General features: G+C 44.7%; 2 protein-coding genes across 2 annotated transcripts; both read left to right on the forward strand.

The window, feature by feature from the left end:
- Window positions 1–715: 715 nt before the first annotated feature.
- Window positions 716–18,364, forward strand: VGLL1 (vestigial like family member 1). The gene is made up of 4 exons (XM_075258945.1): window positions 716–851; window positions 13,051–13,284; window positions 16,780–17,184; window positions 18,277–18,364. The coding sequence occupies exons 2-4, from the start codon at window positions 13,071–13,073 to the stop codon at window positions 18,348–18,350; spliced, it is 693 nt and encodes a 230-aa protein (XP_075115046.1). The 5' UTR covers window positions 716–851; window positions 13,051–13,070; the 3' UTR covers window positions 18,351–18,364.
- A 36,316-nt stretch (window positions 18,365–54,680) lies between these two features.
- Window positions 54,681–69,570, forward strand: LOC142185030 (pinopsin-like). The gene is made up of 4 exons (XM_075260250.1): window positions 54,681–55,032; window positions 62,919–63,247; window positions 67,926–68,159; window positions 69,355–69,570. Exons 1-4 carry the CDS (start codon window positions 54,681–54,683, stop codon window positions 69,568–69,570), a joined length of 1,131 nt encoding a protein of 376 aa, XP_075116351.1.
- Window positions 69,571–72,089: the final 2,519 nt, after the last annotated feature.

Below are 72,089 nucleotides of genomic sequence, written 5' to 3' on the forward strand. Positions count from 1 at the left end.
TTACTAATATTGGCCAAAAAAATCCAAAGTTGTCTGAAAGTTCAGTTACGCTTGAAGAAGAGACCAACGTGGCAATAGATGTATAGATGTAGCATTCGCCATTTTACATTGTTACATAGTAGATGAGGTCGGATGAAGACATCAGTCCATCAAGTCCAACCTATAACCCTACAGTGTTGGCAAAAAACTCCACTCTGAGCACATGGAAGGACTAGTATAGAGAAGTAATGCGGGACTGCATGTAACTTCTGTATTATTCCTTTTATTCTTTTGTGAAGATACAAAGAAGACGTCCTCACTTTACACGTCTTCACTTCATATTTCCTTGCATGCAGTTTACCTTCTTGTCCAGATAACATCATGAAGCTTTGTTAATTTGTGGGATTTGTGAAGTCTGAAGTGCTGTCAGTCACCAGCACCAGATATCCTCCCGTCACCACCATGTCCTGGCCAGGTGGCGACCTTCACTTACACCGGGCTACTCTTCCTACTTTACAATCTAGGTTTTGTTTTTTAACAAAAGATCCTTGCAGTAAAAGCTTCTTGCCTATTGTTCACGGCTGCAGAAACCCAGCAGAACCCATGTTCCTTGTTCCTGGTTTTCAAGTTTGGGTGCATTTCAGACATTCCTTGTCACTGAGATGGAAACGCCTTTAGCAGCGGAGAGGAAGATCAGAGTGTTACTGTCAGGCCAGGCATTGCTGCTCGGCTGCTTGGAGGATCACAGCTCACCTGAGCGCTCCGAGGACACTGAGCCAGCGTAGGCTCTAATACTGGAGCCCGACCATCACACAAGACCATGCACACGAGTCTTACATGGGAGAAAAGTTCATCTCTAAATATCTGAAAAGGTAACCTCAAGTTTAGGGCAAAGCCCACCTTATCATATATGGTGACATCTGTGCAATACCTATGACCTATATGTGTATTATGTGACCCTATAAAAATGAAGTTTTGAATTATATTAGGAGACGCTACTACTTGTTACAATTATTGCAATGTTTTGCAGTGAATTCTGTGTTTTTGCAGCTCTTTTATTGGATGTGGCAGAACCTATTCAATGCTTTTTGCCCAACTTTAGGGTAAGCTGTACAGATCTCCTACAATCTATAGATTTCTGTACATGTATGGCGGCCGTGCAATACTGGAGCCAAAGGATTGGATCTCCTACAATCTATAGATTTATCTACAGGCCTATAAAGGTGCATGGTGGCTGTGCAATACTGGAGCCAAAGGATTGGAGATGGACAAGTGCTGCCTCTGGGTGATCTTCCAATTTTACTGAATTTAGTGGATTTAATTCACTTTCTTCTAAGCCATACAGGAACTTTAAGAAAGTCGTACACTTTAGTTGTTGACTGAATGTTCATTCGACCAACGGCAATCATGTCCAGTTTCACTACGGCGGCCAAGCAGTACATATGTCCTGAATGGGGAGGGGGGAGTCACTGTCAGATCTCCCCAAGAAGAAACACTTTGGCAAGTTGATATTCAGCTGCATGATCCTTATCTCCATTACCATTGGGGAAAATCTGGAATCCCCCATGCACATAAGATACTTGGCCATAAGATAGTTCTTTGGCAGCACACCAAGTACGTAGGTAGTACGAAGCCCTAGACCAGGGGTAGGGAACCTTTGGCTCTCCAGCTGCTGTGAAACTACAACTCCCAGCATGCTCCATTCACTTCCATGGGAGTTCCCAGAACAGCAGAGCAAGTATGCATGCTGGGAGTTGTAGTTTTGCAACAGCTGGAGAGACGTACGTTCCCTACCCCTGCCCTAGACCCTCCACATGGCGCAGCATCATGTAGATACAGGATGTGTGTATGGGAGAATACCTCCATAATACACCATCTGATGGGAGATGACACATTTTTTTGGAATCCAAATAAGTATTGCAGAAAAAAAACCTCTATATGGAACTAGAGGTCCAATAGGATCCCATACACCTTTATGGCTGCTATGTTACTTGTGCCTATAGATTCTTCCGTATCCTTAGAGGAATAGTGCACGAGGAGATATGACCAGCTTTGAACAGAAAAAACGAATTCTTATTATGTCTATGTTATGTCAAAAATAGATAAAATTGTAGCGAGAGATTGAGAAAACAAAATTTGCGAAAAGGAAAAGGTGAACCAACCGTGAAGCTAATGTTCTCCAGTGCAGGATACTTGATATTCTCTTCCAAGTATGTTCTATAGCGGTCAGTATTGCTATAATAAGGCGTCAGAGGAGCCAATATACTCCCAATGGAGTCGATAGAGCACGACAAGCTCAGCAGTCCTCATTATGATTTACATTTCTGTCCATATTCGCGTTTCAATAATTGGAGAAAAAAATGTTTGAAAAACACTGAAAAAAAAAAAGATCCATAAGGATAAAAGAGAGATAGAAACGCTGAGGTCAACATGGACAAGGCGATCCATATCCTGGGTATTTATATCTAATGTACAACCATTACTCCATACATGTCAGCAGGTGATGGCTCATGGCAGAAAATGGAAAGCACCGGAAATTTTAAGGCATTTTTCATTCCTTTTTTTTAGCCATCCCATTTACTTGATCCCAAGCAGATCACCTGTTGCCTTGGAATAAATTGGTAGCCCCCAATCTGAGCCATTGGTCTTACAGGTCTGCACCTATGTACATGGCTTGTATACCTGGATCCAATACATTGTAGCAAAATAATTAAAATAATTTCTTATTAGGTTACAGATGAAGCAATATAAATATACAGGAGAGGTTAATACCCAACAATTTACTAGTAAAATCTTATTACTGCAATGTTTCACTGTAACAGGAGGGCAAACAAGGATCAGCAAATTTATGGTGAGCGAGTACAGAAGGAACATGTCTGCCCCAATAACATGTCCGGACCACTATAGGTATCCCCCAATAAGCGACAGTGTTAATATTTCGCTACTGTATCATCCAGTGCACATGTAGAGACCCCCAAACTCCAGATCTGGAAGTTGTATTGGCTCATATTAGGTATAGCTTTTACCTATAACACTGTGGGCCGGGGGGGATGGTTTTAGGGGTTTGCAATTGCCAGTGTCACTTTTTTCTAGATGGCCCAAAAGGAGTTTTAACATGCGATTACAAGTTACTTTTTTTGCAGAGATTTAAAGATTTTCTCCAGCCATCAGTCACAGATTTGTTCAATTGACAAGGGACATGACCATGACTGCAGGAACTTTCTATGGTCCGGGACAGTTAGATAACACTGTCACGACTAGTCCTCTCTGCGTCCTGCACCCATCTGTAATATGACAAGAATGTATATGTGGGAGGCTTTACTTTGCTTCTTGCCCGGGGTTCTGTTTTTGATAAAACCGTCCCTGTTCTTGGCATAAGTGATCCACAATTTTATGTAAGACAAAGATATTTTTTCTTCAGTGTTCTTTGCATCCCTTTGCCCCTTGCATCGTGCATAACATAGTGTATGCATTTTCCGAGGCTGTGTCTTTAAAGTATCCTTATGATGACCATGTTTCAGGTGTACCTTATGGCGTCTATATACATTTGGCAAAACTCTAATGAACTTTGCTCAAGCCCTGAGTAGGGTTCGTTCAGAACTGTAGGGGTTGAGGCTTAAAATGTACATCAATATTAAGTTTGTAGTGCATGTCAACATTGCCGGACCAGCCCTGGGCAAATGAAGTACTTCAACAATGCCCACAATCAGAGTAGACACTGATCATGGGCATTAACTCCAAGACCCAAGACAGTAGCTATGTTAGCTGTTCTGCCAACACCTTTAAGGACCCAGCATGTGTTATCGCACAGCAGATGTCAGGATGGGGTTAAACTAACTAGGGCTTATTTTCCAAAAAAACTGGAAAATCTAGCTAGGGCTTATTTTCAGTGTAGGTCTTATTTTAGGAGAAACAAGGTAACTCTGCCTGGTATTATAGCTCAGCTCCATTTCATTTGAATGGGACCAATCTGTAGTGAATTGTAACACCGTATATTAATTGTGACACCATGTTGCATAATGTAAGACATTCGAGGAGTGCAGGTGACATGAATTGCGCAAGAAGAAGGATTTTGCTATCATCACCATAGGAAGGGGTTTTAACAGTAAGTCCAGGTATAACAACAATTTAAGGACTATATATTATGTTATGGAGCGGAACGATAACCGCAACAAAGAAAACCTCTCTAAGTATTGCAGTGATCAGAATTTTTTTTTCCCATTGGCTACCACTGGATCCGATATCTACATGACGTCTTGTGCTGAACATATACATAGAATTCTCATAGACAAGGGGGGCGAGAAAGGTTCACTTATACTTAAAAATGAAAATTTGGTAAGAGAGTCTTGTGATGTCCAATAATCACAAAGAACAGACGCACCAGGCATCTCCTTCAACAACCGCCGTGGGGCCTGGTTGAGAGATCGCCATACACATCACATGGCCGTCATACATCTATGACCCGATAAACCTGTATTTTCTGATAAAAGAGGTCTCTGGATCAAAGGGCAACTCCAGGGAGCTGGTTGGAGCACAAGTCATGAGGTCTTCCTAATCTCTACAACATGGGAACCTTGATAAGACCTGGAGGACGGACAGATCACCAAAACCTACGACCATAGTCTAATATCTTGTTTTATCTAAAGGAACTTGTCAAATTTGACTTAATCCAGATTGGCGATATTTTCACTGAAGTGGAAGCCGAGACATTGTTGCAAAAAGTGTTAGACAAGGAATTAGTGAATGAGCAAAGATGAGGAGATTAGAAGGCGTTTGTTTGAAGAACTCGCCCACAACGGGTTTTGTAACTTCTATTGTCACCTTGTTGGTTTAACCTCGCTGTAATAGAAGTGTTTAGACTTCAAACTTTTCATTTTGTTATGTGACTTTTTACCTTTTTATACTGTTTACTAAGGAAAAAACTGCATTAAGCGGACAACATAGGGAGTCTTACAAGACACAGTCATTATCTAAGTGAGTCCTCGAGATACGGCCGCCGATATACTGAGAATGTGGCCAATAGGACTGACTGCTAAAGCTTGTACTCGAGTAATCTCCAGGACAGGGCGCTAAGTGCCTGCAAAGGAAGTAAATACACGACTGTGTTACAAGATATCTTATAAACGATCTGACTAATACATCATGGCATGTCTCTGAAATGTATCCGAGCATATTGGAGGCATCTCTCAAACGCTGATCAAACTTCCAATGCTCTGTTTCATCCAGGGAGCCATGTTTATACAGAGGCAGTGGCTTAATATGAAGTCCACTGACCCTGATAACAAACCCGTAACAGGGTCACCGACCTGCTATGTACTTATAATTCTACATGAGAAAGGGTCTTTATTAGAGATGAGCGAACAGTGTTCTATCGAACACATGTTCGATCGGATATCAGGGTGTTCGCCATGTTCGAATCGAATCGAACACCACGTGGTAAAGTGCGCCAAAATTCGATTCCCCTCCCACCTTCCCTGGTGCCTTTTTTGCACCAATAACAGCGCAGGGGAGGTGGGACAGGAACTACGACACTGGGGGCATTGAAAAAAATTGGAAAAAGTCATTGGCTGCCGAAATCAGGTGACCTCCATTTTAGACGAATAGTGGATTTCAAATCCGGGTCATATGAGAATGTGAACTTTGTGACTATGAGACAGGGATAGCTGTACAGGCAGGGATAGCTAGGGATAACCTTTATTTAGGGGGGAATGTTATTAAAAATAACTTTTTGGGGCTCTATCGGGTGTGTAATTGTGATTTTTGTGAGATAAACTTTTTCCCATAGGGATGCATTGGCCAGCGCTGATTGGCCGAATTCCGTACTCTGGCCAATCAGTGCTGGCCAATGCATTCTATTAGCTTGATGAAGCAGAGTGTGCACAAGGGTTCAAGCGCACCCTCGGCTCTGATGTAGCAGAGCCGAGGCTGCACAAGGGTTCAAGCGCACCCTCGGCTCTGATGTAGGAGAGCCGAGGGTGCACTTGAACCCTTGTGCACCCTCAGCTCTGCTACATCAGAGCCGAGGGTGCGCTTGAACCCTTGTGCACACTCTGCTTCATCAAGCTAATAGAATGCATTGGCCAGCGCTGATTGGCCAATGTATTCTATTAGCCTGATGAAGTAGAGCTGAATGTGTGTGCTAAGCACACACATTCAGCTCTACTTCATCGGGCTAATAGAATGCATTGGCCAGCGCTGATTGGCCAGAGTACGGAACTCGACTAATTAGCGCTGGCTCTGCTGGAGGAGGCGGAGTCTAAGATCGCTCCACACCAGTCTCCATTCAGGTCCGACCTTAGACTCCGCCTCCTCCGGCAGAGCCAGCGCTGATTGGCCGAAGGCTGGCCAATGCATTCCTATGCGAATGCAGAGACTTAGCAGTGCTGAGTCAGTTTTGCTCAACTACACATCTGATGCACACTCGGCACTGCTACATCAGATGTAGCAATCTGATGTAGCAGAGCCGAGGGTGCACTAGAACCCCTGTGCAAACTCAGTTCACGCTAATAGAATGCATTGGCCAGCGCGGATTGGCCAATGCATTCTATTAGCCCGATGAAGTAGAGCTGAATGTGTGTGCTAAGCACACACATTCAGCACTGCTTCATCACGCCAATACAATGCATTAGCCAGTGCTGATTGGCCAGAGTACGGAATTCGGCCAATCAGCGCTGGCTCTGCTGGAGGAGGCGGAGTCTAAGGTCGGACCTGAATGGAGACTGGTGTGGAGCGATCTTAGACTCCGCCTCCTCCAGCAGAGCCAGCGCTGATTGGTCGAGTTCCGTACTCTGGCCAATCAGCACTGGCCAATGCATTTCTATGGGGAAAAGTTAGCTTGCGAAAATCGCAAACTGACAGGGATTTCCATGAAATAAAGTGACTTTTATGCCCCCAGACATGCTTCCCCTGCTGTCCCAGTGTCATTCCAGGGTGTTGGTATCATTTCCTGGGGTGTCATAGTGGACTTGGTGACCCTCCAGACACGAATTTGGGTTTCCCCCTTAACGAGTTTATGTTCCCCATAGACTATAATGGGGTTCGAAACCCATTCGAACACTCGAACAGTGAGCGGCTGTTCGAATCGAATTTCGAACCTCGAACATTTTAGTGTTCGCTCATCTCTAGTCTTTATAGGAAAAGTGTCACTAGGAAAATATGTTTAATATAACATAGAAATAATATTTATTATTAGATTAGATTTATTATTTATTAGATTTATTATATTATTTATTTTAGATTTATTATTTATTATTTATTTTATTATTATTAGATTTATTTTGATTTATTTATTGTTATTATTATTATTATTATTAGATTTATTATTATTTATTTTATTATTTTTAGATTTATCTTGATGTATTTTATTATTATTATTATTTATTATTATTAAATTTATTTAGATTATTATTATTAGATTTATTATTTATTAGATTAGATTTAGTTATTATATTATTGTTTATTATTTAGAATTTTATATAAAACATATTTTCTAAAGAACTTTTGTTAATATTTTTTCCTTATCCCTGTTATTATCTATATTTAAAATAATCCTAAATATGCAATTCCAACTCTTTCCACTAAGCCCAAAATAGTTTGCGACTATCCTGTCTCCTGGAGAGGCACCATGTGACATAGACACAATGGTCTGGAGCGGACTCTATTAACTTCTGTGTGAGTTTTGTAGGCATGCTCAGTGACCTGTGCAATCTTATCTACATATGTGTGATTGATGATATGTCTTATCTACATGTATGCCTGTGATTATCAGTTTGATGGTAAGTGAGGTGGCTGCTGCAAAGAAATCTGCAAACAGGAAGTCTCAGCCTATTCTTTGGCCTAGTGGTGAGAGTCGGAATTGCAGGATTTTTAGGAACTTTTTAAAATCTAGATAATAACATGGAATTTAAAAACAAAAATTATGTTTAACAAAACCTTGTTTAAATAAAATGTTATTTTTTGGTCTCCTTTCAGTCCTCTAGACAATGGAGACTGGGTGAGACTGTTCTTCTGACCCCCTAAAGCTGCTACACCCTTCCTTATTAGAAGAAGTTCCCCAGTATATTGCAGTACTAGATAGACATAGTCCTGTAATCTATATCTTATGGCAGCTGTTCCAATAGAAATAGAATGGCATCCATGTGGTGAGACCAGACCTGGCATTCGGCCTCTTCAATGTGAATTCCAAGTAACATTTTATTCAGTGTTATTGATTCTGGACCCATAAAATAAATTGAAACTGGGACAGACTAAAATAAAAGTCAGGATAAGCGATAGATATTGATTTCTCATTTGCAGTCGCATAAACCTGGCCATCAATGTGATAATACAGTAATTGTTACATCGCCAATCCTTCATGATTAGATTGTAACTAATACAATCTGGTTTGTTCCGCTGGATGGAACGTGGACATGACTTACCTTGTCCAAGTTCTGTCCTGCTGTGGCCATAGGGTACAGCAATGGACGTGGGACATCTGGTTGTAGAAATCTACCTGGTTAGTTTGGTGATGATCTTAAAGAGGTTGTCCCAAACATCATATGTAACAGGGTTTCCCATAAAAGACAATCCACATGGCTAAGTGTTTTGTAGAAAACCTCTTGAAGGGAGAAGAGCTGCAATAACGCAGCACAGCCACTAGTTGGTGTACAGAGCCATCTGCTTCCTCCTCTGTAGTACTGTGCAGATTTCAGGTGATCATGGGGTTCCAGGGGCGAGATCTCCGCCGTTCTCATACTGATCTGAGCCTAGGACCGTTGCTTTGGTGTCTCATTTATAGTATGGATTATATGTATATAGATTATATTATATTATATGATCATTCATGGTCGTATCATGAAAATAAGATAAGATAATAAGATAAGATAATGTGCGGAGAGCTCTTCGTTTGGTCTGATGTAGATTATACAGCCTGGTCGCGGTTGGAAGGAAGGACCTGCGATAGCTCCTTCTCACACTTGGGGTGAAGCAGACGGTCGCTTACAGTGCTGCCAAGTCCCATCAGGGTCCCATACATGGGGTGGGATTTGTTCTCCCGCATGGAGGTCACCACAGACAGTATCCTTCTGTCACCCACCACCTGTACTGGGTCCAGGGGGCTCCCCAGGACAGAGCTGGCCCTCCTGATCAGCCTGTCAAGTCTATTTCTGTCCCTGGTTGATATACTGCTCCCCCAGCAGGCCGCACCGAAAAAGATGGCTGAAGCAACCACAGAGTTGAAGAAGGCCCTAAGAAGTGTCCCCTGAACTCTGAAGGCGCCTTAACCCCCTGAGCAGGTAGAGTCTGCTGTGGCCCTTTATGTGCAGCGCCTCCAGGTGATCAGCCCAGTCTAGTTTATTATTGGGGAGCACGCCCAGATACTTATAGGTCCTGACTATCTCAATACATGTTCCTTGGATCTCCACCGGGGTCGGAGCACTTCTCCGCTTACTAAAGTCCACCACCATCTCCTTGGTCTTCCCAGCATTAATCCTGAGCTGGTTCTGCTGGCCCCAGTCCACACAGTCTTGGTATAAGTCTCTGTATTCCCTATCGTCACCATCAGTGATAAGGCCGACTATAGCAGAGTCATCGGAGGACTTCTGTAAGTAACAGCTGGAGGAGTTGTGCCTAAAGTCAGCAGTGTACAGTGTGAAGAGAAATGGGGCAAGAGCTGTACCTTGTGGTGCCCCCGTACTACAGATCACAGTGTCAGACACACAGTCCTGGGCTCTCACATACTGAGGGCGGGTTGTCAGGTAGTCTAGGATCCAGTTGGACAGGTGATGGTCCCTCCACCAAGGTCCAGCTTCTCCCTCAGTAGTCCTGGCTGAATGGTGGTAAAAGCTCCGGAGAAATCACAGGACATTATTCTCACAGTGTTCCTGGGTTTCTCCAGGTGATAGAGAGCTCTATGAAGAAGGTGGATGATGGCGTCATCTACCCCAATGCCCGGCCGATAGGCAAACTGGAGGGGGTCCAGAGCGGAGCTCACTAGGGGGTGTAGGTGTGTCAGGACCAGTCTCTCTAGGACCTTCATCAGGTGGGATGTCAGTGCGTAACATCTCAATCATTGTAGTGATTAAATCCATTGGATCTGATAATGATCCATATAAAATCTTCCTATTATCTAAACCCTCTGACCAATCCACTATGAAATGTATGCAGGGGAATTGGGCAGTTGGATTAGTCGCTTGCTCATCTTTCTTTATTGAGAATACATGCAAGCTCAATCCACCAGTAATAATTATCCAAAATCCTGTAGACAATAGAAAGCTACTGTTTGGACGATTGCAGCCCCCTGACCCAGTGGGGCCTTGTGCAGATGCCCAGGTTGCACCAATGCTATGTCCGCCCCTGGCTATGAGGTTTGTGAAGAATACAGAGATTGGGAGGAATAGCTACTGGATATAGAAGATGTCGTTACATTTGTTGGTTCCTCAATATCAGGGGCAGGGAACCTTTGCCTCTCCAGCTGCTGTGAAACTACAACTCCCATCATCCTCCATTCACTTCCATGGGAGTTCCAAGAACAGCAGAGCAAGTGTGCATGCTGGGAGTTGTAGTTTTGCAACAGCTGTAGAGCCGTACATTCCCTACCCCTGCTCTACAGCCTTCCTATGATTCCTGGCAATGTGTTGTCACATTCGCTATCACATAAGCAATTCTGATAATGACTAGAGATGAGCGAACACTAAAATGTTCGAGGTTCGAAATTCGATTCGAACAGCCGCTCACTGTTCGAGTGTTCGAATGGGTTTCGAACCCCATTATAGTCTATGGGGAACATAAACTCGTTAAGGGGGAAACCCAAATTCGTGTCTGGAGGGTCACCAAGTCCACTATGACACCCCAGGAAATGATACCAACACCCTGGAATGACACTGGGACAGCAGGGGAAGCATGTCTGGGGGCATAAAAGTCACTTTATTTCATGGAAATCCCTGTCAGTTTGCGATTTTCGCAAGCTAACTTTTCCCCATAGAAATGCATTGGCCAGTGCTGATTGGCCAGAGTACGGAACTCGACCAATCAGCGCTGGCTCTGCTGGAGGAGGCGGAGTCTAAGATCGCTCCACACCAGTCTCCATTCAGGTCCGACCTTAGACTCCGCCTCCTCCGGCAGAGCCAGCGCTGATTGGCCGAAGGCTGGCCAATGCATTCCTATGCGAATGCAGAGACTTAGCAGTGCTGAGTCAGTTTTGCTCAACTACACATCTGATGCACACTCGGCACTGCTACATCAGATGTAGCAATCTGATGTAGCAGAGCCGAGGGTGCACTAGAACCCCTGTGCAAACTCAGTTCACGCTAATAGAATGCATTGGCCAGCGCTGATTGACCAATGCATTCTATTAGCCCGATGAAGTAGAGCTGAATGTGTGTGCTAAGCACACACATTCAGCACTGCTTCATCACGCCAATACAATGCATTAGACAGTGCTGATTGGCCAGAGTACGGAATTCGGCCAATCAGCGCTGGCTCTGCTGGAGGAGGCGGAGTCTAAGGTCGGACCTGAATGGAGACTGGTGTGGAGCGATCTTAGACTCCGCCTCCTCCAGCAGAGCCAGCGCTGATTGGCCGAATTCCGTACTCTGGCCAATCAGCACTGGCTAATGCATTGTATTGGCGTGATGAAGCAGTGCTGAATGTGTGTGCTTAGCACACACATTCAGCTCTACTTCATCGGGCTAATAGAATGCATTGGTCAATCAGCGCTGGCCAATGCATTCTATTAGCGTGAACTGAGTTTGCACAGGGGTTCTAGTGCACCCTCGGCTCTGCTACATCAGATTGCTACATCTGATGTAGCAGTGCCGAGTGTGCATCAGATGTGTAGTTGAGCAAAACTGACTCAGCACTGCTAAGTCTCTGCATTCGCATAGGAATGCATTGGCCAGCCTTCGGCCAATCAGCGCTGGCTCTGCCGGAGGAGGCGGAGTCTAAGGTCGGACCTGAATGGAGACTGGTGTGGAGCGATCTTAGACTCCGCCTCCTCCAGCAGAGCCAGCGCTGATTGGTCGAGTTCCGTACTCTGGCCAATCAGCGCTGGCCAATGCATTCTATTAGCCCGATGAAGTAGAGCTGAATGTGTGTGCTTAGCACACACATTCAGCTCTACTTCATCAGGCTAATAGAATACATTGGCCAATCAGCGCTGGCCAATGCATTCTATTAGCTTGATGAAGCAGAGTGTGCACAAGGGTTCAAGCGCACCCTCGGCTCTGATGTAGCAGAGCTGAGGGTGCACAAGGGTTCAAGTGCACCCTCGGCTCTCCTACATCAGAGCCGAGGGTGCGCTTGAACCCTTGTGCACACTCTGCTTCATCAAGCTAATAGAATGCATTGGCCAGCACTGATTGGCCAGAGTACGGAATTCGGCCAATCAGCGCTGGCCAATGCATCCCTATGGGAAAAAGTTTATCTCACAAAAATCACAATTACACACCCGATGGAGCCCCAAAAAGTTATTTTTAATAACATTCCCCCCTAAATAAAGGTTATCCCTAGCTATCCCTGCCTGTACAGCTATCCCTGTCTCATAGTCACAAAGTTCACATTCTCATATGACCCGGATTTGAAATCCACTATTCGTCTAAAATGGAGGTCACCTGTTTTCGGCAGCCAATGACTTTTTCCAATTTTTTTCAATGCCCCCGGTGTCGTAGTTCCTGTCCCACCTCCCCTGCGCTGTTATTGGTGCAAAAAAGGCGCCAGGGAAGGTGGGAGGGGAATCGAATTTTGGCGCACTTTACCACGTGGTGTTCGATTCGATTCGAACATGGCGAACACCCTGATATCCGATCGAACATGTGTTCGATAGAACACTGTTCGCTCATCTCTAATAATGACGTATTCATTGGTTTCTGTTTATACAATCCTCAGACCCATTCCATTCTACATTCTTGTTGTGTTCAGTGCGTATACCCGCTCATAGCGCTGAATTGATGACCTGTCACCCTGGATGATGGTTAATACCATTGTCTGCTAAACACATCCTATAGAACAAGATGGGGCTAGTCCTAGAACGTTCACCTTGTGTGTTGGACAGTGCGATGATTATACAGAATAATAACCGTATATTTTGGTTCCTAGGCACTGACTACCTGCAAGACATGGAGGATCTAAGGAAGAGCCCGGCAGAATACAGGGCAAAGGAGCAGCCCGTGAAGACGACGGAGATGGGCTCACGTTGCGTGGTCTTCACTTATTATCAGGGGGACATTAACAGTGTTGTAGACGAGCACTTTTCTAGAGCATTGAGGAATACAAAAGACCCTCAGGACTTAAGCACCAAAAGCAGAAATGATGGCTTTGCTCAGAAGAACGGTAAGTATTGTCGGGTATAGATATTATACATGGAGGATTTGCTAAAGATCTTTTTTTTTGTAGATTGTGAGCCCCATATAGGACTCACAATCAGTATGTCTACAGTATGGGAGGAAATCCACGCAAACACAGGGAGAACATACAAACTTCTTGCAGATGTTGTCCTTGGCAGGATTCGAACCCAGGACTCCAATGCAAACCACTGAGCCACTGTGTTGCCCCTAAGGGGGAAGGATCTGTCCACCCAAAGTGCTGGCTACACTACGTCCACATCTGTGTCAGTGTGTCCAATGTTCTGGTCCGTTAGAGGATCAGAAGAACAGAGACCCGGACCAGTAAAATAGCGGACGCAGGCCAAGACCGATGGACCCCATCTGTTTACCATTATATAATGAAATAAAATGGTTATGGTTACAATACCCCCGATGGGCAATAACACACTGGCAGGGGCAACATGGTGGCTCAGTGGTTAGCACTGCAGCCTTGCAGCACTGGAGTCCTGGGTTCGAATCCCACCAGGAACAACATCTGCAAGGAGTCTGTATGTTCTCCCCGTGTTTGTGTGGATTTCCTTCCATTCTACAAAGACATACTGATAGGAAAAAAATGTACATTGTGATCCCTACGTGGGGCTCGCAATTTACATTTAAAAAAAATTATCAAGTTTCCTTTAGTTTTAACTGAAGGATAATCTTTGAATTGAAAGACCTTTCACCAACTCTAATAGGTGATGCTCCACTATTTTTTGGAAAGTTCGAATTTTTTTTCTTTATCCCTCACCATGCCTGAGCAATCATTGCTGTTAGGCGAGGTTCACACCTGTGCATGATTCCATCCCCCATCCCGCTTGAAAAATGTGGAAAAAAAAGTCCTGGAAGCAGAACCCGAAGAACAGAAACCTCCAATACAGATGTGAGCCTAGTGTCAGTTTCATGACAGTTATTCTCTTTGCTGTCAGGTGGGTGGTCTCTGTCTGTCTGCTGCAGCTCAGGCCCGCCCACCTGACACCAGAGAGAATAAATGTCCTATTGCTCAGGACAGACGTGGGCTACAGAACAAATCCTAAATGCTCTGGGATCAGTGGAGCGGAGACTAGGGTTGAGCCGATCTTAAGATTTCAGGATCGATTATAAAATCCGATTTCCGATCATTTTCCAGCTGATCGCGATCGCGGGATCCGATCTTTCTCGATCTCCATCGTTCAACCCTAGTCAATGCTTCTCTATGGGAAAAGTCACTTTTAGGGTTGAGCCGATCTTGAAATTTCAAAATCCGATTTCCGATCATTTTCCAGCTGAAATTTGCTTGATCGCCGATCCGATCTTTTCTGATCCCGATCGCTCAACCTTAGCGGAGACCATTGAAGGATCCAATGAGTTGGGGTTGGTAGAGTTGGTGAAAGGTCCTTTTTAACTTAACATATCACATACAATTATGTGCAAAAGTTTTAGGCAGGTATGAGGAAATGCTGCAAAAGAAATTCAGAAATGGAAGTTTTAACCGTGTATTTTTGTCAATGCAAAAACCAGAAGAGAATCCTATATTTAACAGACTGTTGTATATTTAGCCACCTTTACTAAACTGCGTCATTAGAATCTGGAGACTCTAGCTGACCGGTGTCATTATTTGGACACAGTTGTAATTCTGGGTTGTCTGTTCAGTACGGAGCCTGTTGTTAGCCAGGATCACTGCTATAATTGTATAGCTGCAGCCATGATTATATTGTCTTCTTGCTTTGTGTGAACAATGCTTGAGAATGAATAAACCTGAACAGACCTTATATTTATAAAATCGGACAATTCACTACATTCGCGAAAGTCATTCACTCACAGCTATGGGGCAAATGGAGGCGTTTACACCACATGGGGCCCCAGCCTAAGGCTTAGTGAATATCTGCCTATAAACACCATTATATTATTATTAGTTTCTCTAATACACAGCTACAAATCCTCTGCATAGATATGGTTTCTGCAATGCACATGGTGGCTCAGTGGTTAGCACCATGGTTTGGCAGTGCTGGAGCCAGGAGTGCACCTTCCAAGAGAGGACCTGAGGTGATGGCCTCAGATGGCACCCCATGGAATAAATTGGAGGGGGGTGAGGTTCACCTATTTCTAGTTGTCTTTGGTTCTGTTGTAGAAACGTCCCTCAATGCATATAAATCAGGCCCCTGTACAATCTACCTATTATATTATACTAGCAGCACCAGCGACTTCGACCACGGCAGGGTTCCTGCTGTGCGTGACCCACCTTCAGCGCAGGCTCTGGCCCCCCCATTGTGTCCCTTTTCCAACCCCTCTCGCCCCTTTCCACCATCTCCCGCAACCCCGGGACTCCTTTCCTTCACCCCTCCTCCACGACCTCGGCCCTCTTTCCTCCCCTGCGACTCTGGCCCCCTTCCCCCCCCACCTGTGACCCCGGTCTTGGTCCCCTTTGCACCCCCTGCATAAACTTGCCCCCCCGCGCGACCCCGGTCCCCTCTCCACCCCACCATACCCCGTCCCACTCTACAGGGACCCTTCCCCCTAGATCCCCGACTGACCTGCAGACTCTGTGGGCCACAGGAGGTGTGGGACAGCAGGCTTTCCAGACATTGGCACAGGCGAGCCTTTCCCTGGCTGCGGCAGAATAGGTTGTTCCCGCAGCGAGCCCTGCACGTCTCCCTGGCACACAGTACAGATGCTTGTTCCGGCCGCTGCGGAGCGCACAATGACGCCATGTTGGTTTGTTTGCTGTGCGCCCGATAGCTCTGCCCACACAGAGAAGCGCCAGCCAGCGGGGTGAGCGGCTGAAGGGCCTGGGATGACTTCATCTCAGGTCCTTCAGCGAACGCTGAAATGACAATCGCCATCAGCGGACATGAATCCTGGAGGAGTACGGGGATACAAAGTAGCCTGTCATTCAATCCAGGACCCAAGGTATATATGTGTTAAATTTCAGGTAAATTAATTTGCCCCTTTAGGCGTGATTGAGGAACAAACATCCAAACACACATACTTTCACCTTTATAATATTAGTAGGATTATTGCAGTAGGTATCAGCCAATAATTTACTCGCCATCTACGCTCCTGTCCAGGCGGCCTCTAGGCGGTGCTACGCTTATGTCACAGCGCTGATGAACGCTGGAACACGACATACAGCGTTACGACATTCTTCAGTGTCGGCTACGGCGCCCCTAGAGGCAGCAGTGACGATGGCCAGGACAGGAGTAAAAAATATCCGCTGCTGCTCTGTGTGGGGGGTCCTAAACTTAAAAAAAGGGGCCATACACTCAGTGTGTAGAGGATATAGGACCATTAGTTTGGGAAGGAAGGAAAGGGACAGCGCTATTCTGTGTTAGACTTGAAAAAGGGAAGCAATACCCGAAACGCGTAGTGTGTTTGAATGAAATAAAGTTGTTGTTTTTTTTTACGATAAATGTGCCTTTATAAACCATTGTCATATGGCGTCTGCTTGAAAGGAGAATCTAAGTAATTCTTATTCTTCTCCTTCCAGCCAGTAACATGATGATGGACGACCTCGAGTGGACAAAACCTTACCAAGCCAACCCCTCTGTGCGGATGACATCTCCTGTGTTCTCGTCACTTTCCTCCGCATCCGAGCACTATCCATCAGCTGTTTACCAGCAGCACCAGCAGCCTCAGCCTTCGGATTTGTGGCATTTCCACCATTTTGGACCTACAAGCCATGTTAATCCTATGTATCATCCCTCGCCTGTCTCAGATTTTCAGATGGTACCAGGTCCTGATGGAAAATGTAGTTCATTTCTCAATCTCCTGCAGCCCGAGAGATATTCAGGCCCTTTGCAGGAGTCAATTTCAAAACCAGATTTCCTCACATCTTCAGCGGCCGGGTCATCCATACCAGAAAACCTCAATCAGAGAACAAACTCACAAACAGGTAAGAATGCGAATCTGTAGAAAAAAAGGCAAAATGGAGTAAGGGGATCAATAATTTTACACTGTGTTATGTACCGGTGGTCGTGCACGGCTATCCACAAGGCAAAATAATGTTACCCTTGGCTCACATCTGCGTTCAGTGCACGGGGACCCCCCCCAGACGGACAAACGAACGCATTTGCAAGCGGTGTGCAGTGAAAGCACGCAGACCCCATAGACTATAATGCTCACAGTCCCAACTGATGATATCTCCGGACATAATAAGGGCAACACTAAACTCTGACGAGAATCTCATTCTTCATATGACACTAGTTCTAGGTTTTATAGTGCCTGAGATATGTATTTGCAGTCACTCTAACCTCAGTTTCTCTGCTGCCAATAACAGGGACAAGCATGCAACAGGTGATAGAGGATTTGAGCGCAGGATTTCACATAAAGGAGCCAAAAGCTATTAATATTAATTTTCACATTACAAAATACTGTGAAAAATACTGCCAGAAAAAACAAAAGCATTCAAAAGTTTAGGACCCGCATGACTGTACTGTCTGCAAAACCGCACATCCATATTTAGCAATAAAAATATGTTGTTATTGCATTCATAAACACTGATCCCTAAAAACTAACGACATGTGAATGAGGTCATGGAAAATAATGTATATACTTTGTATAATTGTAGATCCCAATAATATGCAGAAAACAAACTACACATGCAGATAACTTGTAACAGTTCTTAGTGGTTGGAGATCTTCCGGGGCGTAACTTGAGGGGGTGCAGTTGCATCGGGGCCCAGGAGCCTTAGGGGGCCCATAAGCACTGGCATCAGTATTGAGATTGCAGCTTCCATCTGGCCCATAAACCAAGGAGACCCCAGATTACCCGACCACACTAAAGTGGATTATACTCCTTAGCACCCGTAACCTTCACTACCAGGGACGAGGTAGGGGGCCCTGGATAAACGATTGCACCGGGCCCACAAGACTTCAGTTACACCTCTGGAGACCTTCATTACAATGTTGCAGTTTTCTACTTTGCTCGTTCTTTTTTAGTACATTGATGCTTATTCTCGTTATTTACCATTTTTGATGTTTTTTAGGTGTTCATCCACAGGATAGAAGAAAAGAGTATTTCCATGGGCAAGAAAGAAGGAGGGATTTATACTTTTATTAGGTGTTATTTTGTTACTGTGTTGTATTATTATTATTGTATGTAAAGGACTTTATAGCCATACAGATTTTGTAGATACGGTTCCATAAATTAATCGGGTGCCTTGTTCATTGCTGGCGGTTTTTCCATTGTTATGATAACATGGGATACACCAGGCCGGACTGAACATTGAAGTTTACGGGTATTATTTAAGTTTTAGGGGAATATTTCTGATTTCCTCACAATCTTTTTTGTATTCCTTGGAAACAATCAGCAGGAAGGGCTGTCACTGACAAAGACAATGGCCTGTACAGAGATGTTTCTGGTGGGAGAAGGGAACGCAACCATTACCTCTTATTCGGATTATGACATGTATGTTTGATGTCCGGGTCGGGAATCTCTGGCATGAGAGCAAGATATTTAAGGTGTTCTCCCGTGCCTTAATCTCAGTAAGTTACTGTGCCTTGGTGGGTTACAGCGGTTATCCAACTTTCTAAAAATTGATGTCCTTCCGTTAAGATGGGCTATCAATGCTGCATTACCCAGAACAGGGGTCCCCAACCACCGGTCCACAGGCCAGGATCGGGTCGTTGGCTTCAGTCTTAGCTGGATACGTCTTGCTAGGCCACATTGCAATGGTAATGTGTAAACTATTGGGTAACGCGGTGTCCTGTAGATATTAAAGTCACCGCCCTACCCAATGCACAATGTGGCCTAGCGCGAAGTATTCAGCCTTGGTGTCCAGTGATTTGCTATGTCACGTCTGCCTGCCCACAGACCTATAACCCCGCCCACGCATGACCAAAGCCCCACCCCCTGCCCCAACCAGCCCTACCAGACCATGGCAAAATGATCTTGCTTGAAGCCAGTCCCAGGTCCAAAAAAGCTTGGGGACCTCTGACCTAGAACAGTGTTGGGTGCCAGTGTTCTGAATACTGACAACACTGGCACCCAATGCAAACAATATGGAGGTCGCAGTATTTGCATGAGTGACCTGACCTCTTGAACAACCGATCCCTAAAAAACGATGGTCTTTCTGAAAGATTAGCGATCAGTTTTGTAAGCAATTGCAATGTAAGCAACCTACAACCTCATGTTACACCCTGATCAGCCATAACAATCAAACCACCTGCCTCATTGTGCAGGTCTCCCTTGCGTCACCTATAGCTCCAGCCCTCTGAAGCTTTCCTTGAGCATGTGGCACCAAGACGTTTCTATCGAGTTCTTGGACTTGACTTACAACGAGGAAAGTAACATGACTGTCCGAACCCCGAAGAGCAATGGAAACGACATTCCCACGGGTGCAGGACGAGCCAAGGGCGTTAATGTTAGGACTGATCTGTATATAGTTTTTTACACATTTATATTAATATACTGTAAACTATGATATAATCCAGGTCGCATCTTCCATTAGAATAAAGTGTTCGGAATAATTTGTACAATAAAAATAATTCTGGAAGTGAAATATTTCCTATAAGATGTCGAGGAAGGTTACAATGTGTACATGTTGTATCTTTATTTGGTCTTTTGTATTATATGTGTGAGCTCGATCGCCTTATGAATATACTGTGTTTTCTAGACTATAAAATACCAGATTATAAAACGCGCTCACATTTAGAAGACGAGATGAACAAACCCTTTGGTTATGCGGCAATAACTTCTTTATTACGGATGTAACGCCTGGAGCTCCGGTCTTATGAACCTCCTATAGATCGCTGCAGATCCTTACCATGACCTAAGTTACATCTGGGGTTGGAATTGAACCCTTAAGTCCTATCATGGCGTCTATCAGACACCGCTACCATAGACATAGCATTAGGATAGACATCATGATAGTACTTAAGGGTTAATGTGTTGTAAGATGGATGCGACAATGTGGCCGTATTTGGGCTATGACATTAAGCTCTTTATTGGGGTTTCACCTGAAATGTCAGAAAAAAAGGCAGTATTTGCTTCTGCTTGTAATATATTCACATGATAAAGAAAAAAAAGAAATATTTTCACATGTAATAAAGGCATATTCTAAAACAATGTTGCGAAATCAATATCTTACCTGTTTGACGTCACCAGATATTCACATAATGTGCACGTCCTATAGGGTTGGATCATATGTAGGACTGTATATGACATGGATTAGAGGCCGATAATTGTGAAGATTTAGTAATTATAGTTGTATAGAGTTGGTCTGGCCCACTTGTGTTCCAGAGGATCCTCCAGTGTGAAGACAACCACAGTTAGGCCGGGGCCCCAAGTGGTGCAAACGCTAGCTGTTTGGCCATGGCGCAAGCGCAGCATTTTACAGTCCTTGCAAAGTGGATTAGGTCTAGTGTATTCCATCAATGCATTGTGGAAAAATACACATAGCAAACACGCTGTGATATCCAGAACCATCAATTATGTCTACGGAAATGCTGGCGGTTCCCTATAGGTATAATTGAAGCCTTTTTATGAAAAACCACAATGTGTTGCAGCCGCAGTTTTTCCCACAGCACTTTTTTGCTGCGGACCACTACATGGGGTATCATGCTGAGGTTGTTGGAGGACAGATCCCTGGAATAATTTATCTGGTGGGTCCGAGGAGCCTCCATTCAGCGCTGTGGTTGTAGACACCAAATTCTACTAAATTTGTCTCTATGTATTCGGATTGCTTGAGATTTGCAAAACTGAATGTGCTAGACTTCTGACCGGGTGAGGGCACCTGAAAACCGGGTTGGTTGACATGTTTGTTCTTTATAAGGCGCCTGTACTAATTTATTATAACCCAGAGATCCACATCTCCTGCTTGCCCTTCATAATGTGATCAAGATAACTGGTAAAATTCAGTATACAGTGAGGTCCCCTTTTTTGTTACTGATTTTCTGCAGTGTTTATATATTTTTGTTTCCCCCGTATAAGTCAATGATTAATGTCTTCTGGAGACCCTATTGGGTATATATGTCTGGATAGTGCTTCCTTGTTCTGCAAGGATGTACCGAAATTGTGCAACTGCTGAAACGAGAAGCCGGCTGTAACTTCCCAGAGAGAAGGACCCAGATCAACTCTGTAGTTATGGCCAGGACGCTGGATTCCTCCTGCAACTGGGGCTAAATGTACCAGCACCAGATACACGGCAAGCCTCCCCTACAAAGAAAAACATTGTGATCAGAAGTCGCCAATTTAAAATGGGGCACGAGGAGAGGGACTTCATACCTGTGGGACAATTGGAGGGGAGCATTATAGTGTGGGGGCATAGAATGTTAGGGTGACTGTAGAAGCATTATACTGTGTGAGGGCACAAAGAAAAATGGGTGAGAATGGGCCACATAGAAGTGGATGAAGCTAAATGTACATAGTGCGCAGGGGTGACGACAGAAAGCCAACCCCCCCCCCCGGGAGGAGGGGGCAGAGCGGGGCGGGGCGGGGTGGAGCGGACGGGGCGGCATTAGCAGGCAGAGAGCAGGCAGGGAGAGGACCTGCTCTCTGCCTGAGAGTCAGGGAAGGCCGGTGGAGCAGCGCTGCGTCCACAGGGCCTCCCCAATCCACTGCTCGCTTCCCGTGCTGGGCTGCCGAGACGGTGACGCTAAGCCAGTCCAGGACAGTTTGTCCTAGACTGGCTTAGGTCAGCAAAAATGTCGCCTCATGGGAGATGCGGTGCTGATAGTGCGCAATGCATTTTGTGCCTCTTTTTGTCCTTTGATAGTTGGGAGGTACAGCATGCATCTCGGGCATCAAAACTAAAGAGTAATAGAGCAGGGAAAACATAAGAAAACAGAGAAAATATTGTCAAAGACTGAGGAAAGTTCCAGCTAGAAGGATTTGCTTTCAGGTTTAGTTTTCTGAGGACATGGCAGGTGCATCTTAATAGAAGTCTATATACTCTGAGTGCGCGCTACTCCATAATAACACGCCAGCCGTCTACAGCACCCGGGATGGGGGTCACAGCTGTACTTTGGGTGCTTATGGTATAGGCCTCGTCTATTGGCTCACATTTCAGCTGTTTTTGAAGAGTCGAATCATGATATGACTTCCTGCTGTGATGTCGGATTTTCGGTGGCAGCTCATTACTGAAAATTTTCTTTGCTTCATGTATTTTACATGCACAGCAATTTTTCGTAAAAATATTCTATATGAAAGCTGACATTTTATTAATGTAGAAAATTCCTATAATGCTCTTATCTGCGAAGCGTTTCTGAAGATTGAGTCCACCATAGAACTTCAAGAGATGCCACGAGCCGGGAGGGGTTGGCGAGTCCAACAAATACTAGGAGAATAAGCCAACGCTATTGCCTGCACATGGGATAAGAACATTACTTTTAACACATAAATTACTTTTAGTAACTTATAGTTTCTTTAGGCAGGGTTCACACTAACGTTGGATTCCATCAGCTCGCATCTGGTTGTGTCTGGTTTTATTGTTTGTTTCTGCTTTCTGAACATGTGTTTTCGGGGTCTTGTAAACCGTACGCCTGTATTGGATTGCGGTTTACAAGATTGTTAAGTCGCATGCTACTTTTTAACTAGATCGGTGTCTGCAGACACGGATCTAGTTAGACATAAAGGATGTCATGTCTTTATCCAACCTCATCTACTATGTAACTATGTAACTATGTATTTATGGTGGCTCCTGGGTGGATTCATCTGTCTGCTCTTGTTCTCTGTGTACCCCTTCCATCTCCACTGTCCCATGCAATAAAATCGCAGATAATAAATCACTCCCACATCTGAGGTCTTGACTGTAAGGTTTAGGTCACAAGCTGACTCAGGCTGGAGAATCCTGGGAAATGTAGTTTGTCCACAGAAATAACAGTGATACAAGGAGCAGCAAGTAAAATAAAGCTGCACAAGGGAACAATGAGGATTAGCACGGCTATGGATGTGTTTGTAGATAATGTTTGGAAGCTGGAGAATCCCTTTAAGGCATCTAGTTTAGGTTTAGCCTATCCTCTATACAATGGTTTTGTATTAGTTCTTTAGTTCGGGAACAATATTAAGTCAGTTGTCTAGAGACTGCTCAATATAACATTGTCTTACTGTCTTTAGCCCTACTATACAGCAAGTAGATAAGTAGACCATTATTTATGGCTGTTACAAACGGGTCAAGGAGACTATAAATAAATAGCTTGTTCTGTCTTTTTAGCCTTCAGGGATTTCTGGCTTTGTTTGACAAACTATGATAGTAGGTCAGACGCAAGTTATAGCCCCATTGCAGTTCATGGAAGTATTTGGGATTGGATGACGGATCTCGGCTTATACTTTAAAAATAACATCATCGCCTAATGGAAAATACAATGTTAACTTGGTCTAACTAAAGTAGGCTATATACAGAATTGTTCCATCTATAATGTGTATCTATGTTGGTAGAATTTAATTGTAACATGACTGTCTGATAATCCGGCACCAGGCAAGTCCCATTGGCCAGATCAAAGAGATTTTCTGCTGTTCTATTAGTATAGAATGTATTTGTTACATTACGGGAGTTAGTCTGTGGCTCAGCATATCTATAGCCATGAATATAATAGATCTAACATGAATCATGTGCCCATCCCGAAATATCTTCAAGCAATGGACAGAGCAATGTCTACATAGGATAATAATATGGTAACTGATATGTGTTTATATAATGTAAGATGTCTGATGAATGATGAATGTCATACAAGGTCTTACAAGATGTAGGTAGACTAGTAACAATCACCTTCTATAGGTCCTCCTTCTCCATAAGCACCAGCCGCCTTTCTTCTCCTTTGATGCCAAAACATCTGATCTCCAAAACTGATCTCCATTGAGAACAAAACCATTGATTCCATTTTTCCGATTTTAGATACAAAGATGCGCAAAAGTTGGAAAAAATGTTGCAAAATAAGAATGATCCCAAAAATCGAAGTCTTTAGGTTATAAATGCGCAAAAAATAAATCTAAATCATCATTTGCCCTTTGCCCTTCAGTTCTTCTCAAGACTTGCACAAATTTTTTGAAGGAACCCAGCAGGGAGGTTGTTGCGGCCATCTTGAAGAACCAAGCACAGATCTCCTGTAGATATAGGCTTGTGCAATCCTTCTTTCTCTTCATGTCATCCCAGACAGACTGAATTGTTTAGAGATATCATCACTTCCAAGATTCCTCCTTCCAAGGTTGGTGACACCAAATATTGGATGGGATTTAGATTCCTCTTTGGTTCATTGACAAAAAATAACTAACATTTCCATTATTACAGTCTGTTGCTGTCCTAAGTTATAGGATGACAGCAACGAACATTAACGAGAATAGAGTACCGGGCGCAGACTGAGCCTCCACCGTTCCCATTGACTATAGTGTAAAAAAACACGATGGACACTTTATTCCGACATGTAGGTTTCCGGCCAAACTGCAGCGTCTACGCCAAGCGGGCCCCCAGCCATAAAATATATGTACATGGGACAATTCTTACCATACAGGGCAGATAGAAAGTCAAGGCCATTGCTTTAATAAGAAGATTCACGAAGAAGACCTTGCATGAGTGTAGGGAATTGTACAAGGCGCTCAGTAATACGTGGAATATACAATACAATAGATGTGACTTGCTCGCTTTCATATATTCGTTACTCAGACCTCAGCTTCTTGCTATTGTATAACTGCAGGGTAAAGCTCAGACTGAAAAGTCATCCTGAAGGACAAGATATAATGGATGCAACTCATGAAAACTCCATGAATCCTCCTCAGCATCCGACTACTGTATACAAGGAAACATAAGCAGGTATATGGTGCAGAAATACATCGACCTGAAGGTCTTCGCATGGAATATTCTATTAAACAAGTCACTGAATGGTATTAAACATAAGTAACAGATAAAAATGCACAGTCCTATTAGATATCCCATAGATATGTGTGACATGGATATGGATCGAAATGGACGGTGAGCTGATCCCCTCTACCTAGTGTTGGCCATGCAGTCCTGACTATAGATAGCCATAAAGGCTGTGAACCCTTGATTCACATCTGCATTTGGTAATCCATTTGGGGACCTGCCGAACAGACTACCGAATGCACTCGCAAGCGGTGTGTAGTGAATGCACATGGACCCCATAGACTATAATGGGATCCATATGCTTGCCGCGAGATCTCCGCACGAATCATGCAGACAGGAAAATAGATCACAAAGTACTTTTCTGTCCGCATGTTCTGTGCAGACACCAGGCGGAGAGCACACGGACCCCATTATAGTCTATGTGTGCTTTCACTGCTTGCCCAATGCGTTTGGTATTCCATTTGGGGGGTCCCAAATGTAGGGGGGGTTACCAACGCAGATGTGAACGAGGCCTTACAATGTTTGCTGTCAACATATTTACCAAAAACATGGCCGACAGTGATCAAAGGCATATGGAATGTCGGACTGGGAGCAACAGAGATCTGGATGGAAAACCAAAGACATGGGAAGAGTTCCCCTATAAATGGAAGCTTTTCCACCTGACCTATCTATGAGGCATCAGTCTGTAGGGTGCAAAGACTATACACATCAAGCAGCACCAAAGAGCAACATCCCATGGTTTCACCCATTTTGGAGACTCCTTGTACTGTCCTCTTATGACCGAGGTAGACGGGATGACCCGGCAACATGACACAAAGTAACAGTGTAAACTCCTACAGTGCAAAATGTCATCACAACATCAGCACAACATAGATCATAAAATGCACAAAGCACAAGTGCACAACAGTTGCATCGGCCGATCATCGTCACCCACCTAACGCCAGTTTCTGGGGTCGCTCCGACCACCTTTATATCCCTTCACTGCCATAGACCCCAATAATGGTTTCATATTATGTTACGTTTACACCTGACAGAATTCTGTCTTCTTGAATCTGTTGCCTATGTATAAAGTTGTATTGAATCATTGATGACATACCGTATATATCCATACCCACAGCTATATGTATATACAGAGTGAAATCATCCATTACCCAAACCACGTTTTCTGTTCTAGGTTTTCAGTTTTCCATATTAACCGTTGTCTTGGAGAAGACCATCCTCAAGACGACCACTTTTTAATGCAATTTTTCATGGCTGTCTCAATGAGGTTTCACTATATATATATATTTTCACATATGACAAATAACCCTCAAAATGGCAAGGACCTTCAATGTGGTGTGGATGTGCCAGGAGCGAGGATGTCAGCGAGGGGGATATGTTCCTAGTTGATGTGCCCTCTTTGTGCGCCCTGGATTTCTGCCGCAGGCACTGGTGTTACAATGGGTTTATTTCAGACGCGTATGCAACCGTGTCATTTCACCTATAGGTGACAGGGGCGATCTCATTCCTGATTGTATTGGTAGCTCATAACATGTAACCCATTATTAAATGTACATTGACCTACTACTGTATTCAATGGCAAATAATGGAGCACTCTTTGTTGCAGAAAAATCTAGGGTAGAAGTAATATGGAAGGTAAAGTAACATATGAGCCAGTCTCATGAAATATTAGGATTTATAGTCAGCTTGTGAATTGCTTTAAGGAGGGCTCTAGTTTTGGAGTCATCCATAGGCACGGATGTGTGCATGTAGCGGGACCTTCACTGTTCCGGGGTAAGTGCAGGCTTAGAACAGGACCCGTCCTGAGTTTTGTCCCTGGGTTCACAACCCCATAGATGGACCTGTCCTGAGTTTTGTCCCTGGGTTCACAACCCCATAAACGGACCTGTCCTGAGTTTTGTCCCCGGGCTAACAACCCCATAGACAGACCTGTCCTGAGTTTTGTTCCCGGGCTCACAACCCCATAGACGGACCTGTCCTGAGTTTTGTCCCCGGGCTCACAACCCTATAGACGGACCTGTCCTGAGCTTTGTCCCCGGGTTCAAAACCCCATAAACGGACCTGTCCTGAGCTTTGTCCCCGGGTTCACAACCCCATAGACGGACCTGTCCTGAGCTTTGTCCCCAGGTTCAAAACCCCATAGACGGACCTGTCCTGAGTTTTGTCCCCGGGTTCACAACCCCATAGACGGACCTGTCCTGAGCTTTGTCCCCGGGTTCACAACCCCATAGATGGACCTGTCCTGAGTTTTGTCCCCGGGTTCAAAACCCCATAGATGGACCTGTCCTGAGTTTTGTCCCCGGGTTCACAACCCCATAGACGGACCTGTCCTGAGCTTTGTCCCCGGGTTCACAACCCCATAGACGGACCTGTCCTGAGTTTTGTCCCCGGGTTCAAAACCCCATAGATGGACCTGTCCTGAGTTTTGTCCCCGGGTTCACAACCCCATAGACGGACCTGTCCTGAGCTTTGTCCCCGGGTTCACAACCCCATAGATGGACCTGTCCTGAGTTTTGTCCCCGGGTTCACAACCCCATAGACGGACCTGTCCTGAGCTTTGTCCCCGGGTTCACAACCCCATAGACAGACCTGTGCTGAGCTCTGTCACCGGGTTCACAACCCCATTGACGGACCTGTCCTGAGTTTTGTCCCTGGGCTCACAACCCTGTACACAGACCTGTGATAATATATGGTATATGTGTATGTGGCCATAAGAAAATAACGGGTCCGTGTGCTAGTGCTAACCACTACAAACATGGCTATGACACTGACAGACACACAGTTACACACTTAGATCCAAATCCCTTCTTCTCCTGAGCCTTCAGCTACTGTTTTCTCCTCGAGCTCTTTTTCCTTTTTTCTTGTTCCTCAGAGATTTCCTTCTAAGGGGGTTTGATAGATTCTGCAAAACCTTATTATACATCTATTTTTCTCTTCATTCTTCTATAGGAATCGTGTCATCTTATAACCCAACTGACACGAGTGACTTTGTATCGGTATATTGTATCCTTTGCGCCATTTAGAGGATCGCTGACTGCTTTATATCTCGGCTTTCTTGGAATTTCAATATGTCTTGCTTAAGATAAAAACAAGAAAATGATAACATATGAAGCGCTCTCGGGAAATATTACCACCATCTTGTCAAGTGCGACAAGGAGGACTCTAATTTTGCTGTCATCCTTCTCCTGCTTGCCTGAATTGTGATTCACTTCTTGTGAGGATGCTTGGCTTGGAAATATGGGATTTAAATTTTAAGGGGAGATCATTGGTGGGCGCTGCCATGATATACATTCCCTATTTAATGAAGAATGAAGATGTCTTAAAATAAATCCACTGCTTGAGATACTCTGAGATAGATGGGTTGCTTTAAGAAATCCAAGGACTAATCCAAGGACCCTTATGTGAGCTTTGTCTTAGGACACACTGGTTATATACAAAGTATCTACCCCATTGCAAAGTGCGGTATCAGCCTAGTGGATGAGATTGTGCCCTGCCGTATCTCATCTGCTGCACGAGACCCCATTTCTCGGTTTCTAGAAGACGCGCTGCTGAATGTCTTAGCCTGACGTCTTGTAAGGTGTTACCTTGTGTTCCCAGTCCTATGTGCAGGCACCTTACAGGACTTGTGGGCAGTTCTGACATTTCCTGTCAACCAACGTTCAAAAGCTGACATATGAAATCTGCCGTCTATCAAATTAATTTCCATTTATTTTGTGTATGTCTTGTTCAATCCTCCAAGACTTATCTGCATATAAAATGGTGCGAAAGGAATGATCTAACATCTCAGACATCTGGGTCTTAGAAGTTAAGGTAGATAAAGATGAAAGAATGGGATGAGATGAGTCAATGTGATAAACGCATTGAAGCCTTTGGGTTGAAAATAAGACATTTTACCTCGATGTCCTTGGGATGTTCTGATCAGATATTTGTGCTTAGATGTCAAAATCCATATTTATACAGAATTGCAGGGATCCGATTTATCTTTCCATAACCTTTCTCTTTTAAAGGGGTCAATGCATATTAACAACCCCTATGTATATGGCCTATTACGGAATACGGCCTGCCATAGAGGTGGCTCACAGTCTCGTGTACGGGCCCATAGAAAAGAGAGTCCATGAAATACATGTATAGCACACTGACCACACCACGGTCCTCTGCAACCGGCCTGACTCCTATTAGAATGAAAAGGAGGGAGAGTCGGGTGTTTTTGAGGAGGAGAATTTTGAGACAAACAGACAATGTGAACATATTTTACTGTTAGAATGTTTTTCATCATTTGTTACATTGTATCTCAGCCATTGCATGGAGCAGACTTATCCATTGACTGCAGTAATTGTACCATAAATTATCATTTATTATATACAGTAGCTTTCCATTTCGTTACATTGTACATTGGTCTCTGTTCAGTGGAGCCTTTAATTTTACAGATCGTATCCTAAGATCATCACATGTGAGACTGAATCTAATTCCAGTATGTTTTATCACAGTAGAAAGAAACCAGAAAGATGAACCCACAGTTGTATTTATCAGGGCGCACTCGTATGTCATCTATATTATTGCTACAGTCTAGTAATATCTATATACCTAAAATGGAAATATGACTATGGCAAACCAGTGAAAGTCAGATACATGCAAATATTACCTGACTCTTCTTTCCAAATCCTAAAACGTTGCGAACATAAATTTATTCAGTGGTAGCAAATCGGGCCCCAGGAGAAAGGACCCCCGTTGGCCTGTCTGCACGTAGATGTCACCTCAGCTGCCCAGTGTGTCTTCAGTATATAATAATATACTTGGTGGTTTCTTCAATTATCTACCCAGTATATTATACTGCCATATAGGATGAGATGCTGCACGATCAGTAACTGTATAAAGTATACTGGTGGTTCGGTGCCACGTTACTACTGAGGAGGGCGCTATATGACCCCGCATTCTCTGCACAACTCATTATGGGCGACACGTGCAAGTATAAAGAGAGGTAAAGGAGTGAATACCCAGGACGGCTCGGCTCATTAGTAGGAATATAATCATGTGATTAGTAATCATCAATATTATTATATAATACTTACATTATGCATGCATAAGATAATGAGGACTGCAGGGGATAGTATCAGGGAAATGTAAATGAGCCAATTAGAGGCTTATTAATGTGATTTTTCCATGACCATGTAGACAATTGAAAGTTGAACATTGTTACAATTATAAAGGATTAGACGTGTTGCAGAGTTTTATAGATTTGCCCTAATAATCTTAGTGATGACAATATGTTTTCTTGATCAGATGGTAATAGATACAACCATAAATGTAGGAACTTTCTATACTTTGCAGCCTAATGTAACATCTTTGCTGTCCGGGCTTTGGCACCATCCTCTGGCTGCAGGAGACTTGTCCGGCTGTGATTTCTTCTTTTGGGTTCTTCGTTGTCTGAGCACTGTCCTATTCCTTCACCTTGGTAATTGATTTCCCAGCACACCCGTCTCCTTCACCTTGAATTCCCTCTGTTCCTTTAATCGTTAAATTTAGCCTTACCCTGTGATTGATAGCCTATCTTCCTATCCGGTCCAGGGCGGGTTCTTCCTTCCTATTTATTCTTGGCTCACATTCACATTGGTGCTTGCTATTGCCTAGTGCGTGCTGGTGTTTCTCTTGCTGTTTGTTACTTGTACTCTTATTCTTGACCTCTGGCTTACCCTTTGACTATTCTCTTGTATTTTGATTCTGTACTGCATTGCTCGACTGTTACCAGACCCTTGGCTAGCTGACCTCCCTTGTTGTTGTTTGTCTTGTCTTTGTTCTGTGTTGTCACATATATAGGTAGGGACCGTCGACCAGTTGTTGCCTATTACTTAGGATAGGACCTGCAAGCAGGAGGGGAAAGTGGGAGGTTTCATCTTAGGGCTCACAGTCTACTGTGCCCATCGCCCCAGGGTTCACCAGCAGCTATTGGGGAATTGCTGTCCTAGCAATTCCCTTACACCTAACAATACTCAAAAACAAAAGGAGACACTGAGTAACCCGTAGTGTAGTATTTCAGGTATCAATAATGGGAAGTAAAAGAGTAAGGCTCACCTTACAAGGTTCCTCCTTAGGGTGGGTGCAGGCCTGGCGGATAAGAATTGGTACACCTGAAGAAGGTCGAGTTCAACGCCCGAAACGCGTAGTGTTGTGAGTCTATATACCAATAAAGCCGTTCTTTGAACTTACAAGGGGAGCGCAGTTACTTCTAACATCGGTTGTTCCATTACATCTGTATGTTGGTCTTTGTCTGCTTACACCTGTTATTGTGTTATCTTCTCATACATATGCCTGATGCCCTGTCCATTGTCACTACAAATGTGTTTTTTTTTTTGCATTTTTAACACCTCTCTTGGGCCTCCTCCTATTATACTTTGGGGTCTGAAGAGACTGCAGAGTATAATAATTTGTTAAAAATCAAGTCAAGATTAGCTTGTCCGAAACAAATCCCAAATTGTCTGTTTTCTTTAATCAATGGAATATGGAATATTTGAGCCGAACCGCTGTCCAGTTCGTTGCAAACCGAATTTGCCCAATGTTAATAATAATAATAATAATAATAATAATAATATTTTCATATTCTAAGAAGAAATAATTCACATTTTAACTCTAAAACCCCAGGCCAATAAGATACAATGTTATTTTTCTGCTCTTCTTTGTATCCCTTTGACAATGTAACTGTTCATAGACATTGAAAGAGAACGGATTGCCCTTTTGTAACCATTTCGAATGTCTTTCTGTTTCCAAAGCATCAAAGTCACATTCAGCATCGCTAAATCTCCGTGGCCCTACGCTGGATTTCTAATCACCGACAAAACCTATATCGCGCCACTTGTCACTCCGGCATTATTGTGAAATAGAGCTGAGGACGATACAATAAATAATTTTATGAAGCGCTGTCAAAAAGCCTTCAAAATTGACAATATAATATTTTTTCTAAGTGCCTCTTCAGCCTTTACAATTTTTCAACCACATTAAAAACTCAAGGATATTTTCGGTCATTGTTGCCGTGCTCTTCATATCTGCCTCTTAAAGGACATAAGTGGATAACAACTTTGATAGAAATGAAAATGTCCTTAAATCATGTTGCATGGTAATTGGAGAAGAATAGCACTAAAATAAAAAGTGAAAACCTCTTGCTCTTTTCTAACACAGAAGCCATATAGGAAGAATTAGGAAAAACTTAAAAGCTAGTCTTGGGTCACCGGAGCAGCGATTGCAACGGGGCAGTCGTCACAAACTTGTCAATAGTTAACCCAATGCAATCTACAGTGCCAATGTAGTAGATGGGATTTAAAGGGTACCTGAGTTTTGATGGAAAGTTGTAATAAATGCAGGACAGTGCTATGATTGTATAAGCCTTTATATATGGTTTCCTATCAGTATTTCTGCTGCTTATAGTCACATTATGGCTGAAACACATTTTACATTTGTCTCTCCTGTTGAGGGCATGTACAAGAAGGAGCAATCTGCCTTCCTCCATCTGTTACTTATACTGTTCTGCCATTCTGCCAGTGGTAACTGTATAATGGCCCAAGTGACCATAATATAGAAGATCCGGGAACACTTACCAAATACCTGCACCCAAGCAGATAAAACACAAGAACACAAACCAATCTATGAGCACAGTCAGTAATGCTGCTTGATAAGTGTGAATAATATCCCAACTCTAAACCTATAAGTAGATACAAGGACTTTGAAGTCTTTTCTTACATTGTAAACTTTGAGATTTGCAGAATTTTCAGTCCTAGCATCGGTTTGTAGACAGTGTGCTGAGGCTGTGAATAGAATCAACCACTAGATCTGCATTCATCATTCACCAAGTGAAGACAGAACAGAACCTCCCCCTCCAATTGTCTTGCTTTTATCTTGTATCTATGGACAGACTTCCCTGGTAACAAAGGAGGGAACTGGAAATTAGCTAGAAGGGAGATGAATGGTAGCAGGAATTTTAGAGATGTTCTTCAGGCAGAAAGTATCTACATCTTGTAATTAAATTGTACTACATTATGGTTCAGAATCACATGCTCTATGAAATGAGATTACGTTGCCTGAAGTTAGAGACTATTTAAGCCAATCTCACCCACTGCCGTCAGTCTCAAAATGGGTTTTAAACCCAGATCATGTCATGGGCTTCACCCGTGGTTTTGATCCTTTGCAAACCACGGGTAGGGGATTGTAGGGTTTTAGGTTGGACTTGATGGACTGATGTCTTCATCCAACCTCATCTACTATGTAACAATGTAACACATGGCAGCAGAGGAATTTATTAGGATTGCTACTACTGAACCAGTCTTAATAAATCCCATGATATTTCTATTGCAAAACTGTAAGCCGGAATAAAATCCAGACTGCCATTTAATCTTTCAAGAACTATATGGAAGCGTTGTTATAGGCAATATATCAGTATATTATTTATCTCATTTGCAGTTGTAGTGAATTCAATTTTATGATGTACAATGTCAGTATTATCTATGCCACGCATGCGCTCACACATACACTCACCGGCCACTTTATTAGGTACACCATGCTAGTAACGGGTTGGACCCCCTTTTGCCTTCAGAACTGCCTCAATTCTTCGTGGCATAGATTCATCAAGGTGCTGGAAGCATTCCTCAGAGATTTTGGTCCATATTGACATGATGGCATCACACAGTTGCCGCAGATTTGTCGGCTGCACATCCATGATGCGAATCTCCCGTTCCACCACATCCCAAAGATGCTCTATTGGATTGAGATCTGGTGACTGTGGAGGCCATTGGAGTACAGTGAACTCATTGTCATGTTCAAGAAACCAGTCTGAGATGATTCCAGCTTTATGACATGGCATTGCATTATCCTGCTGAAAGTAGCCATCAGATGTTGGGTACATTGTGGTCATAAAGGGATGGACATGGTCAGCAACAATACTCAGGTAGGCTTTGGCGTTGCAACGATGCTCAATTGGTACCAAGGGGCCCAAAGAGTGCCAAGAAAATATTCCCCACACCATGACACCACCACCACCAGCCTGAACCGTTACCGATACAAGGCAGGATGGATCCATGCTTTCATGTTGTTGACGCCAAATTCTGACTCTACCATCCGAATGTCGCAGCAGAAATCGAGACTCATCAGACCAGGCAACGTTTTTCCAATCTTCAATTGTCCAATTTCGATGAGCTTGTGCAAATTGTAGCCTCAGTTTCCTGTTCTTAGCTGAAAGGAGTGGCACCCGGTGTGGTCTTCTGCTGCTGTAGCCCATCTGTAGCCTCAAAGTTGGACGTACTGTGCGGCGTTCAGAGATGCTCTTCTGGCTACCTTGGTTGTAACGGGTGGCTATTTGAGTCACTGTTGCCTTTCTATCAGCTCGAACCAGTCTGGCCATTCTCCTCTGACCTCTGGCATCAACAACGCATTTCCGCCCACAGAACTGCCGCTCACTGGATGTTTTTTCTTTTTCGGACCATTCTCTGTAAACCCTAGAGATGGTTGTGCGTGAAAATCCCAGTAGATCAGCAGTTTCTGAAATACTCAGACCAGCCCTTCTGGCACCAACAACCATGCCACGTTCAAAGGCACTCAAATCACCTTTCTTCCCCATACTGATGCTCGGTTTGAACTGCAGGAGATTGTCTTGACCATGTCTACATGCCTAAATGCACTGAGTTGCCGCCATGTGATTGGCTGATTAGAAATTAAGTGTTAACGAGCAGTTGGACAGGTGTACCTAATAAAGTGGCCGGTGAGTGTATACTTTCATGCATATATTTCGGCAGATTGTAGACTGTATGAAACATACAATATCCCATACAATCCCCCATTCATTTCGAACAAGAAGTCTAATGGGATATTTATAAATCAGAGCTTAGAAAATCTATTAGAATGTGAAAGGTATCTCTGAGAATCTAATGGCGGATACTTGGTCACTGCCATCTCAGGAGACAGGGAAGAAGAATTAAATGATTTTCTTATTCACATTGGAGACTGTTGACATGTATTAAATCTCTGAGCCTCTTATATTAAGTAGTTCTTATCCTTTCAAGTTCATTAAACTGCCTTTTACTGATTAAAAAAGAAGAAAAGGACCTGGATTTCTACTTTTAGGAATAGAATAAATCACATCCTACCTGCGTTGCCCCCAGGCCCTGATCGGGGTTGTCCAGGGCTTTTGACGAGTATTGTTAACAGGATATCTAATGTGTTACAGGCAATCCTATAGCCACATAATCTGACACTTTAAAGGGGTATTCCAGTTAGGACACGTCTTGCAAATTGGTGGGTTTTCTATCACTAGGACCCTCACTGATCTTGAGCTTTTGCACCCCAGTTTTTCCTTGAGCACCACGTTGTATAGCATGCACCGCTCCATTCATTCCAATGGGGACATTGGCATTTAGTATTTGTGGAGATCGCTGCCAAATATGTGTTCAGCTGTCACCAAACAAGAGGAAGATGAGACTCCACAGACTGTTATACCCCAAACCACCCACCCCACCTCCCCATATAGCAGTCACCAACTAAGAGGAAGATGAGACTCCACGGACTGTTATACCCCAAACTACACACCCCACCCCACCCCACCTCCCTATATAGCGGTCACCAACTAAGAGGAAGATGAGACCCCACGGACTGTTATACCCCAAACCACCCACCCCACCTCCCCATATAGCAGTCACCAACTAAGAGGAAGATGAGACTCCACAGACTGTTATACCCCAAACCACCCACCCCACCTCCCCATATAGCAGTCACCAACTAAGAGGAAGATGAGACTCCACGGACTGTTATACCCCAAACCACACACCCCACCTCACCTCCCCATATAGCGGTCACCAATTAAGAGGAAGATGAGACTCCACGGACTGTTATACCCCAAACTACACACCCCACCCCACCCCACCTCCCTATATAGCGGTCACCAACTAAGAGGAAGATGAGACCCCACGGACTGTTATACCCCAAACCACCCACCCCACCTCCCCATATAGCAGTCACCAACTAAGAGGAAGATGAGACTCCACGGACTGTTATACCCCAAACCACACACACCACCTCACCTCCCCATATAGCGGTCACCAATTAAGAGGAAGATGAGACTCCACGGACTGTTATACCCCAAACTACACACCCCACCCCACCCCACCTCCCTATATAGCGGTCACCAACTAAGAGGAAGATGAGACCCCACGGACTGTTATACCCCAAACCACCCACCCCACCCCACCTCCCCATATAGCGGCCACCAACTAAGAGGAAGATGAGACTCCACGGACTGTTATACCCCAAACCACCCACCCCACCTCCCATATAGTGGTCACCAACTAAGAGGAAGATGAGACTCCATGGACTGTTATACCCCAAACCACCCACCCCACCCCACCTCCCCATATAGTGGTCACCAACTAAGAGGAAGATGAGACTCCACGGACTGTTATACCCCAAACCACCCCCTCCACCCCCCCATATGGCGGTCACCAACTAAGAGGAAGATGAGACTCCACGGACTGTTATACCTCAAACCACCCACCTCACCCCCCCCATACCCACCACTCACCCACCCGAATCCAACTCCCCCCCACCCAATTTACTAGCTTTGGCAATGCCAAATATCTATTTGGACGTGCCAATAAAGCTTGTTTGATTTCATTTGATTTGATTTGTATTCCCTCAACATTCACGTACACTGAAAGCTTATAAAATGATGAGTGTTTCTAAGCAGCTGGAACAACAGAGATAACAATCGCAGAAAAAACATTCAAGGGATCTGTATGAGAAGGGTAAAGAGTAGCTTGCATATTATGAGAGCAAGAAGAAAAGGCGAACAGAACGCTAAACTCTATTGGAAATGAAAAGTGTCGTTGAGCCAACAGTAGATATAATGCAATAATAACACAAAGATGACAATGAAGGAGTACATAGCCTCTAACAGCCTTATTCATTGTGAACAATAGCAATCACGCTCTAGAATAAAATCCGGCATTATAAAACCTAACTCATAAAGGGAAGAATGAATGTGATAAGAATTACAATGTACAACCTTCCTCCAAGGTAAAAAGGAATAAATGGAAGACATCACAAGACCCTTCATCAATAGTGCTCATGCATTGGAATGACAATAGAAAACACTATATAATGTACAGATTCCAAGGTAATCGGATCCCACTAGTCGAGTTCCCTTTGTATGTAGTAAACCTAACATTTCTGCACCACATGTATGCCTGGCAGTCAATGAACTCATGTGTAGGTGGATACATTGTTCTATAAGAACCACATACCACAACCTGTAATGAACTTCATTCTGAGTCGCTATAACCTGCATTATGTCTCTATCGCATGTATTGCATATGGTGGGGTCAGGGTGAGTCTTAGGTTATTTTGTATCCCATATTGTATTGGCAACTAATACATTAATACGGTTCCCAAATAGCAAAAATAGTGTCCATTCAATAAACGACGAATGTAGCGGCATCTTGTGACACTTTCTTGCCGCTGGTTTGGTGAATTGGAAGTTCAGGCCGTGTCCGTTCTGCTTTTGTGTTGCACTTTGCAGAGAGAGTTCATGGGTTACCACCGTCACGTGCAGGAGGGACAAGGACTATCAATGTCGACTCGTTATAGCCTACATTTTATTTCATTAAATACCAGTAATAGGAGCTTAGATGTTACAGGCACATCTTACAGGTTAGAATTAGATTTAGTAATACTCATCTGTAAACCTCTCGTAGGAAAAACAAAGCTATATAGTGGACAGCGACACGTATATGGACAGAGTGCAACATTGTATCACTAAGCTAAGAAGAATTGCGCTTTCCTGTTCTCCCTCACTGTTCACCTGATAGCGCTCATTGCTTACACGGATACAAAGTGTCCACCAATCAGTGGTAAGAAGAGGAGGGCGAAATTCGCTCCTAATTCATATTGCAGAAATACAAGCTCACTGCATATCCTTTATATTAAACAAAATCCACCATTTGTCTATAGTGTTTGTTCTAGTAGTAGAGCGGTCCGGTCCCTGTACTTTAGTGGTATATTAGACCCTCTTTAGTTTCCTCTGCCCGGTATTACACTAGTCATGTAACGTGAGGGATTCATGGCTGTCTCCACTCCAGTCCAGAACCCGATTGCATTGTTTCTGCATACCAATGTCAGGTGTGTACCAGAGCCTATATGTCCTCCAGGTGATCGGTTACAGAGAAACACGTATCACTTTACAGTGAAGGGAAGGGAATATGCGTAAAAATACTTTTCCTTAATTTTTTTTTTAAAAGCTAAATCTAATTTTTTGCCATTAACCTAAATAACAAAGATGCTTTGCTGTAATAAATTTGAGGCCAGAATCCCCATTGTTATTTATTACATATCTGCTATGTGTTTTAATGCAAAAAAATTGTCACCTTGGAATCATTCTAGTTGTCATAACTGTAAGGCTAAGACCCCACGTAGCGGACCGGAGCAAAAAAATCTGCAAAACCAGAGCGGCAACGCGGTTTTTCCTGCTACGCTTTTCACGGAATGTCTGCTTCCATTACACCTATAGGGAAACCGCCGGCGTTTCCATAGGTATAATTGGCATAATGTGATTACCAAAACCATGATGGTTGTGTGGATGGGATTCACAATTTACACCATGTGAGGCCCCAGTCTTAAAGGGAGTCTGTCACCAGGGTGAAGCCTATTGACCATCACCACGGTCAGGACCTGCTAGCTATGGCCATATCTTGCATTTTCAAGGTCAGGAGTTTGCATTATACATGAACACATATGATGAATGTAGTCAGACCAGAATATTAGACCTGGAAATACAGACTTGTGTAAGGTTTAAGGTGCACATAAAGTGTTGAGCTTTTATAACCCCAGGGTCTTGCAAACTTCTCTTAGAAACAATATTCCACGGTGAACATACCGCTCTGCTAGGGAAACATGATTGCACATTATTAACCCTTAACTTTTTCTGACAACACAAAAGGCCGATCCATAATAGTATAATAAACGTGAACTAAAAGGGTCCTTGTAATGGTTATAATATTATAAGATAAGATGTGGTGAGATAAGTGTGACGTATCGTTGGATCTGTGTCCTAGCAACATTTAATTAATCAGCAAATTCTTAGAAATGTCAGCGTGCGTAATTAGATTATCAAAGTGGTCTCATCTATGGATATGTGTAGGTGAGCCATTAGAAGAATTACAGTGTTGGCCAAAAGTATTGGCCCCCTTGCAATTCTGTCAGATAATCCTCCTGTTCTTCCAGATAATGATTGCAATCACAAATTATTTGGTATTATCTTCATTTAATTTGTTGGAAAACCACAAAAAGAATTGTCAAAAAGCCAAATTGGATATAATTCCACACCAAACATAAAAAAGGGGGTGGACAAAAGTATTGGCACTGTTTGAAAAATCATGTGATGCTTCTCTAATTTGTGTAATTAACAGCACCTGTTACTTACCTGAGGCACCTAACAGGTGGTGGCAATAACTAAATCACACTTGCAGCCAGTTGAAATGGATTAAAGTTGACTCCACCTCTGTCCTGTGTCCTTGTGTGACCACATTGAGCATGGAGAAAAGAAAGAAGACCAAAGAACTGTCTGAGGACGTGAGAAGCAAAATTGTGAGGAAGCATGAGCAATCTCAAGGCTACAAGTCCATCTCCAAAGCCCTGAATGTTCCTGTGTCTACCGTGCGCAGTGTCATCAAGAAGTGTAAAGCCCATGGCACTGTGGCTAACCTCCCGAGATGTGGACGCAAAAGAAACATTGACCAGAGATTTCAACGCAAGATTGTGCGGATGGCGGATAAAGAACCTCGACTAACATCCAAACAAGTCCAAGCTGCCCTGCAGTCCGAGGGTACAACAGTGTCACCCCGTACTATCCAGTGTCAGCGTCTGAATGAGAAGGGACTGTATGGGAGGAGACCCAGGAAGACCCCACTTCTTACCCACAGACAGAAGCCAGGCTAGAGTTTGCCAAAACTTACCTGAGAAAGCCAAAACCGTTCTGGAAGAATGTTCTCTGGTCAGAGGAGACAAAAGTAGGAAAAGGCCTCAACATAGAGTTGATCACAGACAAACGTTTCCCCTAATAATGGCTTGCACCTTCAGAAAGTTTGCAAACCACTGACTAATAGAATTGTTCCATCAGATGACACTACTGACACTTTGTTTTTTTGGAGAGAGAGATATTTTGTTGCAGTCGGCTAATTGTACACGTATCTGTTAGTGGGATGTCTCATAAGGAATCGCCATTATTACTTTGACAGATTTGGTGGCGTTGTTACGTCACCGCCTCTGCTGAGAATACATTGCGTGGGTGTTATTGTGTTATTCTTTTCCATGTGATCAAACTTCAGGCGGAATTTATTTCTGATTTTCTATTGTATTTTTTAAGGTACAACAAAACATAGAAATGGCATCTCCTTCACAATGACAAAAAACATCCCTGCTCCAAGTCAGCAGACGCAACGAGAGGACACATGAGTCACCAATATGACAGAATGTAAGGAATCGGGTTGTAATAAGATTATTAATTCTGTGAAATTGCCTGGCAGAAACCGGGAAGGAACAGGAAGTTATATTTAACTATAAAATGTCCGGGCCAGGTAATGCTCAGTTATATATAACAGTTATATATAACATATATAACATAATATAACTACCCTCTGCCCGCGGCTTCGTCTGCATGTTCTTGATGCTCCGCCTATATTCAGCAAATTGCTGCCATTGATGGTTTGGCTGCTCTGGCGTTTTGGCAGCTCTCAAGCTGTCCTGCTGCTGAACTTGATCCTCGCAGCATGCCTGTTATTGTTCTGGCATCTCAGCAGCTTGCTGGGACGCCATATAATGAGTGTGTTGTTGGTGTTGATGATCCACCTGCTCCGGTGTTTCAGGAGCTCTCAAGTTGTCCCAGCACTGAAGTTGTTCTTCATAATGTGCCTGTAATTGTTCTGGCATCGCAGCAGCTCGCTGCAATGCCATATAATGAGTGTGTTGTTGGCGTCGATGATCCCCCTCAGCTCCGCTTGAGGAGATCTCTGTGACTGCTGGCTCCTTCATAACTCTCGTTTGCAACAAATTACATTTTCTTTTTCCAGGCATGTTTAAAATTGACAAACTGCCAATTTGGATTAAAGATGTTTGCCCATGTCAGTTTGTCTGCAACGCCTGGAGCAGATCAGATAATATGCTAATGTGTATACACACTGAGGGTTAGTGTGTGTTTACACAGAGAGATGTGAGCCCTGGCTGAGATAAGCTGCTGCAGGAGCAGTGTAATATAGTATGTGAACATAAATTCATAACATTCGTGAAGCCATGTCATTTACCAGGATAAAAAGTAGCCAATGTGTTAATCGAGCTTACAATCTATCTATGGGACAAACTTCATCCAAATCTGTTCAGACATTTTTACGTGATTGAGGAACAAACATCCAAACCCACAAACTATCACATTTATACTATTAGTAGGATAGAATAGAATAGAATAGAATACATAATATATATATGTTGCAGATTTTGTAGCATTTTTTTAATGCTAAAGCCAAGAATGGCTACAAGGTGAACAGGATTTATAGTACCTGCAAAGTGGATGGGATTCTGGCTAATTCCATCCACACATTGCAGCGGACATGCTTTTTGGAAATCACAACATGTCAATTATATTTACAGAAACGCTGACGGTTTCCCTATACGTATAATGGAAGCAGAAACTCTGTGGACTTTCTGTGAAAAGCACTGATGCGTTTCCGCTGCAGTTTTCCCGCACCACTTTTTCACTGCAGTTCGCTATGTGGAGCCTTAGCCTAAGGCTACATTCAGATGACCGAGATGCAAAATGTCCATGAAAAACGTTAATTTTTCATGGCCATCTTGCACCCGCGGGCACCCATTTTCATGGATTGGCCATACATTTCAGTATATGGAAATGCTGCGTTTATACAATGTGGCCCCGGCTTACAACACAAAACCATTTTTTCAAATTTTTTTTAAAAAAATGTTCAAAACCCTAATTACACCTTGCAAGAAAAATTACAACACAGCAAGTGAACCTATCTATAGCTATTGGCTCATATGCTTTTAACACTTGTCTGCCCAAGGCAAAATGAGCAGTGAACTCCGGTGTCCTGTTCCAGGAATTGGTGAGTAAACATAAACTTATTGCAACGATAGAGAAATGCTCTATGTCTTCAGGCAACTTAGATTCATAAATTGGTTGCCATAGGCAAGGTCACAAGCCTAATAAAGTGCACACATCTCACTACATTGTGCACAATTTATGTAAGAAGGTGAAGATTTACTCCCGATACCGCATATTCAACAAAGAATAAAAAACCTGTCCCTTTTTACTAATATTTAATCCAATATATCAATATTGATGGCTAATCCTAAAGTTACATCGCTGATATCAGATCTGTGGTGGTCTTGCATCGATTAGCAGTTCTGAGAATGGAGCAGGAAGCAGACAGCGCTGTTCTCTGGGTAGTGGCAGATGGGAGTCACTGCAGCTGAAGTCTTATTTAAATGAACGGGCGCTGATCTGCAGTACCAGGTCTGACCACTACACAGAGAACAGCGCTGTCTGCATCCTGTTCCAGTCTCAGCTAATCGATGGGGGTTTCCAATTTACATTGATAACATATCCATGGGGTAGGTCATTCATATTTTTAGTCCAGAAAACCCCCTGCTAAAGCTGGTACAGACAGATACCCAAAAGACTTGGAGCTGAATTGCAGCGGAAGGTTGCACTACAAAGAATTGATATGACGAGGGATGGGGGGCTGAATATTTTTGCAAGCCATTGATTTGTGAATCGAACCGAATGTGAGTCGAATTTTATTTCCCAAGGTTTCCTAGATGTTTTTGCCTGCAGAAATAATGCACATTAGTAAAGCTAAAGCTACTATTGGTGCATCATTATATTAGGTCGTACATAGAAGAGGCATTTGGGTGATGTTCATTGTATATTTTATTCTTTTAGATGATTGTAACAAGCAGCGGGTGTGATTCCTTTGTGTCATCTTGCTGGTTTGGTATAGGGTTACACTAGAGCAGGGGTAGGGAATCTTTGGATCTCCAGCTGCTGTGAAACTACAACTCCCATCATGCTCCATTCACTTCCACGGCAGTTCCAAGAACAGTAGAGCAAGTATGCATGCTGGGAGTTGTAGTTTTGCAACAGCTGGAGAGCCGTATGTTCCCTACCCCTGCACTAGAGAGTGTTATCCATGTCCCCTGATTTTCACCTTTAATCCCTATACAGGGATCTGGAATTCTCTGTAGCGACCCCAGGTGCTACTTTTAGGAATAGTCATGTGCAGATGAAAGCTGACCTGGCAGGACAAGAGGCAACGATGCAAGAGAGGAGTCCAGGCATAGACCGAGGTCAGGGCTGCAGAGTTCATGAGTAGTTAGAGACCAGATTTGGTCAGGGCCGATAGCACAGGTACAGCAGTTGGGAACAGACATGGGGATGCAGTATATAGCGTAGGACAGCAGACAGAGATGAAGTCAGGTAACAAGCTGCGCTTAATACAAAGTAGCAACACAGAACACTGGAGCAAGCATGCTAGGAAGCAAATTGCTATGTCTATGAGGCTGCAATATACAGTATTTCAGGGAGCGCAAAGACAAGGAGCAGAAGCAAAGCAGAGAGAGGACAAGCGAGGCATCCAGAAGGAGGATGCAAAGCTCTGGGGGACTTGTCACTTGGTGGCCCTGTCAGTAGGAGCGGGACGTTGGTGGGCGCACAGCGCATGTGTTACATTTATACATTACTTTTATATATTATTCAAAGGTTCTTCGTTAAACCTGTTTTATGTGCACACAGTGCATCCATTACATAATATGCCTTCGTAGCACAACAGGTCTCCCTCTAAAAAAACGTAATTGAAACCCAATTAAATCTACCTCTGTCGTGATGAAACTAGAGACATTACAAAGGCAGTGAAGTCAGTAGAATGAACATGAGCAAAATACCATTAAAGGGAACCTGTCAACAGATTCATGCTGCCCTACCCATGGTGGGACACAGCGGCGCTGCAACAAATGATGTGTTACTGCGGAATCTTTAGAAAGAGCCGGACACAGGAGACGTCTCCACGGGCAGCTTCTCCCCGTCCGTCTTGGCTTAATTGACAGGTCTTTCCTTATATACAAAATGTTTCAGATTAAAACCTAGTTTTTAGTATTGTGGGAACCTGTTGTTGCGTCCTGCTTTAGCCGTGTCTATAACAGGGACTGCCTCTGGGTAGGGCAGCGTGATCCTACAACAAAAAAATAAAAAATTGCACTTGGGCCCGTCTGTCCGTCCCTTTGTTCTCTTAGTCCTACAAAGACATAACAGAAGCTCTTGACAGTGGCTGGAGGCAGAAGAACGTACGTTAGTGAAGAGCCAACCATTTTCGATGTCTGCTTATATACAAAGTTTCGGTCATTCATTACTGACATCTCTTTGTAATTTTCAATAATATATTGGATTAGATAATTTTTCCAGCTCTAGATGACTGTGCAATGCCTAGTGGATACAACCCTTCCCAGAATATAAATCACATTATCAAGTTTTATTTGCAAAAGTTTGTAGTCCTTTTGAGTCTCCCATGCAGTCCACTAACCCATAAATCTCCGTCATTACTCATATGTATCAGAGAAGGATCTGTAGGCCTCCAATTGTTGCCCTGTGTGAAAGCAAAATAAAACAGTCCCAGTTCTCTACCCATTCTTCTGTGCATCGCTGCCTTGCTATACAGCTTATACATTCACCACATGGCTATTGCTTTTAGATTGCTATGTCTACAAGTCAAACTTTGCCTGGGTCTGAGGTTTGAGTTGCAGAGACAATCAGGTTGTATTCCAGGATCTAATCCAGGGCTCTGACACTTTCCTTACTCAGATGTCTGTGATTGCATTCGTTTTCCAGGCTTTGTGTTCTCAGAAGTTGCTCTCTGCACCTTGTTTTTTTACTGAATTGCTGGTTTATTCTCCTGCTGATTTAGCTTCATCTGTGACCTCCTGGACTTTATGTGACTTGGACTTTGATATTCCTCTGCTTTTGTTTTTGACATTCCCATACTCTCTTGGCTAGTGTATACTGGCAACCATAAGGTTTCTGGTTTGGTAACCTGTAAGTGCACCTAGTTTCTGGCACCTTGTACTTGGGTTGCATCCTAGGTTCCAAGCAGCCAAGTGCCTTGTGGCAGGTTCTAGTAACTATCTCAGGATGAGCCAAGTCTTTGGTGTAGGTTGCTAATTTACTTGCTGTTTATTGGTGCAGTCAGTTGCCTGTAACATATTAGATATTAGTTCCATTACCTTTGGGTATCTCTTAGAGGGGTTGTCCAGAATTTGGGGCAATCCAAGAGGTCGCCAGGGTGGGTGTATAAGAAAAAAACAAACAAAAACATACACTCGTGTTCACAGCACTCCCTTGTCCGCCCCCAGCCCCCTTTCTATCTTGGGTTGGAGCCACGGCACTGGAAGTCCTGAGGTTCACATGGCTGCAGAGGCGAACCAGGGAAGAGGGATCGGTGATGTCACTCACATACAACACTGGTTCCACTGATTGGTCACCATCAATGGAAAAGGAACCAGCAGTGGACAATGGAGCACCAGGGATAAGTGAGAATGCTCTTTTAATATTTGATTTTTTAAACCCTCGGCTGTCCCATGGACTTCACCAAATCCTGGACAACCCCTTTAAGCAGCGATTCCATAGCATAACATTTTCTAGAAGATCCCTGAATAACATTAGCTTCATCTGGCCACAGCACAGAAACGCTGACAATAGCACATCCAGCGCATACGAGAAAATACACTCGGCTTCACAGATTAGTCTTATAGGAGACTCTTACAAGATTGTCTTTTATGTCGCATCGGCTTGAATTTCAGCCAAAATTTTCCCATGAAAGGGACAAAGATGAAATGACGGCTACGGCCTTTCAATAACAGACACCTCTTGCTTTCCTCACTATCAACACATATCCAGGTCGCCAGCCCAGGAAACAATATCAGTAAGAACGGTTCCTTTATAATCATTTCCCGTAACGTATTTTGCACATCTATAGATTAACAGAGAATACATTCTGAATGTATATCCGGCCTCTGTTCTACATGGAAATCAATTTCCCTTCTGCCTATGGATTTGCATACAGAGGGATTGATGAGTCCGTAGATTTTACCACTATTTTATCACGTTCTCGAAATGTAATTGCTATTGTGTATTCATGAGGCTTCGTCACTTGCAAACATTTGTCTATTTTGTGCAGATGAAAGATTTCTTATAAATACAAACACATCAACTTCGGCAACCGATGTGTGAGAAATTGTAACAAGTTATTTTTCAACACAGGACAGTGATGGATTCGGCTCTTTTAGTAGGTTTATGATGACGTCCATAGGAAAAGAAGGTCAACTGGGAGGAAATTAAAAAGTTGCTTTTGTCTGCTTTAATGGGAGTGTATCATTGGGATTTTTTAAATTAAACTAAACCTATCTGTGCTCCGAGCACCCATGGAGCACAGGGGGTGTTCTCACTGTTCTCGAAGCACCCACGAAACACAGGGGGTGTTCTCACTGTGCTCCGAGCACCCACGGAGCACAGGGGGTGTTCTCACTGTGCTCCGAGCACCCACGGAGCACAGGGGCTTTCTCACTGTGCTCCGAGCACCCATAGAGCACAGGGGGTGTTCTCACTGTGCTACGAGCACCCATGGAGCAACACAGGGGGTGTTCTTACTGTGCTCCGAGCACCTATGGAGAACCACAGGGGGTGTTCTTACTGTGTTCCGAGCACCTATGGAGCACGGGGGCATTCTTACTGTGCTCCGAGCACTCATGGAGAACATGGGGCGTTCTCACTGTGCTTTGAGCACCCATGGAGAACAGGGGGCATTGTCACTGTGCTATGAGCATCCATGGATCACAGGGGGCGTTCTCCCTGTGCTCCGAGTATCCATGGAGCACAGGGGGCATTCTCACTGAGCTCCGAGCACCCATGGAGAAAAGGGGGTGTTCTCAATGTGTTCCAAGCACCCTTGCACCACCAGCCTGAACCTGCATCCATGCTCCCTTCTTGATAGTAGTTGTAACCTCCTCCTCCTCTTCTTCTTTACTTCCTTCTTACACAAGTAGACATACTGCACCTATTTATGTAAGAAGATATCCAAGATGGCGCACGGAGCAGGCGCTGTACACACAGACACTTCGGCGGGCCAAGGGTGCAGCGCATGCACCGTGCACCAACTTGTGCTTCTTCTTACATGAGCAGCTGCAGTATGTCTACTCTTGTAAGAAGGAAGTAAAGAACAAGAGGAGGAGGAGGAGGCTGCAACTACTATCAAGATGGCGCACGGAGCAGGCGCTGAACACTCAGCCATTTCGGCAGGCCAAGGGTGCAGCGCATGCGCCGTGCACCAACTTGTGCTTCTTCTTAAATGAGCAGGCGCATTGACAACGTTCAGCTGTAAGGCTGGCGCTTCTGGTGCCGAAAATAATGTCACTGATATCTCTGCAACCGGGAATTTGGCTCACAGCCAGCTTTCCTGATTTTTATATAATACCGCCGATACCATGAAAGTTCTCTTTAAGTAACAGCAAGTTCTTAACATTTTTTTCAGTCTCATCCCCGCTGCTGCTGCTGTAGATCGCAGTGTATTAGAGGCTAGCTAGTTTATGGCAGCGAACCCCCTGCAATCCCTCCACATGTGTCCCAAGTCTAATATAGATATGATGGAAATGTAATACATCAGCCGTGACTACGCGCTGGCTCATCTCTAATAATCATAAAACGAAACACAAATTAATACAAAAAGATAACACGTACAATTAGATTAACATATATTATCATATTAACGAGAACAGTGGGGTAAAAGGAGAAGATACAAAGAGAATACCATCAGATCATCTGTTCATGGACAGACCGATGGAAACGGCGCAGTTTAGTCTCGATTTGGCGGACAGCTTTATGGGATTCTGTTACGATTTCCACTGATCCATCTGGATACAGGAATTGTAATTCCAAATGAACTGGACATTGCATTGCTTAATCTCTCCTTGTGTGATCAATAACCCGACATCCTCCTCTCTGATGGTAGAAAACTCATTAATAACAGATCTAAGCCGGGTTAAGGATGGAGCTTTGGATTGCTCAAGTCCATTTTATAGAGGTCCAAATGCTCTATTAGTCAATAATCCACAAAATTACCATACGGGGAACACAGCGAAGCATGTCTTAAGAGGAGACGATCAATGCTAAGACAACCCGAATTTACGACACCATTACTTTTCTGTAAACGAACATTACTCACATATTGGGGAAAATTTACTATTCATCCTTCTCTAGTAAACTGCCATAGATGGGAATAGTTCTGCAACTTTGTTTCACAGGTTGTTCTTTGCGCCATAGATGTATCCATTCCCTCTTTAGGGTATGTTCACGCGGCAGAATTTGCATTCCACGTGTGAACATTACGCGTGGCTAGTAGCAACGAGATGCCGGTCAGGCTGGGTTCACATGGGGTCTTTTGGACAGGATTTTAATGTGGAAGCTGCCTAAGAATCCGGTCCAAAACACAGCTAGCCACGACTGGAGGCCAATGCAGTGGACCGGCATCCAGTTGTGGCATTCCGCTCCAAATGAATGGGCCTAGTCGGGAGGGAGTGTTTGCGCCGTAGGATTCGTGACAGGAAATGGCAAGTGAATGGATCCCAATGAAGTCAATGGGAGGCGTTTTTTGGAGCTGGATTATGATGCGGATTCTGCGTCAAAATCCTGCCCAAAAAAACCCTGTGTGAACCTGGCCTAAAGGGTAAAGCTAGGACTAGGATTAAGCCGATCTTGACTTTTCAGGATCAATTTTTAAATCCGATTTCCAATCATTTTTCATAAAATAAATCATACAGCAATTGGAGCTATGGTGTGCCAATCCAAGTGTCTGAAGGACACACACAGTTACACCAGATATTATTACATAAGCAAAAGCACTGATGCCCAATATTAAAACATAACATTTATTTATTCCTATATAAAATACCTTGATCCCTTATAAAATATCCTTGTGTAAGGACAACAGATAGTCAAGCTTTCAGACTCAGCACATGAGTATTATTCTTTCCTCACCCATGTAGCAAAGCCAAACCGTCTATCAGATGTAATAAATAGAAACGGTCTTACCAGGTCTAGTCGCCGGCAGGAGTACTGTGGACAAAAGGGTTAATTCAGGAATCCTCCCTATGCATAGTCTCACAATGACCCTCAATTCCCCGTAACTCCCGCCCTGACAAGGGCAGTCCACAGCTGTCCCTTACAGTTGCCTGGTATAATATAGTATATATCCCTACGCGTTTCCTGGCACCGTATTGCGCCAATCATCAGGGGATTTTCAAAAACATGCTAGTTAGCACTGTCTAGCTAAGTTAGTCTAGTCTCACCACTGTGGGCAGGCATAGCACTTGGATACTTTAGTGTTTTTGAAAATCCCCTGATGATTGGCGCAATACGGTGCCAGGAAACGCGTAGGGATATATACTATATTATACCAGGCAACTGTAAGGGACAGCTGTGGACTGCCCTTGTCAGGGCGGGAGTTACGGGGAATTGAGGGTCATTGTGAGACTATGCATAGGGAGGATTCCTGAATTAACCCTTTTGTCCACAGTACTCCTGCCGGCGACTAGACCTGGTAAGACCGTTTCTATTTATTACATCTGATAGACGGTTTGGCTTTGCTACATGGGTGAGGAAAGAATAATACTCATGTGCTGAGTCTGAAAGCTTGACTATCTGTTGTCCTTACACAAGGATATTTTATAAGGGATCAAGGTATTTTATATAGGAATAAATAAATGTTATGTTTTAATATTGGGCATCAGTGCTTTTGCTTATTCAATCATTTTTCATTCAAACCCGATCTCGATCCCAACTCCGATCCCAATGCAAGTCAATGGGATTTTTTTTACTAATCGGAGATCGGATTTTAAAAACAATCCTATTCACTATACAGCGTGGAATCTAACAAGTAAACGCTTTAATTGTTAGAATCCACGCTGTGTAGTGATTTTTTTTTTTAATCCTCTGGCTACTTAGTCCCCCCTGGTGTCCACTTACCTGCAGAAATGGCTGGTCCGGTGCCCGGTGTTCTCGTTCTTCTTCGCCTCGCTGCCCCCTGCCTCCCAGGTTAGGAGAGTGTGGGCGGGTTAGGAGGGTGTGGGCGGGTACTGGGAGGGGAGACGTCACGTCTCCCTGCCCTCTACCCGCCCACACTCTCCTAAGCCACAAGCCCCGCCTTCTTCCTAGCTCTTTAACACTAACCTGGGAGGCGGGGCCAGCGAGGAGAAGAAGAATGAGAACACCAGGCACCGGAGCAGCCATCTCTGCAGGTAAATAGCTACTAGAGATGTTAGCTAGTCTCCCATTAGAATGAATGGACGCAGCCGGCGCGCAGGGGTTTAAGGCTGTGTGCCGGCTGCTTCCATTCATTCCTATAGAATGCAGCGGAGCCTTCACACTGAGTATACCCTCCGCTCAGAATGAGCAGAGCGTATACTCAGTGTGAAGGCTAGGCAAAGCATTGTGGGAAATAATCACCGATCTCGATCCCACCTAAAAAGATCGTGTTCGGAATTCTGATGGCGATGGTGAAATTTTCTCAATCGCCGATCGGAATCCGATCTTTTCCGAACACGATCGCTCAACCCTAGCTAGGACACAGACCCAAGCGGGAGGGGGGAAGCTCTTAGATCAGCGTCTTAGTCCTCCATGCCGCTTTCTTCCTTAGCAAGACCTGAGCTTAGAATGATCTTTGAGGACGGAGCACAGTCCTCTATATTTGTAACACTGGGCGGTGCTATTATTAGTAGATAATTGCTATATTTATGCAACATTTTTGTAATAACAATACTTTATGAAGTTCCCCTAAAATGCGTGTTCGGTTTACTTATCGCCTTTCGTATTGATGGCTCAACCCCTCCGTAGTGCAGTTCCACTTCTGAGAACATTTCACAGCTGGAATCTACATAAAGGATTGAATCATTTTTGTAAAAGTCTTGCTTTAATGTTTTCGTCTCCTTGTTAAGTCATTTCTGTGTTATTTCCACCACTTATAGACCAAACGGCTTTCAAAATTCTGCTGGTTGTCTTTGTACGGAGACAATGGTGGGGCCGTACGTCGCAGTCAGCCTTGTCCTAGCTGGGCAGAAGTAAACAAGCAAAAAGCTAGAAAATAAATGTAAAGAATAAAAATCCTGCAACGGGTTGAGCCCAATGTTCGGCGATGGCGTATGGACCAATGACAATAAAGCAATTCTTCCATAATGATCTCGAAACAGATGAAGCAAAGCCCTGCAGATAGTAAAGTTTATTGTGTAGCGAATATATCTGATGGAATTATGGCTGCCACTACACAGCGTATAATTATATATGTGTTTTGGGGGGGAGATAAGGCAGGAATACGCTCTGTATCTGCATACATAGGCAGAACATGTCCTGCGGCCGCTCTGATAAGCTTCATTAATTAAGATGCTATGCAGAGCCGCCAACATCGCAACGTCTTGTTACTAGTGGCTCCGCATAATGCCATGGAACTGCCGCGCCATATAAATACCGAGCAACGTGTCCGACATAGGAAGAAAGGAAATCTCATAGAGATACATAGATGTGGTGGAGAGGTCAGCGCAGGGTTTCTATTTGATCTGTTTCATTCTATCTGTCACGCTCTGTTGGTAAATATTAGGGATCTATAGGGATCTATAGGGATCTATAGTTCATTTCTTTCGCATCCGTTTTCTAGATTTCCCAATATTCCGCTTATTGATTCAGTTCCTGGTTTGTGAGTCGTTCGGATTTAGGTATTTATTTCCTATAAATAAAGTGTAACAATCATATAAGAATCTGATTGGGATCGGTTATTGGCCATTTTCCGCGCCATGTGAGTCAGTGGGGTCTGTTTTGGACTGCTTAACCCTTTAAGGACGCGGGATCATTTGGGCGTTAAGGGACAGTAATTTTTTTTTTTCTTCACCTTTCAAATTTCATAACTTTCTTATATTTATGTCACATGCGAGAGCTTATTCTTTGTGCAAGAAGTTATACTTTTAGTTTTCACCAATACCAATTCACCCACGCACCCCATTATAAGACTATCCCTATCTAACTCAACCCCCCACCCCATCATACTTGCCTGTCCATATCTTCTGGGCACGGGTCATCACTTCATCTGGGTGGTCAGCACCTCCTCTTCTTGATGTCTGCCCGGCCGCCCACACCTGCGTAATAGAGACAGAGTGTGAGCATGCCCAGATGAAGTGATGTCTCGTGTCCTGAAAGTCCTGTCCAGAAGACAGGTAGGCATAATGGGGTGGGGGGGTTGAGTTAGTTAGGAAGGGATAGTAGTAGGAGGGAGAAGGTGGAAATGAGAGTGGGAGGGTAGGGGAGGGAGTAAGAGAGGGGGAGGGTAGGGGAGGGAGTAAGAGAGGGGGAGGGTAGAGGAGGGAGTAAGAGAGGGGGAGGGTAGAGGAGGGAGTAAGAGAGGGGGAGGGTAGAGGAGGGAGTAAGAGAGGGGGAGGGTAGAGGAGGGAGTAAGAGGGGGAGGGTAGGGGAGGGAGTTAGAGAGTGGGAGGGTAGGGGAGGGAGTAAGAGAGGGGGAGGGTAGGGGAGGGAGTAAGAGAGGGGGAGGGGAGGGGAGGGAGTTAGAGAGGGCGAGGGTAGGGAGTAAGAGAGGGGGAGGGTAGAGGAGGGAGTTATAGAGGGGGAGGGGAGGGAGTAAAAGAGGGGGGAGGGTAGGGGAGGGAGTTAGAGAGGGGGAGGGGAGGGAGTTAGAGAAGGCGAGGGTAGGGAGTAAGAGAGGGGGAGGGTAGAGGAGGGAGTTAGAGAGGGGGAGGGTAGGGAGTAAAAGAGGGGGAGGGTAGGGGAGGGAGTAAGAGAGGGGGAGGGGAGGGAGTTAGAGAGGGGGAGGGTAGGAAGTAAGAGAGGGGTAGGGGAGGGAGTAAGAGAGGGGGAGGCAGTGAGAGAGGGGGAGGGGAGGGAGTTAGAGAGTGGGAGGGTAGGGAGTAAGAGAGGGGGAGGCAGTGAGAGAGGGATGTGGTATGAGTCAGCTCTGAGTGGCCCAATGCATCATGGTAGTTGTAGCAAAACACAACAGTAAGTTACCCTGTAAACAAATGCAGAAGATGCCAGGAGCTCCCAGAGACCCAGAAATCACTCAAAACACTGCTAAAGGTACATGGGTGCACTTATTAACCTATTAATAGCACTAACAGACCTTTTTGGAAAAATTATTTTCTGCCCGGAAAATCTTTTTTACTAAACACTCAGCACAACATGATAGTTTGGTGCAGAGCATCACGGGGATAAGGGCATGTTATAGTATAACATTATATAGGCCATGTAGTATAACATTCTAAAATGCCATAATAAAGTGAATAAAGCAGCCAATTCCAATAGAATTTTACCCTGTAAGCTACGGGAATAGAGTGTCGCAGCGCAGCGAGTATTCCTGGGTCGGGACACACATTGAACATTGTCCTAATAGCATGAACGTTACCAGTCTGTAAGGGGGAGTTCACACCGTTACATTTGTTACAAAATGTAACAATGGACACTAACAGATGCGTCATAAAATTCCATCGATTTCAATGGGATTTAATGTGTTGTCCCATTTCCGCCGAATCCGTCACACGTCCGTTAGTTTAGCAGACATAGTGACACCAGGTGGCACTGGGTGCAGGACTTTTGGGTTTGTTGATGGATTTATGACGGATGTGAAGCCTCCCTTATTTTGTAACATTAATATCTATGGGTAATGGACATATGATGGATAGGAACAGATAGGCATCACTTTATGTATCCAAAGTCAGGAGTGGATGGAGCAGAAGGAGAAATAGAAGAACTTCTTATAGATTTCCTATTTCTTTTGTAGCTCAAAAAGCCAAAGCAAAATCGGAGTTTCGAGTTTCTCAGCCTTAAATATGTTTAGAATAAAAGGCGTCTGAACCGGACGAATATCTAATATCACCCCCAAGTGTAACTACTGGAGAAAGAAGGATTGTGTTTAGGATATTCAGTTGCACAATGCCCAATCCTTTCTTCCTATAGGAGAGAAACTAGTGCCATAGGTGTCTGGTCATAGCTATTCCCCTTTCTGCATTGAAGGACATGCATGCTCAGCTGAGCCAAGCCTACAGGTGTATGGTGGGGTTCATAGAAACACTTGTCAGGTTAGTAAGCCGTCACCAGATAGCTCCATAGCTTACAGCGGACACATGTTAATATCTCATTTTATAGAGTTTTTATATTACTGAATATATATACTGTATATATATGTGTGTGTATATATTTTTTTCATTACTATGCAGTAAAGCTCCACTTAGAATGCAAAAGCTATTTTCTAGCAAAATCGAGAGAAATAATCAGAGGCATGACATGCACTGGTCACTTAGGGGTTAACTGCTGCTCCTCGCCCAATGTGCTGGCCCCTGCTGCCTTCACCTTGATGCAATGTTACAGAGCAGCGCCGCCTTGTACCAGCAGGGGGGGCTCGCACACATGCTGGAGTCTTGGCTGCAGCTGCTGAGGCTCCTCCAGTAGCTCCAGGAGCTGAGGCTTAGACATGGTCTATGTCCTGGACATGCTGAATGACTCTGTAGTGCACAATGTCAGCCTTGGGGACAGCAGGGACTCCTCAGTGGCTGGGCTCAGCAGGACTGCTCACAATGTGGTGGCTGTGTGCCTGGGCTGCATCCTGGTGCTGGGATCGCTCTATAACTTTCTGGTGCTGCTGATCTTTGTGAAGTTTCAGGCAGTGAGGACCCCCATCAATATGATCCTGCTGAACATCAGTGTCAGTGACCTGCTGGTCTGTGTCTTTGGGACCCCCTTCAGCTTTGCGGCCAGTGTCTCTGGTGGGTGGCTGATAGGACAGCAGGGATGTAAGTGGTATGGCTTCTGCAACTCCTTGTTTGGTGAGTAACCTGACTGTCCATTTGCAGATGTAGCAGTGCTGAGTTGGTCAGATGTAGTGTTGTTAATGCCAGTTGCAGTTACTTTTGCTATGGTCATGTCTGTGGTTTGCATGGAGACTTATGTGTTATATTCGGTGCTCAGAAGAAACGCGTTAGTGACAATTCATCCCTGTTACTGTTCTTCTCATTATATCTCTGGTCCTTTGGAGGGACAGTCCCTATTTCTGAACCAAGTCCTTCTGTCCCTTCTTGGCCACAGGATTCACCATAGGTGTCTGATAGAGGCAGATCTCACCTCTGAATCTCTAAAATCATCCATCCCCATCGTCTTGTGTCCTATTACTTTGTTGCTCTGAGCTACGCTGTTTCCGTAACACCCATAGGAGTGAAAGGGAGTTGCAGAAACAAAATATCCTCGTGTTCTGCCCTGTCTCCCACTTTGGCTGACTCTATTATGGGGGCACAGTGGATGTCACTATGCTGGCGCTATTGATGTCATTATAGGGCAGTGCACTTGTTACTATTATGGGCGCACGAGGTTCCTTGCAAGACTGTTCTTGCAAGGAACCTCAATGACTATCATTAGTCCGTCAAGTGTCAAACTTAGGGGGTGTTCACACTAGTGTCTGCTGACCACCCAAAGGTTTCCGTCCTAATCCCTGGAGCAAATGGACAGGCGACGGCTTCCCAGCAGTCAGTTGGAATACCCCCTTATGCTTGGTTCTCATTTGCGTTTGGTATTCCATTTGGCGAGCCCGCACGGGGACCCCACGAACCGAATACCAAACACAACTGCAAGCACTGTGCAGTGAAAGCACACGGACCCCATAGACTATAATAGTCCATATGCTGGCCACACGAATCATGCAGACAGGAAAGTAGTTCACAATTCGGCATAAGACAATCCAGTTTGGAGGCTAATAAGGTTTCATTAGGAATCATTTTATCTAAGAGGCCAAGGGACCTCTGTCCGATATTTGGGAACAGGATGATACAGTTGTAGGAATCAGTTACACAACTTACACTTGTTTCCCATAGGATTGCGTGGAAAAGTCACCGCACCTTGTCTAGACACATTTCAGAACTGGTTAGTAAGGAGCAAAAAGTTCCTAATACACATAACAAGGCATGTCTGACATTTATAGCAGTGCAAATGCAACCAGAATTCTCACGCTTTTTAACTAGTAACTTCCCCCAATGTATAAAACCTCCGTGACCTGCTGTCCTATAGGGATCCGCTCCAGGAAGGTTCTACTATTTATTCCTTGGACCAATTGGACTTCCGATTGTACGGCCAGATGGCGCAGCAATCCAAATCTTAATGTCAGCTTATACATTCCTATTACGAGCCCCTACTTTGGAGTGACATGCGGCTATTAGTAATAAGGTCAGCTTCACGGTTTTTATACATCAGGCTCATAGATGAAGGTACAAGGAAGGTGGAAGTAGAGATGTAATTGCCTTATGTTTCCTATCAGCGTGGAATAGGCGAGATATCGCGGCGTCATCCTGACCTCCTTCTATCAGAAAGAGTAATTATACCCTCCAGACCGACGTACTTCCTATAAGAAACAGGATCCCATAGAGGATGTTGTGTCTCATGTATATACTGCTTCTGAGAATATACATATATGACACAAGGTTTGGTACCATGACGGGACAGACCTAGAGTGATTTGTACCAGGGACGGAATTACGTCTGTGCTATAATACAGAACAGGATTAAAGGGGTTGTCCCATCACAAGGATCCTATCTATACTGCTAGTTTATGTGGCTATAAGACTTTTCCTAAATACATTGCTTTATCAAAACTGCTTTGTTTGTCCGCTTTCTTAATTTATTCACTTCATTGTTTACACTCAGTTTCTATGGCCATGGGGCTTATCTGCTCATTTCCCAAGTGATGTAGCTGCCTGCTCTCAGGGGGGGGAGGGAGGGGCTGACAAGCAACAGAGCTCCTCAGATAGGGGAGGTGAGAGCTTCGAGACTTCTGAACTCTTATCTTCAGCTCTTCCACTTATCAGCCGGTTTAATTGAATTTGGCTGATAAGGGCTGAGATAAGAAGTCCGTTACCTCTGTATGTAATGCAAGCTGACTCAAATCCAGTCTGCTACATCAGCCTCTACATCAGCTTCATACCGTGGTAATGCATTTACAACTAATCCCTCATTACTAACTGCAGACATAGCAGATAGCAGAGCAAGTGAAACCCCGCCCACCAATGTGCCGAGTAAACCAGGAAGTGAACAGAGCACAGAGCCTGCAGGTTGGTGGACAAGTGTCATGGGAATACCCCTTTAAGGATAAGAAGGGTCTTATGATAGATTTTTGATCGTCTTTTCTACCTTTTGAAGAAAACCAGCTCCTGACGTGTCTTTTTTAATGGATATTTGTAATAGGTTAACCCCTGCATTGCCCCTCGGTCAGAGGACCAGACTTACATGGAGGTTATTGCTTTGAAATGGAAACAATTTCCAATGGATGTGAACGGATGGGTTAGTTCCACCAGACATGTAGCATCGCACCCCGTCCTGAGGAGCAATGCCAGCAGAGATCCGGGGTCGATGGGGAAATACCATGGAGGACGGGGGGGGAGGGTTCTGGACCACCTAGAGAGGATTTTGAAGTTGGTTTCTTGCCTTACAAGAAATAAAGTAAAGGGAGCGCTCCACACATCACGTGGAAAGGAAGTCCCAATGGTAACCGTTTTTTAAGTGGAATGGGCTTCCGTTTTTCAGGTCTCCAATCAGAAGAACCGAGACCTAAGTGAAGGTGTGACCCTACCATCAGGCCTCTGCATGATTACACACAGCTTGTACACTGCTCAGAGAGGAGTCTGCAACTTATTAATGAATGTAAGGAGAGTCTAGCTACTGCTATCTACTTCTGACTAGCTGCTTGTGTTATTGCTGATGGGATGTTAGTCATAGACTGTAACTAACTCTCCTTATTCGGCTCATATATCTCTCTCTCTTTTTATCTGCATCATAACCTGGATTTGAAGTCCTGTGTCCCTGGGTTATGGTCACTTGGGACTTTTTCAGCTATTTCTTTGCTGTTGTACAGTTACTCCTGGCAGAATGACAGAATCTAATGTTAGTAATAATGGATGGACTGCTCTGTATTGCACATATTCATGCCTCAGACAAAAATGAAACATATACTGCAGCCATATTGGGGTTATTTGCAGCAGACAAATGTTAAGACATCACATATGAAGATTTATAAAGCCAGAGACCGGATTGCTCAGTAATGCCGTGCAGATATGTCCACATTTGATAAAATCTCAAGCACCCTCTAAAAACTCTTTTGATGATTATTATTACAATTATTATTGTTACAATTTGTATCATTGTAACTATTCCTATTATTTTAGTTATTTCCACCATCCTACATGCTGTGTCCGGCCATTCCCTGGATTACTATGCTGCAGCCTGGCCGAGCGGTCACAAGGTTGTTCATTTTGCAATGTGCCAGGATTTATCCTAATCCGTTTAGTTCTAATAATCTATGTATCACGTATTGTTGTATTCTCTGCCCACACATTTGCTGTTGTATTGCTGGAGCCGGTGCATTCTGTGATAGCGCCCTATCTGTATTCTCGCCGCGCCTCTGACCCCGTAAAGCCATCACACTCTTACGTGCGGGATCTTTATCGATTTTTTTTTTCCCACCATTATACAACAAGTATTGCATCTGTTTGCTGTAAATAAAGGTCATATTGGAAGCCGCGCTTTTTTATGTAGAAATTTAACCCTTTCCCAAACTGAAATCTCGATACAAGGAAGAAAATGTGATACAATATTCATCTTCTGTTATCCTTAGAATGAATGACACGACGGTCCGCTATCATAGTTCAGCATTTAGGTGGAAATACATTTTTTTGCTCCTTTTAATCTTGCTCAGCAGCTTCGGGTTCACGTGTAGAAGCCGCTCTAGGAAATCTTCCTGGAACTCTGTGTAACACTGTTATTACTGTACGCTACGTAGAGAGCGATGTCTCGCAGACTTCACTTTTGCTTTTTTTCCAAAGGTGTCAGCACTTTGTAAGTTGTCACCTGCGTTACTTTATGACATATTGCCTTGTGCACCATAATTGATATCTTTTACGTTTTAAGCGACTCTGTTGCTATTTACTTTGAAACAAATGGCTACATTCTAATCTGATTATAATCCACAGTATGTTTGATCCAATTGTTATCCATTATTACAGATCCATAGTAGCAGGTCACCAATGGATTCCTTATTTCTCTGACCCTCCCCATACACACGGTTGCATTTTTTTATGGATCCTTGAAGGGGTACGTGGTTACAAGATGCAATATATGAAGCAGGTCTGTTTTTGCAACTCTATTATTGGGTCTGTTGCATAGCCGGGCCCGACCACCATGAAAACCTTCACGGCTTCCAATTATTCGTATCCCCGGTCAGTGTGTCCTACATAGTAATCATAACCCCCTTTGTGCCACACAATCCCTCCTTGACTATGTACCAACTAATAGTTTTCCATGAAAGGGTTATTGTTCTCCTTTCTGACAGTGGCAGGCTGTGAATCGTAAATCTCCTCCCTCCAGCTCACCCGAGGGCAGGGGTGATAAATATACAATACATGAACTGTCAGCCATCAAAGGAAATCAGAAAGGAGATCAAAGAGGTTTATCCAGTCCTAGTGTGGTGAGCGTGACCTGTGTCCTGGCTTCTGGGCTACTTCGACCTCTATATTTACAGCAGTGTGTACTGCAACTCCATTTATTCCCTGGGGGGTTGACAGAGATGGTCTTACTCAGGGCTCCACTATTTATTGCAGCTTTCTTCTACAGACAGCGCCACACTTGCCCACAGGTTGCATCTGGTATTTCAGCTCAGCAGCGGACTTGCAATCCAGCCATTCACACCATTGTTCTTCAGTATCTTCCCAATGGTAGACTCCTGAACAATAATGTTTAATTCCTTCGAGGTTACCTTGGTTTCCTTTGTGACCTTGTAGACTATTATGAGCAGGGCCGCCATCAGGAATTTTGGGGCCCCATACAGCCTAAGTGTCTGCCCCCCCCTGCTGCCGCATTTTAAAACTACTTTATTTTGCGACATACCAATTCTGTATTACATTTACCTTTATTTAGCAGCTTTACAAGGCTTAATCAGGCCCCAGTTCCCTCTCCGCAGTGCCGCACACCCGATGCCCCAACAATCCCCCTCCCCCCCCCCCCGTCTACCTTCTAACATCTTTCCACTGCCTCCTGTACCCATACATCCCAACTTTTGAAGAACCAAAAGAGGGACAAAATGTGCGGCGCTCTTTGCGCGCCACTGCAAATTTAGCCCCACCCACCGTTATGTTGACTCCACCCATTCTCATTAATTTTTCATGTGCCCGCACACAGTATAATCCTCCTACAGTCACCCGTACATTATATGTCCCCCCTCTATCTCTCCCCCAGCTTCATATACACCCTTCATCTGCACCCAGTTTCATGTCTCCCACCCAATCTCTGCCCCCAGATTCATGTCCGCCCATCCATTTCTGCCCCCAGTTTCATGTTCCGCCCCTCCATCTCTGCCCCCAGTTTCATGTCCCCTCCATGTCTACCCCCAGATTCATGTCCCCTCCATCTCTGCCCCCAGTTTCATGTCCCCTCCATCTCTGCCCCCAGTTTCATGTCCCCTCCATCTCTACCCCCAGATTCATGTCCCCTCCATCTCTGCCCCCATATTCATGTCCCCTCCATCTCTGCCCCCAGATTCATGTCCCCTCCATCTCTGCCCCCATATTCATGTCCCCTCCTTCTCTGCCCCCAAATTCATGTCCCTCCATCTCTGCCCCCAATGTCATGCCGTCCTCTCCATCTCTGCCCCCATATTCATGTCCCCTCCATCTCTGCCCCCATATTCATGTCCCCTCCTTCTCTGCCCCCAAATTCATGTCATTCCATCTCTGCCCCCAATGTCATGCCGTCCTCTCCATCTCTGCCCCCATATTCATGTCCCCTCCATCTCTGCCCCCATATTCATGTCCCTCCATCTCTGCCCCATTGTCATGCCGTCCTCTCCATCTCTGCCCCCATATTCATGTCCCCTCCATCTCTGCCCCATATTCATGTCCCTCCATCTCTGCCCCCATTGTCATGCCGTCCTCTCCATCTCTGCCCCATATTCATGTCCCCTCCATCTCTGCCCCCAGTGTCATGCCGTCCTCTCTCTGCCCCCAGTTTCACGTTCCACATTACACTGACTGACTTACCTTCTCCTTCGTTCCCTCGCAGCTCTCTGCGCGCCTCTCTCTCACTGGCGCACAGTTATAGACGCGATGTGACGTCATCACATCGCGTCTACAAGCCAGTAGCGGAGGCGGAGAAGCGAGGAGCTGACACAGGTCAGCTCCTCGCTTCAGCCGCATATGTGACAGCGAGAGAGGCGCGCAGCGGCGAAGCAAGGAGCTGACCTGTGTCAGCTCCTCGCTTCGCCACCGGCTACTGGCTTGTAGACGCGATGGCTGAAGCGAGGAGCTGACCTGTGTTAGCTCCTCGCTTCGCTGCTGCCGCCGGCTACTGGCTTTTAGACGCAATGTGATCACATCGCGTCTTCAGCTGCATATGTGTCAGGGAGAGAGGCGCGCAGCGGCGAAGCGAGAAGCTGACCTGTGTCAGCTCCTTGCTTCAGCCGCGTATGTCTTCAACTCAGATCTGCGTCCTCTGGATGCAGATCTGAGTTGAAATAGGACATACACAATGACTGCTACGGGCGCCAGGGGGCCGGAACACGGTGGCGGGCCAAAACCGGGCCTCCCCCATTTTTCAATTTGGCCGGGCCCCTGACGCCAGTACCAGTAGTACTGGCCTATCGGCGGCCCTGATTATGAGCCTTGCTCTTGGCAAGATCTTTGTAGATTGACCAGTCCTGGGAAGGGTAGGAATGACCTTGAATTTCTTATATTGGCACCCCAGTCTGTCTGATCATGGGTTGGTGGAGTCCATGCTCTTTAGAGATGGCTTTGTTATGTTCTCCAGCCTGATAAGCATCGACCACTCTTCTTCTGAGGTCCTCGGAAATCTCTTTTGTTCATATCACGATACACTTCTACAAACATACTGCAAAGATAAAGATTCTTATTCTTCAAATACAACAAGTCTTCCACTCGTACTTCATTGTCATCCTATTCAATTTCATCGTCAAATTATCTGCAAATCTTAGGTCCACCTACTATGGACACTCACAGATACTGTATGTGATAATGGAACATTTGCTTCTATCAATATATGGCCAAGTCTAATATCTTCACCCATTTGTTAGATTTGGTTCCTGTACTACTATTCTGTTTTTCCGAGGGTGTCCCAAGTGTCAAGGTTCCCGGTGGTGACAAACCTTCTACGCCAACTGCTGAATAACATGTGGCCCCTGCCCTAATCCCAATGCTGGAGATCCAAAACCGTAGCCTGTAGATATTTAATAATCCATTTTTAATAACTAATCCAATAAGGACTTTGGCATTGGCCACGGATCAAGTTGCCAATTAACCCTTTAATGTTGTGAACCACAAACGTTCCTTAAGATAAGGGTCACAGCACGTTGGTGAGTCGTCCGATCACTTCGATATTTATGGTGCTCCATACACTTAGCACATGGTTGATATAGGAATGGTTGTGTTACATATTGCAACTCCCAGTTTAGTGGACTGAGTTTACACAAGAAGAGTCCACGGTATTCCTCAGATGCCACGGCCCTGATCTAATATTGATTATTCTAAGGATAGGTCATTGATATAAAAAGCCCAGGAAGATTCAAGTTACTGAGCAGAATCAATGTGCAGCAATGCTTTATGTCTTTACATTGTATCTGTGTTCTTGGAATTGTATCTGTTCTGATTCATGTTGTTCTTTTATTTTAGGCATCGTGTCCCTGGTCTCTCTGTCCATGTTATCCTATGAACGCTACCTTACAGTTCTGAGGTATGCAAAGGTTGATGCCTCGAATTACAAAAATGCCTGGATCTGCATCGGCGGGTCTTGGCTCTATTCTCTGATCTGGACGATACCTCCCCTTTTTGGATGGAGTAGCTATGGACTTGAAAGCTCAGGCACCACCTGCTCAGTAGTTTGGCACTCAAAATCGCACAACAATGTGTCGTACATCGTCTGCCTCTTCCTGTTCTGCCTGGTCTTACCTCTGCTCCTCATGATGTTTAGCTATGGCCATATTGTTCGAATAATCCGAGGGGTAAGTGACCTTAAACTATAATATTTTATCTGCTCAAATTCACGTGTGGGGTTAAACAAATAACTAATATTTAAAAGGAGTCTGACAACTAAGCCAGTATATCAACCTTGTCCTGCAGATAGATAGGTTACCACCACCAGAACCAGCATATCACCCCAGCCCTGCAGATAGATAGGTTACTGTCACCAGAACCAGCATATCACCCCAGCCCTGCAGATAGATAGGTTACTGTCACCAGAACCAGCATATCACCCCAGCCCTGCAGATAGATAGGCTACTGTCACCAGAACCAGCATATCACCCCAGCCCTGCAGATAGATAGGTTACTGCCACCAGAACCAGCATATCACCCCAGCCCTGCAGATAGATAGGCTACTGTCACCAGAACCAGCATATCACCCCAGTCCTGCAGATAGATAGGTTACTGTCACCAGAACCAGCATATCACCCCAGCCCTGCAGATAGATAGGTCACTGTCACCAGATCCAGCATATCACCCCAGTCCTGCAGATAGATAGGTTAGTGTCACCAGACCCAGCATATCACCCCAGCCCTGCAGATAGATAGGTTACTGTCACCAGAACCAGTATATCACCCCAGCCCTGCAGATAGATAGGTTACTGTCACCAGAACCAGCATATCACCCCAGCCCTGCAGATAGATAGGTTACTGTCACCAGAACCAGCATATCACCCCAGTCCTGCAGATAGATAGATTACTGTCACCAGAACCAGCATATCACCCCAGCCCTGCAGATAGATAGGTTACTGTCACCAGAACCAGCATATCACCCCAGTCCTGCAGATAGATAGGTTACTGTCACCAGAACCAGCATATCACCCCAGCCCTGCAGATAGATAGGCTACTGTCACCAGAACCAGCATATCACCCCAGTCCTGCAGATAGATAGGTAAGTGTCACCAGAACCAGCATAACACCCCAGCCCTGCAGATAGATAGGTTACTGTCACCAGAACCAGCATATCACCCCAGCCCTGCAGATAGATAGGTTACTGTCACCAGAACCAGCATATCACCCCAGCCCTGCAGATAGATAGGTTACTGTCACCAGAACCAGCATATCACCCCAGCCCTGCAGATAGATAGGTTACTGTCACCAGAACCAGCATATCACCCCAGTCCTGCAGATAGATAGGTTACTGTCACCAGAACCAGCATATCACCCCAGTCCTGCAGATATATAGGTTACTGTCACCAGAACCAGCATATCAACCCCAGCCCTGCAGATAGATAGGTTACTGTCACCAGAACCAGCATATCAACCCCAGCCCTGCAGATAGATAGGTTACTGTCACCAGAACCAGTATATCACCCCAGTCCTGCAGATAGATAGGTTAGTGTCACCAGACCCAGCATATCACTCCAGTCCTGCAGATAGATAGGTTACTGTCACCAGAACCAGCATATCACCCCAGCCCTGCAGATAGATAGGTTAGTGTCACCAGACCCAGCATATCACCCCAGTCCTGCAGATAGATAGGTTACTGTCACCAGAACCAGCATATCACCCCAGTCCTGCAGATAGATAGGTTACTGTCACCAGAACCAGCATATCACCCCAGTCCTGCAGATAGATAGGTTACTGTCACCAGAACCAGCATATCACCCCAACCCTGCAGATAGATAGGTTACTGTCACCAGAACCAGCATATCACCCAGCCCTGCAGATAGATAGGTTAGTGTCACCAGAACCAGCATATCACCCCAGCCCTGCAGATAGATAGATTACTGCCACCAGAACCAGCATATCACCCAGCCCTGCAGATAGATAGGTTAGTGTCACCAGAACCAGCATATCACCCCAGCCCTGCAGATAGATAGGTTAGTGTCACCAGACCCAGCATATCACCCCAGTCCTGCAGATAGATAGGTTACTGTCACCAGAACCAGCATATCACCCCAGCCCTGCAGATAGATAGGTTAGTGTCACCAGAACCAGCATATCACCCCAGTCCTGCAGATAGATAGGTTACTGTCACCAGAACCAGCATATCACCCCAGCCCTGCAGATAGATAGGTTAGTGTCACCAGACCCAGCATATCACCCCAGTCCTGCAGATAGATAGGTTACTGTCACCAGAACCAGCATATCACCCCAGTCCTGCAGATAGATAGGTTACTGCCACCAGAACCAGCATATCACCCCAGTCCTGCAGATAGATAGGTAAGTGTCACCAGAACCAGCATATCACCCCAGCCCTGCAGATACATAGGTTACTGTCACCAGAACCAGCATATCACCCCAGCCCTGCAGATAGATAGGTTACTGTCACCAGAACCAGCATATCACCCCAGTCCTGCAGATAGATAGGTAAGTGTCACCAGAACCAGCATATCACCCCAGTCCTGCAGATAGATAGGTTACTGTCACCAGACCCAGCATATCACCCCAGTCCTGCAGATAGATAGGTTACTGTCACCAGAACCAGCATATCACCCCAGCCCTGCAGATAGATAGGTTACTGTCACCAGAACCAGCATATCACCCCAGCCCTGCAGATAGATAGGTTACTGTCACCAGAACCAGCATATCACCCCAGCCCTGCAGATAGATAGGTTACTGTCACGAGACCCAGCATATCACCCCAGCCCTGCAGATAGATAGGTTACTGTCACCAGAACCAGCATATCACCCCAGCCCTGCAGATAGATAGGTTACTGTCACCAGAACCAGCATATCACCCCAGCCCTGCAGATAGATAGGTTACTGTCACCAGAACCAGCATATCACCCCAGCCCTGCAGATAGATAGGTTAGTGTCACCAGACCCAGCATATCACCCCAGCCCTGCAGATAGATAGGTTACTGTCACCAGACCCAGCATATCACCCCAGCCCTGCAGATAGATAGGTTAGTGTCACCAGAAGCCAGTATATCAACCCTGTACAGTAAAAGTCACCTTACTGATAGAGACTGTGCAGTGAAGTGGAAGATCTGAGTCTAGCACCCACATCAATTATTACTCGCACTACATTGTATAGTAAACTACTGTAACTATCCTCGTGCAGGACAGGAGAGTGGGAGGATGGGAAATGGAAGGCAGAATGCAGGGAAATACATGAGGAATAGAGGCAGGGTACAGTTATTGTTGTTTTTGATGCTGCAGGAACATAATTTTTATATGGGACTAAGTACAGTATGTGGGGGAACCAAACAAAAGTCTTGGCCAAAACAAGGTCACCGCCACAGAAATTTTGGGAACCATTGCCCTGGACAATTGTATTCACTTCTCATCTGAGAGCAGGATTAGCTACAATGTATCAGCCAGGGTTGCAGACTGTTTAGCATTACATCGATTGTATACAATTGTTTCCACCATTCAGCTGAGACCAGGACTATGGCTCCGTTCACATCTGCGTTCGGGTCATTCCATTCCCCTCTCCTGCAAGCAGAACTTTTCTCTCTGTATTTTTTGTGTGGAAACCGAGCAGACTCCCCAAACGGAAACCCACACTCAAATATAAACCGGGCCTAAGAATATCGGGCGATAAAGTCTGTGAACGTAATAATTCTCATTCACAGCATGCTTATAGCTTGCATATATTGGGAAATAAAACCTATTGGAAGGAATTTACTAACCCATCTATCCTAGTATTCTGGCATAAATGGGTGTCAATGTGTCGGATCTTCGGGGCCCGGCCCTTTCTTTCGCCGGTAATGTCCCACATTGCTTCTTCTGTTCCCTTCCAGAATCCCAGGCTTAATACATTCCCCCTATAGTCTATTGAAAATTGTAGAAGATTTCATTCGATAGCGATGAAGCTTTTTTATCTGAAACTGGAAACTTCTAATGTTCATTCAAGGGAGTCTAATAAATGCATGAAATGAATTGCTCTGATTTTTTTTTTCTCTGAAATTGCTCCAAAATACATTATAAGGAAAAAAATTGTTTGCTTTGCTCCATGCTGTGCTTTTATTTGTGTTGATCTGAGCCGCCAGCAGGGGGCAGAGGTATAGCTGTAATAGAATGTAATATGCGGTGTATCTGGAGTTACTACGCCAGGCTGATATCTCCTCATTAGTCAAAGTCGTTTATATATGCAATATATTAGAAGTATTTCTTATCTGTCACTTATTATTTTTAGCTTTTTCTACAAACTCCTTGCAGATGTTGGTCTTGGTCAGATTCAAACCCAGGACTCCAGCGCTGCAAGGTTGCAGGTTACTGAGCCACCATGTTGTAGGGTTATTCGCTGATAGGTTTTATACTGCAGTTGGGGGAAGACTGATAACAAATCTGCTCTGGCTTGTAAAGACAACACACCGTGGGCTGCAGAAATCGGCACCTGGAAGGTTTAGGACAGAGACCGCTACAGGCAGCCGAGATGAGTGCTAATCTCTGCGGCCGGGGATGTCGGGTTATCAAGCATCCCCTAACTGCTGTCCCCACCTGGCTGTACGCCCCCTACCCCCTGCAATCATTACACCACTTCCAACATCTATAGCTTGGATGTTACTAAGCTTCCATTATCTATCCTGGCTGCTACACAGTGTACAGAGCTGTGCAGGTTCTGCTGTAGCATCTCTGGGATTGCCAGGAGTCAGAATGATCCCACAGCAGCGTCTCCATTTCTTGCAGTTAACCTGATCTACCCGACATCTCATGCACGTTAGGTTTACGGGTCATTGGCTTTCGATATCATTGTTTGTCTTTGCAGATGTGCAGGATTAACCTAACAAGCGCTCAGAAGAGGGAGAACCATTTGCTATTCATGGTGGCGTGCATGGTCACTTGCTATTTGTTTTGCTGGTTACCTTACGGACTGGTGTCTTTGATCACAACGTTTGGGAAGCCTGGAACCATCTCCCCTACAGTCAGCATCATCCCGTCCATCCTGGCCAAGAGCAGCACTTTTATCAATCCCCTCATTTATATATTTATGAATAAACAGGTAAGACGTCCAAGGGTTACTGAGGCTATTATACAATGACTTATGCTATATATATTATATGTTATTTTTTCGTGATAAATAGGTTTTAAAATTTTTGCCAATTTGCTGTTCTCTCCCTGTTACTAGGGAAATTTTCACAGTAAGTGAAGGGGAATGGGTTCTTTTCTCTCGTCACTCAGCGAATGCAGACGGGAAGGGCAGTGTTAGGATAACAGATGCAGATCTGAGCCAATAGTGAGAACCAGCGCTAGATACACTGATCAAGATGTTAATACGGCGCCGTGTGTCCAACACCCCCTCGGTTGCACCAACTCCAACCCCACAATGGTGATCACCAGAGCTCCATATGGTGGGGATGGACCTGGCCGGGCGGAGCGGTTGAGGTCGGGAAATGACAAACACACAGTGCACCGCAAATCACGGCAGAACCGGACACTGAGATCTCTTACCAGCAGATGTCCTGGGTAGCCGTGCAGAACCATAAGGCAGCGCTGGGTGGTCAGCCAGTGGAAGCAGAGAGTCAAAGCGTAGTCATCCAGTCTGAGCCGTCAGCAAGAGGGCAACGCAGTACAGTGAGAAATCCAAAGGGAAGGTCAGGCAGGCCGAGTCAGTAACAGGAGCGGTGGAGAAGTACAAAAATGGTTTTCAAGAAGCAGAGGACTACAGGCAAGCCGGGGTCATAAACAGGAGCAGGCCGGGTCAAGATCAGGAGGCAAAGGCAAGGTCAGGGGTCAAGGCAAGGGGTCAGAGCACGGGCAATAAGATTCAAGATAAACACTTACTATCGGGAACACGGAGGAAACACTGAATAGCCGCGGTAGTCCAGAGCCAGAGCCATCCTTAAATAGGCTAGGCCAAAAGAACCCGTCAGATGGCCACCCTCTGTTTATCTAATTGGACTATATGGACAACAACTTTATATCTGATGCTGTTTGTGTGTCAGGTTGTGTCAGTGGATTCCTCCCTATCAAGGGTTAATTTATCCCAATAATGTTTTCCTATGGTACAGAAACGCTCCATTGGACTCTCGAGGGAAGCCATGATTGGGTTCATTGGATCATCTATCATTGCGCCTCGTTGGGCGTAATCCCTTATTTTACGTAAATCGCACGTGGTGTTTTGATGTTTTCTCCGATTGTTCTCATTACCATTACATTTCTCATCTTTTCTATTTTTGATGCATTTTTTATATCAGTTTTACAGGTGTTTTATATCACTCTTGAAGTGCGAATCAGAACCGCACGACAGCGACTTCACAATAAATTCCAAGCACTCTAAAGACCTACCTATTAAAGAAAATGGCCGCATCCAGCAAAGCTTTACCCAGGCGTTTCCGAGAAGGCAAACAATGTCGTCTTCGGCAAAGCAACAAAAATTGACTCTTGTAGTTCATTACATAGATTATAGATGAACTTAAATGTCAGACCGCCTGCGGTATAATAACGTAAGTGATTTGTACATCAACAGAAAGAAATGTAAAAGGGCCAAAACCGAGTCTGGAGAATGATGTGACTATGGCGCGTAGCGTACACAGCCGTTATTACGGGATACATTATCATTACTGAGAGTGCCAGCGGTTTGATGTTTATTGTCACAATCCTGTAATTTGTCTTCTTTATGATGTTATACAGAGAACGTTGATGTCGCCATTTAAATATATGTGTCAGCTGTGACCTGTTACTTTGTATTCAAGCTTCGGAGATCTTCTTCAGGACCATCTACAAGCTTGTCCCATGCTTTAGCCGCGAGCAATGTCTGTGATTCCATGGAAGAATTTAGGTACCGTATGCTCTGGATTAACACATGTTCAGTGGCGTAACTACCACCATAGCAGCAGAGGCCGCTGCCACAGAGCCCGGGATATTAGGGGCCCGGTGACAGCCGCTACTGCTGCTATCATTATACTCGGGGGTCTTTTCGGACCCCTCAGTATAATGATTGGCGGACCGGGAGAGGTAAGAAATATAAAAAACACTGTTACCTCTCCACGATCCGGGCAGGCTTCTTTCCTGACGTCCTTTCTGACGTCTCTGACGTCACATGAACCCAGTCTGCATCCCGGGTCATGTGACGTCCGACATCATAGAAGAAGGATGGCAGCAGAGGAGACAGCGTAGGAGCCGGGGGACAGGTAAGAAACAGTGTTTTTTTATGTTTTTCTCCCCCCGGGTCTCCGATTATTATACTCTGGGGTCTGAAAAGACCGAAGAGTATAATAATTGTTTATGAGTTTCCACAGTGGGACATAATACTGTGTGCAGGGGCCACTATGGGGCATAATACTGTGTGCAGGGGCCACTATGGGGCATAATACTGTGTGCAGGGGCCACTATGGGGCATAATACTGTGTGCAGGGGCCACTATGGGACATAATACTGTGTGCAGGGGCCACTATGGGACATAATACTGTGTGCAGGGGCCACTATGGGACATAATACTGTGTGCAGGGGCCACTATGGGGCATAATACTGTGTGCAGGGGCCACTATGGGACATAATACTGTGTGCAGGGGCCACTATGGGGCATAATACTGTGTGCAGGGGCCAATATGGGGCATAATACTGTGTGCAGGGGCCACTATGGGACATAATACTGTGTGCAGGGGCCACTATGGGGGATAATACTGTGTGCAGGGGCCACTATGGGGGATAATACTGTGTGCAGGGGCCACTATGTGACATAATACTGTGTGCAGGGGTCACTATGGGACATAATACTGTGTGCAGGGGTCACTATGGGACATAATACTGTGTGCAGGGGTCACTATGGGACATAATACTGTGTGCAGGGGCCACTATGGGGGATAATACTGTGTGCAGGGGCCACTATGGGACATAATACTGTGTGCAGGGGCCACTATGGGGGATAATACTGTGTGCAGGGGCCACTATGGGACATAATACTGTGTGCAGGGGCCACTATGGGGGATAATACTTTGTGCAGGGGCCACTATGGGGGATAATACTGTGTGCAGGGGCCACTATGGGGGATAATACTGTGTGCAGGGGCCACTATGGGACATAATACTGTGTGCAGGGGCCACTATGGGGGATAATACTGTGTGCAGGGGCCACTATGGGACATAATACTGTGTGCAGGGGCCACTATGTGGCATAATACTGTGTGCAGGGGCCACTATGGGACATAATACTGTGTGCAGGGGCCACTATGGGGGATAATACTGTGTGCAGGGGCCACTATGGGACATAATAGAACGCACAAGAATGCGTAGGAGGGGGTCGGTCGAGGTCGTTGGCGTCGGTCGGGGGGGGGGGTGTCATGTCAAAAGTTCCCCACGGGGCCTCGCCATTCCTAGTTACGCCACTGCACATGTTACATGTTCACCTCCAAAGGACTCTTATGAGGATATCTGAGATTTGAAGACCAATGAAAAAGTGTTATCGTCATCTAGAAAGGAAGAAGCTGCGAGTACTTTTCGAAACCCCTTCAGAAGGATCTGCTGAGATGATTCCTCACCAATTGCTGACCGTTCTGATGTGTCCCCATCCAATGTCTTGGAAATAGACACGGGACATGATATTCCTCACATCTTAGTTCCATAGTCTAGGATGACCAAGGGTTACCATGCCAATGACTTATTTTGTCCAGAGGTTTTTTTTTCTTTTGTCATGCCATTATTTCTCCATATAAGATTTTGGTGTTTTTTTTTTGTATCAGTTACATTTTTCAATCGCAACATTTTTGAACTTTATTAACTCTTTCTGCAGTTGTTTATCCATTTTGCGCTCTTCGCCATGTTACTCTTACTCCAGGGGTCAATGCCATTACGTTGATACCAAATAAGTGTATTTTTTATGTTTAGTACTTTGCACATGGATAGCACAACTTATGCAAATATTGCCATAGATAGGAAACTATCAAATAGAATCGATACGTTTTGAGTCTTGATTTCAAATTGTTCAGGTAGGA

This window comes from Leptodactylus fuscus, chromosome 11 (genome assembly GCF_031893055.1).
Source record: "Leptodactylus fuscus isolate aLepFus1 chromosome 11, aLepFus1.hap2, whole genome shotgun sequence".
Classification (NCBI taxonomy): domain Eukaryota; kingdom Metazoa; phylum Chordata; class Amphibia; order Anura; family Leptodactylidae; genus Leptodactylus; species Leptodactylus fuscus.

Coding starts and splice junctions, on each gene's coding strand:
- VGLL1 (XM_075258945.1), top strand. CDS start 13,071: ATGGAGGATCTAAGGAAGAGCCCGGCAGAATACAGGGCAAAGGAGCAG. Junction 13,285..16,779: donor TGGCTTTGCTCAGAAGAACG/GTAAGTATTGTC, acceptor TTCTCCTTCCAG/CCAGTAACATGATGATGGAC. Junction 17,185..18,276: donor GAGAACAAACTCACAAACAG/GTAAGAATGCGA, acceptor GATGTTTTTTAG/GTGTTCATCCACAGGATAGA.
- LOC142185030 (XM_075260250.1), top strand. CDS start 54,681: ATGGTCTATGTCCTGGACATGCTGAATGACTCTGTAGTGCACAATGTC. Junction 63,248..67,925: donor TTGTTCGAATAATCCGAGGG/GTAAGTGACCTT, acceptor TTGTCTTTGCAG/ATGTGCAGGATTAACCTAAC. Junction 68,160..69,354: donor ATATATTTATGAATAAACAG/GTAAGACGTCCA, acceptor TTTTTATATCAG/TTTTACAGGTGTTTTATATC.